Below are 72,089 nucleotides of genomic sequence, written 5' to 3' on the forward strand. Positions count from 1 at the left end.
TGCTGGATTCCCAGGCTGATGCCTGGGATTCAAGAGTTAAACTTTGTCTGGTCAGCTGTTTCTGGGAGTTAAACCAGCCCAGTCTTAATCTCTTTGATCATCAGACCTCCCTCTCTGTTACTGGCTTTCTTGAGTTCAGCTCGGTACTTAACCAAGGGAGTCTGCCTCTTCTTCGATCAGCCACTAAATGAAGTTTCTGTTTCCCAGACTCTCTGGCCATAGGATTGTAGGCTGGCACTCCCCAGATCTATGTCTAAAATCCATATATGAGAGAGTACATGCCATGTTTCTCTTTTTGTGACTGGGTTACCTCACTCAGGATGGTTTCTTCTAGTGTCATCCCTCTGCCTGCGAATCTCATGATTCCATTATTTTTTTCTGCTGAATAGTACTCCATTGTGTAGATGTACCACATTTTCTCTATCCACTCTTCGGTTGAGGGACATCTAGGTTGCTTCCAAGTTCTGGCTATTACAAATAAAGCTGCTATGAACATAGTGGAACAGACTTCTTTGTTGTATGAATGGGCATCTTTTGGATATATGCCTAAGAGTGGAGTTGCTGGGTCTTGTGGTAAGTTTATTCCCATTTTTCTGAGGAATCTCCATACTGATTTCCAAAGTGGCTGAACCAGTTGGCACTCCCACCAGCAATGGAGGAGTGTCCCCCTTTCACCACATCCTCTCCAGCATAAATTGTCATTGGTGTTTTTGATTTTAGCCATTCTGACAGGAGTGAGATGGTATCTAAGAGTTGTTTTGATTTGCATTTCCCGGATGGCTAAGGATGTTGAGCACTTTCTCAAGTGCCTCTCAGCCATTTTAGACTCCTCTATTGAAAAATCTCTATTTAGTTCTGCAGCCCACTTTTTAATTGCGTCCTTTGATGTTTTGGAGACTTGCTTCTTGAGTTCTTTGTAAATTTTGGAGATCAACCCTCTGTCAGATGTTTTTCCCATTCTGTGGGCTGCCTTTTTGTCTTGCTGACTGTGTCCTTTGCCTTACAGAAGCTTCTCAGTTTCAGTAGGTCCCATTTATTAATTGTTGATCTCACTGTCTGTGCTACTGGTGTTATGTTCAGGAAGCTGTCTCCTGTACCAATTCGTTCAAGGGTACCACCCACTTTCTCTTCTAAGAGGTTCAGTGTGGCTGGATTTATGTTGAGGTCTTTGATCCATGTGGACTTAAGTTTTGTGCATGGTGATAAACATGGATCGATCCGCATTCTTCTACATGCCAGTCTCCAGTTATGCCAGCACCATTTGTTGAAGATGCTTTCTTTATTCCATTGTATATTTTTAGCTTCTTTGTCAAAGATCAGATGTTCATACGTGTGTGGGTTAATACCCGGGTTTTCAATTCGATTCCATTGGTCTACCTGTCTATTTTTGTGCCAATACCAAGCTGTTTTCAGGACTATAGCTCTATAATAGAGCTTGAGGTCAGGGATGGTGATGCCTCCGGACATTGCCTTGTTGAACAGGGTTGTTTTGGCTATCCTGGGTCTTTTGTTTTTCCATACAAAATTGATTATTGTTCTTTCAAGGTCTGTGAAGAATTGTGCTGGGATTTTAATGGGGATTGCATTGAATCTGTAGATTGCTTTTGGCAGGATTGCCATTTTTACTACATTGATCCTACCTATCCAAGAGCATGGGAGATCTTTCCATTTTCTGAGGGCTTCTTTAATTTCTTTCTTTAAAGATTCAAAGTTCTTACGATACAGGTCTTTCACTTGTTTGGTTAGCGTTACCCCAAGGTATTTTATGTTGTTTGTGGCAATTGTAAAGGGTGATGTTTCTCTTATTTCTTTTTCAGCCCTTTTATCATCTGTATATAGTAGGGCTACTGATTTTCTTGAGTTGATCTTGCAGCTTGCCACTTTGCTGAAGGTGTTAATCAGCTGTAAGAGTTCCCTGGTAGAGTTCTTTGGGTCATTGATGTAAACTATCATATCGTCTGCAAACAGTGAAAGTTTGACCTCTTCCTTCCCAATTTGTATCCCCTTGATCCCCCTTTGTTGTCGTATGGCAATAGCTAGAACTTCAAGTACCATGTTGAAAAGGTATGGAGAGAGTGGACAGCCTTGTTTTGTTCCTGATTTTAGAGGAATTGCATTGAGTTTCTTTCCATTTAGTTTGATGTTGGCTGTTGGTTTACTGTATATAGCTTTTATTATGTTTAAGTATCTCCCTGTTATCCCAGATCTCTCCAAGACCTTTATCATGAAGGGGTGTTGGATTTTGTCAAAGGCTTTTTCAGCATCTGGTGAGATGATCATGTGATTTTTGTTTTTCAGCTTGTTTATATGGTGGATTACGTTGATGGATTTTCGTATGTTGAACCATCCCTGCATCCCTGGGATGAAACCTACTTGATCGTGGTGAATGATTGTTTTGATGTGTTCTTGGATCCGATTTGCCAGTATTTTATTGAGTATTTTTGCATCAATGTTCATGAGGGATATTGGTCTGAAGTTCTCTTTCTTAGTTGTGTTTTGTGTGGCTTGGGGATCAAGGTTATTGAAGCCTCATAGAAAGAGTTTGGCAAAGACCCTTCTGCTTCTATTGTGTGGAACACTTTGAGAAGAATTGGTATAAGCTATTCTTTGAATTTCTGGTAGAATTCTGCACTGAGGCCATCTGGACCTGGACTTTTTTGGTTGGGAGACTTTTGATGACTGCTTCTATTTCCATAGGGGTTATAGGTCTACTTAACTTACTTATCTGTTCTTGATTTAGTTTTGGCAAGTAATAGCTATCCAGGAAGTCATCCATTTCCTTTAAATTTTTGAATTTTGTGGAGTACAGGTTTTCAAAGTATGACCTAATGATTCTCTGGATTTCCTCAGAGTCTGTTGTTATGTCCCCCTTTTCATTTCTGATTTTGTTAATTTGCGTGTTCACTCTCTGCTGTTTGGTAAGTTTGGACAAAGGTTTGTCTATCTTGTTGATTTTCTCAAAGAACCAACTCTTCGTTGCATTGATTCTTTGTATTGTTTTCCTGGTTTCTACTTTATTGATTTCAGCCCTCAATTTGATTATTTCCTGGCGTCTACTCCTCCTGGGGGAGTTTGCTTCTTTGTGTTCTAGAGCTTTCAGCTGTGATGTTAATTCTCTGGTATAACTGTTCTCCTGTTTCTTCATGTGAGCACTTAGTGCTATGAACTTCCCCCGTAGCACTGCTTTCAAAGTGTCCCATAGGTTTGGGTATGTTGTGTCTTCATTCTCATTGAATTTGAGGAAGTCTTTAATTTCTTTTTTTTATTTCCTCTTTGACCCAGGGATGGTGCAGTTGAGCATTATTCAATTTCCATGAGTTTGTAGGTTTTCTGCAATTTGTGTTGTTGTTGAATTCTAATTTTAAAGCATGGTGGTCTGATACGATGCATGGAGTTATTCCAATTTTTTTTGTAGCTGCTGAGGTTTGATATGTTGCCAAGTATGTGGTCGATTTTTGAGAAGGTTCCATGTGGTGGTGAGAAGAAGGCATATTCTTTTTTATTTGGGTGGAATGATCTATAGATATCTGTTAATCCCAGTTGGGTCATTACTTCTATTAGACCCTTTGCTTCTTTGTTGAGTTTCTGTCTGGTATTCCTGTCTAGTGGTGAGAGTGGTGTGTTGAAATCTCCCACTATAACTGTGTGGGGCTTTAGATGAGATTTAAGTTCTAATAATGTTTCTTTAACGAATGTGGATGCCTTTGTATTTGGGGCATAGATGTTCAGGATAGACACTTCATCTTGGTGGGTTTCACCTGTGATGAGTATATCAATGATCATTAATATCCCTCAATGTTAATGGTCTTAACTTGCCCATAAAGAGACACAGGCTAACAGAATGGATTCAAAGACAGAACCCATCCTACTGCTGCATACAAGAAACATACCTCAGCCTCAAAGACAGACATTACCTCAGAGTTAAGGGTTGGGAAAAGATTTTTCAATCAAATGGACCCAAGAAACAAGGGGAGTAGCAATCCTAATATCTAACAAATTAGATATTAAAATAAAATCAATCAAAAGAGATGAAGGAGGGCACTTCATACTCATCACAGGAGAAATCCACCAAGATGAAGTTTCAATTTTGAACATCTATGCCCCAAATATAAAGGTACCCGCGTTCATAAAAGAAACATTACTAAAACTCAAATCATATATAAAGCCCCACACACTTATAGTGGGAGATTTCAACACCCCACTCTCACCTCTAGACAGGACTACCAGACAGAAACTTACCAAAGAAGCAAAGGAACTAATTGAAGTTATGACCCAATTGGGATTAACAGATATCTATGGAACATTCCACCCAAATAAAAAAGAATATATCTTATTCTCAGCTCCATATGGAACCTTCTCAAAGTCGACCACATGCATGGCAACATATCAAACCTCAACAGGTACAAAAAAAATTGGAAAAACTCCATGCACCTTATCAGACCACCATGCGTTAAAATTAGAATTCAACAACACAAATCACAGAAACCCTACAAACTCATGGAAGTTGAATAATGCACAATTGCACCATTCCGGGGTCAGTGAAGAAATAAAAAAAATTAAAGACTTCCTAGGATTCAGTAATCTAGAGGACACAACATACCAAAACTTATAGGACAGAGGGTTGATCTCCAAAATTTACAAAGAACTCAAGAAGCAAGTCTCCAAAACGCCAAAGGATCCACTCAAAAAGTGGGGTATCCTCAGTAGAGGAGTATAAAATGGCTGAGAGACACTTGAAAAAGTGCTCAACATCCCTAACCATCTGGTAAATACAAATCAAAACAACTCTGAGCTACCATCTCACTCCTGTCAGAATGTCTACAATCAAAAATTCTAACGACAGCCTATGCTAGAGAGGATGTGGGGAAAGGGGAACACTCCTACAGTGCTGGTGGGAGTGCTGACTTGTACAGCCACTTTGGAAATCAGTATGGAGATTCCTCAGGAAAATGGGAATCAGTCTACCACAAGACCCAGGAATTCCACTCTTAGGCATATACCTAAAAGATGCACATTCATACAACAAGGATGTCTGTTCCACTGTGTTCATAACAGCATTATTTGTAATAGCCAGAACCTGGGAAGCAACCTAGATGTCCCTTAACTGAAGAGTGGATAGAGAAAATGTTGTACATTTACACAATGGAGTACTATTCAGTGGAAAACAACAATGGAATCTTGAAATTTGCAGGCAAATGAATGGCACTAGAAGAAACCATCCTGAGAGAGATAAACCAGTTACAAAAAGGCAAACATGGTATGTACTCACTCACATATGGATTTTAGACATGAATCAGGGGAGTGCCAGCATGCACTCCCACTGCCAGAGAGTCTAGGAAACAGAACCTTCATCCAGCGACTGATGAAAGCAGAGGCAGATACAATACATACAGACAAACACTGAACTGCACTCCTGGAATCCAGTGTTAGAGAGAGAGAGCTGATGGCCAAAGGAGTTAAGAGTGGGCTGGCTTAATCCATAGAAACAGTTGACCTGAACAAGGGAGATCTCTTGCACCCCAGATTGATGGCTGTGTGGAAAGCATTGGACTGAACCAGACCCCCTGAATGTGGGTGTCAATGAGGAGGCCTAATTAATCCATGGGGCCATTGGTAGTACTTATCCCTGGCATACAAATAGACTTTGAGAGCCCATCCCATAATATGGGAGGCTTTCTCAGCCAGGACTCTTGGGGGATGCCTGCCCTGGATGAAATGACAGTCACTGTAGATCCACAGTGGAGGACATCACCTTTCCTGGGGATCAGAGTGGAGATTGGATGGCGGACTGTGGGACCTGATGGGGAGAGCAGGGGAGGAGGGGAGGGAGAAGGAGCTGGGATTGACATGTGAAACAAGATTGTTTCTAACCTAAATAAAAAATAATTATTATTATTTAAAAAAATAAACAAACATCACACTAGTAGCATGTTGAAAGAAAAGGCAAACAACAGACAAGTCATTTACATTTTCAGGACCTTGATACACTACTCTCTGAAATACATGTGTAAACTAAACAATCTGTAAGGTTATTTACATTATTCAAATCATATGTAAATGAAAGTAAAGTAGAAAATATATTAAGAAATATACTACTTAAAATTCCTTTGCCTATGTATCCATTTGCTGAGCAGTCGAATTTGACTTGTTACTCTTCCAAAACAACTGTTTGAACTACCCAAAGTATTGTTATGCTCACAAGAACTCATGGAAATGACAGCACTTGGTCACTATTGATTGCCATCTTGATGAGTTGATTCTTCCTGCCTAGACAATCCTGGAAAAATTTACTATGATCCAGGATTTGGTCATACCAATTATATTTTCTCACCCTCCTAATCAGTCTTCTCCAATAGAGTCGCACTGGGAATATCAACCACCCAGGACAGGACTCATATTCAGGAGTAGTTGACCACACACATAATGGACTACACAAATATTTTTGTGTGTGCTTTTATTTGTTATAGTTTCATCTGTTTTGGGGGGGAGGTTATTTTGTTTTCTTGGTTTTGTATTTGGTTTTTGTTTGTTATCTGAGAAAGAACTTGATGGTGCAGGAGCGAGGTAGAGGGCCTATTATGACTAAGGAGAGGGAAAGAATATGGTCAAAATATATTTAAATTTAAAAATTGTTTTAAATAATAAAAGTATAATAAAAATAAAAATTATTATCTCAAGTGAGACCCCATCCATGTATTTTGACTCATGCCAATCTATCAAATATTTTTTGATTAGTTAACCTCTAAGCACAACTGGCAACTCCTATGATCTTCAGAGGAAACACTTGATCCTTCTCAGTATCCATTTGGATCCCAGGAACGTTCAGAAAATAGGACTGAAATAATTTTACATAGGAGACAGCAAAAACAAATCTGAATCATAGTTTCCAGTCAATCTACAAAATATTTACTGTATAACCAGCACACAAAAATTGAACCAGGTTCTATAAATACACCAAAGAATAAGACAAAAATAGTTTTTTTTAATTTATCGTGGCTCATAGACATCAAACATGTCATTTTATATGTGATGAGCACCTCCAAAAGAATTGGTGAGAGTACTCTGAGAGTGCACAAGCAGGGACATTGCTCAGTCTGTGGAGAAAGATGAGATCAGCAAATAGATGAGAGTTATTCAAGAAGAGATGAAGATAAAGCAACCCACCATAGCTAGATGAGAAAAAAAACCTATTGCTGGATCCATTTCAAACTCCTCTAGAAATTATTTCAATCATCCTAATAGGACACAGTTTTGAACCCAATCACCCTCGTGACCAATTTAAGAACACAAAGGAGAAATTGCAGAGCAAAACCACATTTAAAAAATCAGAAGGGATTTGGAAAACTGAGAGAAAATAGTTGAAATGTACATCAGAGCTGATAGCTATAGTATGTAAAACTTAAGAAACAAAGGCCTGACTAAAAAAAATGTCAAGACTTAAGCAGTGTGGAAAGCAATAAAATACAGCAAACATGTTGAGTAATAAAGATCTATCCAATTCAGGACAAAGCAGCAAGTAAAAAGCATGCAGGAGCAATCTATGGACTAATGCAGAATGAAAAACAATGCAGGAGCAATCTATGGACTAATGCAGAATGAAAAACAATGCAGGAGCAATCTATGGACTAATGCAGAATGCTTTTCAGGATATGATGTTATGTGAGAAGAAGCCCCTTGTAAGAGTTAACTTTGGGTGTAAGAAAAAAGAGACAAGAAGATATTCATGGATTTGTCGACCATTGGGAAATAAATGAGAAAGAATAACGTGAAAGCTTTGAGAGTGTTTATCTACAGATGGTGAGCAGAAGCAGGGTGGGGAAGGAATGGGCGTGTGGGAGAAAGGATCGGGGGAGTGACAGTTTTTAAGTAAAACAAAACTTCTATGGTTGTGATTTTTAGGAGTGTGTTAACATTTTTCAGACAGAGAGACTAAATAATTAAAGCTAAGAGGAAGAAGATCCAAATGGAATATGAGTTTTTTAAAAGGACAAATCAAACTCTAAGACAGGTAACAAACCACACTGAAGGGTATGGTGGTGGTTACTAATGACAGCAACTTTGAAAACAGCAGTTTGACTGCATAGTCCAAGTCCAAAGAAAAAGAGAAACTTCATGGGACTACTAGAGTTAATAGGTTTGCTTCAAGAAAGTTAGTTTAGCTTTCTTGAACTGCCATGTGTGTTCTGTGACCCTGCTGCTATATGGTGATGAAAAGGATAATATGGATAATAGATTGGCATTTGTCAGGGGGAGGGGTCATTAATAAGGAAACCAGAAAGACCTTCTGTAGAGGCTTGGTTGGAGTTGGAGATGGTGCTGTAACTCAATGTTTAAGAGTACATATAACCGGATCTGGGAAGGAGTTCTAAGGTCTGTGCATATGTGTGCATTCATGTATGTATTTCATCCTCTTTACTCTAGAGATGGTTAGGAAGCAATTGTAACATCAGCAGCAAGCCAACTTCTTTATCTATTAATGTGAACTGTTTATTAAAATGTCACTAAAATGAGCCAGGACCATTAAAAGAGTACATTCCAGGCTGGCAGAGTGAAACAAAAAGATGATATGGACTATTTTGTGATGTCAGAGATTAGAAAATGTTTGGAATATGATAGGGCTACCTCAAAATGATGCTGGAGCCAGATGGAGGAATTTCCAATGGTCCAATAATGGCAACTCTGAGCATCACCACAATGAACAGTGTTGGATTATTAACAATAGAATAGAGGACCTACAAGTCCTCTAAGATAAAAGATGGTGGAGAGAAGCAACTTTGCTTTGCATTCAGCTCTAGTTAGTAGGGGTAGAAGGTATGCAGGAAGAGTGGATCGCAATCCAGCAAACACTGCAGTAACAGTTACTCAACCAAAAGTCATCAATGGAACCTAAAATTAACACCCAGACTTACAGTAAGTATACAAAGAGATTTTTCAGGGGGTGAAAATTTGGCTCAGCAGTTAAGAGCATGAACTGCTCTTGCAGAGTGACCCGAGTTTGGTTCCCAACACCTACATTAGGCAGCTCACAACTGCCTACAACTCCAGTTTCAGGGGTTCAGGGCACCTCTGGCTTCTGTGAGCACCCACACTCATGTGCACATACCCCCACACACCCCCAAAACTAATAAAGATAGATATAAACAGAGAGTTTTCAAAGTCTCAAAGTATCTTTCCATGTGATTCTTATTTGTTATAAAGGAAATATATATATATATATATATATATAGATATATAGATATATAGATATTGAAGAAGCTTGGCAGACATCATCTACACCAAATGGTTAAAGATAACATTGCCAGCAATGGGACAAATTAACATTGAAGTCTTCCAGCTTGGAATGGATTCAGTTTGGAATGAACTCTCATTATTTCATGTATTAAATGGTTGAAGTGTGCGGGTCTGGAAGTGTCTTTAAATGCCCCTGCCTACACAACAGCCTCATGATATGACATACCAGGAAGGACACAAGATAACTTCTGTGGTATTCTTGAAGGAATGCACAACCTAAATTTAATCATGAAGAATCATCATGCAAATTAAAAGATCTTGTAAAAAATAACTGAACAGCACACTTCAAAATAAGATCATGAAGAACAAAGGAAGATGAGGAACTGTTTCACATTAAAGAAGACTCAAGAGATGAGGTCACTAAACTCCAGATGTAACCCTGCATTAATCATGGGTCAGGAAAATTACAGAAAACAATTAGCCAGCGTGAAGATGGTCTATCAAATACATAGGAGACTTCTATTGCTGCTAACTTTCTGAGTGCAATAGCTGCACTATGGTGACTGGCTGAATCACACAATTCTAAAATTCCCGTGTTAAAGAGCTAATCTTCCAGTGTTTAAGAAGAAATAGTCTTCAAAAGAAGTGATTAAATATTAAACATCCCCACCTCTTGTTTAATTACTTCTTTGTTCTCTTCCCATCTCCCTCCCCCCCCTCCTTCTCCTTCTTGTTTGACTGTTTGAGACAAAGTCCGAAAGGAAAATTATTGGCTCAGGACCCCCAAGACCAAGTTCTCAGCACAAACCATATGTATTTGCCTCAGAGGGACAGGGGGCAGGGAATTAGAGAAAAAGACAGGAGATGGAAGATGAGGGAGAAAGGAAAGGGGACAAGGAGAAGGCTGCAGGGGTATTTGCTCCAAAGGGACAAAAGACTGACTCTGTATAAAGAGGAGATAGACAGGGCAGTTTATAAAGATTCAAGGGGAAAACTCAAGTTAGGAGGAGGTGTTTAATTTCAATTGAACATGTTAGTTAGGGGAGTTTTGATTGCTGGACTTCAATATTTTGATGGCTGGACCTCGGTAGTCATCACCCTTAGTAGAAGGAAGTGACCAAATATAGGAATAGACCTTGGTGGCTAGTTTTAGGAATGTAATCTAACAGTTTATATCAAGGCAGAGGGAATCAGGGAGAAGGGCAAGGCATGCCAGAGCCGCATGCTTGAGTGGGCTAGTGCCAGATAGTCTCTCTATATGGCTCTGGTTGTCCTGGAACTCACTATTTAGATCAGGCTAACATCAAACACACAGAGATCCAGATGCCTCTGCCTCTGTTTCTCCAGTGCTAGGATTAAAGGTGTATGCCACAACATTCAGACTAATTACTTCTTTTCAAAACTGTCTCCAAATAGTCACATTCTGGAGCATTGGAAAATTGGGTCCTTAACATAGGAAATTAGATCTAAGTGAGGAGGAGGAAGAGGAGAGAGAAGATAATTAATGTTTGGGAAAATCATGTGGAAACCTATTCTTTTATAAGATGTAGGACCCAAAGAAAAAGCCAGTACATGCCTCTCTGTAACCCCAGTACTGGAAAGGCAGAAGGAAGCAAGTCTCTGTCTAATCAGTGAACTAGAAACTCTGTCTTAAAACACACACACACACACACACACACACACACACACACGAAACACATAAAGTGATTTAGTCAAATCTACAGAGAAGAGAGCAATGGTGTGGTTTCCTGGGGGTGACCCTGGGAGAGTAGGGTAACAGGAGAAAGTATTTATGAGAATGGATGTGTGCAGAGTTTCAGTTTTGCAAAGTGAAAAAGTTGGCGAGGAATAGCTGTGCAACGGTGTGAATGTGCTTAACTCCACAGCATGCACACTTCAAAAGGCTGAAATGGAAAATTCCACGATACGTGCATTGTACCAGAATTAAAACAAAAAAAAAAGAAACTTAATGTACAGGGAACTCTGGATGTAGAGACAGGAGACGCACAGGGAGAATGCCATATGATAACAAGCAATGACTAGAGCAGGCTAGCTGAAAGTACGCCATGCCAAGGAGTGCCAGCAGCCAGAAGCTGGCCAGACAAGAGTATCCTCTGCAGCCTTCAGAAGAGCCCAGCCTTTCTGACACCTTGATTTCAAACTTCCAGAACTGGGACGGAGTAATTTTTGCTGTTTTAAGCCAAATAAATAAAGGGAGACTCATGAGCCTTGGAGGCCCTGATGTAAGCTTCTGGGATATATATCACTCCAAGCTATATATCTCGCTAGCTTGGAATGGATTCAGGAGTGTGAGCTATCATTATTTCATGTGGATTAAGTGCTTGAAATGTACAGGTCTGAAGTGTCTGTAAATGCACCTGCCCAGACGACAGCCAAGTCTCATTCTTTTCCCTGGGGAAATATATCTGTCCTTGTAAATCACTGCCTAACTGGAGAATTACCACAAGGAAAGGGGAAACAGGCAGACTTGCATTCTATGATTCTAAACCACTTCTCCACTATTGACTCTCACCAGAGTATGAACAGTGATGGGAAATGGCCAAGGAGTTAGGAGACCTGTTTGTGTGTGTGTGTGTGTGTGTGTTTGTTTATTTATTCACCTGTTTTATCATGCTTAACAAGTATCAAGTGCCAAGTATTAAGTGCCTTGTGTGTCCCAAGGGATAATTTGTTTAGTTGATTAATATATATTTCCTATATATTTGTCTCTTGTCTACATGTTGAAGATACTGTCTCGAACTAGACAATATTCCTACACCCACTGTTGTGATTTTAATGTGAAATGCTCCCACTTAAGCTCATGTATTGACTCTTAGGTCTCCGAGTGGGAAAGTTCCAGAAGCTCTAGGAACCAGAGTCTTGCTAAAGGAAACAGGCCTTGAGATTTAATAGCCTGGCCCCACTTCGTGTTCACACTTGCTTCCTGACTGTAGATGCATGGGAACAATCTGGCTCTCACCACCATCCCTTCTCTGTTTGTTGTGATCTGCCATGATGCATTGGATGACCCCTTGACCTGGAAGAAGAAGCTTCCTGTCAGATGTTGTATGACAAGACTTGTCCTGGGCAGGAACTACACCCATGTCTACTTACCCCAGTTAGGGAGCACATGACAGATCAAAGGCCATCTTGGTGAACCAATGAGTTTTATTGGGGTTATTGACAGGAATGTGAATGAGGGGTTAGTTACAGGGGTAGAAATAACTCAAAGACAGCTGCATCTCCAAAGCCCACCCCAGCACGGGTGACAGTACACAGAAGGCGGGAAGCTGGAGAACACTGCACAGCCAAAGGCTGCTCAGCAGGTTGGAGAGTGTCCCATCCAAGTGGTGCTATTGGTCTAAACTTCTTCCAGGCAGCTGGTCTGGTCTGAGTCTTTACAGGTTGGCTTGTCTGAGTATGACTCTCTGGAGCTTGGCTTGTTTACTATTGGGAAAAGGGGGCCTCATGAATCTGGTCAGTTTCAGAGACTTCCTGAAGCTATTTTGAGTTGTTTACCTTCTGTCTTAAGCACCTCAGCAAGATGGGATGTTTCCATCTCAGAGGAAAATGATATATCAGGTTATTTTGTCACAGGGAAAAAAGGCTGTTAATGTGACAACCACTGTGAAAATGCTGGAGAGATAAAATTTGGTTCTTAGCACTCATGTTAAGATAGCTCACAACAGCATGTAACTCCATCCCCAGGTCATCCAACACCCTCTTCTGACAGATGACCACACCACACACACACACACACACACACACACACACACACACACACACACACCACTTTCCTGCCCCTCTTGTCATAAAAATCACACCTGCAAGGTCATTTGCTGCTGTTCTCTGTCTGAGTCGGGGAGCAACCATGTTAACTTTTCTTTCCTGCTTAATAAAGGCTCCCCAGCCCCCAACTTGGGTGTGGTTCATGCCTAATCTGAGCCCAAGAGGAAGCTCTCAATGTCATGGGTTTCCTTCACTACAAATATAAACTGCCTTGCTGTCTATTTTTAAAAGACCCTGGTAGCTACCTCTAATTCTCTCTATGAGAAGTGGTTAAGAGCCAAGACTCTAGAGACAGAGCCCTTCACTGCCATTTGCTAATAAGCTGTGGTCCTCCTCCCACCACAAATGCACTGGAGATTGCCTCAGCAGCAGCACCTGAAGAGAGAGAGCACCAATAGTAAAACAATCTCATGAAGTTGTGGAGAGGCAAACGCTCATGATATGCCAAGTCCTTAGTGTGGTGCAAGCGTGCCAGGTCAGCATAAATGCCATTGTGAAGAGCTCACACTTTTGTGAAGATAGATAAAAATGAGTACAAGGTGGTAACTAAACGAAAATAAGGAGGGTGATTTGATATAGGGAAGAGCTGGTTAGCAGAGGACAGCTGTGCAAAGGCCTTAAGGCAAGAATGCATAGAACAACATTCATATAGAGCAAGATCAGGGAGTTGGCAGGATGGTGAGCAGAGAAGAAAACATGTCGGGAAACCGGGGAAAACAGATAAAAGCGTCCCAGTTCTCTCCTCATCACTAAGTCACTCCATGTGTGTTTGGAAGCCCCTGGATTAAGTGCTAAGAGCGCTAATAATGGGATTTCCACTTTCTAAACACATGATCAGAGGCAACATAAAGTACTCAATGGCTAGCAAAAGACATGTCGGAGACAAAATCGTTCTTCTAGAGACTCTCCATCCTTTCTGTTTCCACAGACCTTGATTGTAATTTTCACCTTACTTTGTCTTCTCACATATGGACTTATGTGTGATGACCACAGGCTTGCTTTTGAGGCTTAGCTAGTAAATGCTTCATTTTTCTCAAATGCATATATATTTGAGAAGAGTGTGTGTGTGTGTGTGTACATAGTTTTGTATTTTTCCTCATCTTTGGGGGCCCTACACCCAGCTCCCTGATAAATACAAGGAGACTTATTCTTACTTATGAATGTCCAGTCTTAGCTTGGCTTTATTCTAGCCAGCTTTTCTAACTTAAATTATCCTGTATCTCTTTAACTACATTTTGCCTCTGGGATTTTTACTTTTCTTTATTCTATGTATCTTTTCTTCCTTCTTACTCCATGGATGGCTATGTGGCTGGGTGATTGGCCCCGGAGACCTCCTCTCCTTCTCCTTTTCTCAGTCCTGATCTTCTTCTTTCAAGCCTAGATTTCTCCTCCTATTTATTCTCTCTGCCTGGCATCCCTACCTATCCCTCTCATGGCTATCTACTAGTTGTTCAGCTATTTATTAGATCAATCAGGTGTTTTAGACAGGGAAAGTAACACAGCTTCACAGAATTGAACAAATGCAACATAAAAGAATGCAACATGTCTTTGCATTATTAAACAAATGTTCCACAGCATAAACAAATGTAACACATCTTAAAATATTATCCCACAACATGTGTGTGTTTATATACACACACACACACACACACACACACATATATATATATATATATATATATATATATATATATATATATGATAACTAGGTTCGTTTCAGTTACCAAAGCTTTGATAGCCTGATAATAACAATACACCAACTACTCTGTGACTGGCAGTTTCTCTAAGTTCTAATTTCTGTTTGGCTAAACTTAACTGCCCCATTTGCTCTGATGAACATCAGTGAGTTTTCTGGATAAAGGGGCTGTGTTTGATAACCACTGTAGCAGATTTACAGTGTAGTGCCTGAAGTGCCCAGTTAAGGATGGCTTATTTTACTTTGTGGTAGTCTAGTGCAGAGCTATAGAATAAAGGCTTACATAGTCAAGGTCCTTAGCGCTCCTTCACTCTCTTTGATAAAGCAATCTTCAAAACAAGCTTTTAGCTGTACAATTCACCAAGGTCTCAACTTCTTCACTTACAAAAACTAGTCTGCTCTGCCTCTTATGCCTGACTCAGGAACCTAAAGGAGCCACTTCTTGACTAGTGGATTCTCTGGAATAAGCCCTGAGATGATATGAAAATTTTAACACTGTCTTAAGGTTATACCTTTTATCTGCAACTTCAGTAAAGGCACACATACACACACACACACACACACACACACACACACACACACACACACACACACACAAGAAAGTCTTATCTAACCATAATCCCAGATGGAGAACTGACAGAGTAGTGAGCTAACTAGACAAACTGCTGGGCTTTCATCTCAAATTAGAGCCCTGAGGATAAGAACAGCCTTTGCAGCAGTGTTTGCCTGGGCAAAATGACAAGGGATGCTTGGTTTCCAGGACTCGGGCTATCATTTATCTACATCAGGTCCTCTGCTAAGGGCTGGATTCCTTCCCCTGCTAAAATAAGTGAACTCACCAGGGAACCCAGAGATTTCCTTGCTATCTCTGCCTCTGGTGGGAATTGAGGCTCCAGTGCCATTCATTCATCCTGTAGCCTCCATCAGTATTTGCATAATCAATGCTATTTTTCTCAAAGATTGGTGGGCTTGTCCCAGTAATTATATGTGGAAGGAAGGGCTAGTGGAGACTGACCAGAAGCTCTTCCTGGAATCTTAACATTGAATAGAAAACTATGTCAGATACCAATTGTTTTAGCTAGACAGAAGGCCACAGCAGCAAGAAGGAAAGTTTCTAGTTTTGGGTTATGAAAGAATACAATGAAGAATACTTCTATCCAGTGTATCAATTATTTGTCTACGCAGAGTGAAGTTATTGTTTTCTTGAGGTTGTCAAACTTGGTCACTCATCAAAGTCATTTGTTAGCTGTGTTAACTAATTACAAAGAAATGACATCTGGAGACTATTTTATGGGAAAGCTGGATAACAGAGACCATGTTTAACTATTGCATTTGCAATAGCCAAAAGTTCTCAGTAGTTAAGAGCACTTATCACTCTTGAAAAGGACCCAGGAATGGTTGCCAGCACATCATGGCAGCTTACCACCACCTGTAACTCCAGTTACAGTTACAGATCCAGGGGAGATCTGATATCCTCTTCTAGCCTTTATAGACACTAGGCATGCATATGATGCACATGCATACATGCATACAAGCAAACACACACATGCTAATTTTTTATCTTTAAAAATAAAATAGTCACAAATGAACAAAATACATGAAATCTTAGTTTATGTTACAGTTGACATGAAAGAACTAAGGCAGTGATATCAGCGATATGGGTAGGACAAGGGTAGACAAGCATAATAGTGGTCCTATCTTACAACCCCCAAAATGTTTCCAGCCTCTGGTGCAAAGTGGACTATTTGAGCTAAGCAAGAAAGCTGAGAGCCTGGTAATGTTTACTTGGTAGGAGTCTCAAGACAGAGGCTCAGAGAGAAAAGAAAGAGTGAGCAAGCAAGAGAGTAACGGGTGCGTACCTAAGCACCAGAAGGGGATCATGAGATATCTTTGGGTGGCTACAAGGTTACCCTTTGAGTTAATGGCCAAAGCAACTCACACACACACACACACACACACACACACACACACATACATGAGAACAAACTGCTAGCTAAGCAGGGGTGGGGGCAATAGGGACATCTTAAAACAAGTATCCAAGTCTCCCAAAAATAGTCCCAATATTCACGGGTCAAACAGGTTTTTGCAGTAGTGGAAGGGAATAATTAGTCCTCAGTTGGCAACTGTCCTGGTCCTGGCTAACACATCTCTACCAAGAAAACAAGGACAGTTAGACTGCTCTCAAGAGTCTTAACTAAATTCCAGAAGTATCAAGTATTGCTTATTAAAAATATCAAAAATATCCAAATATCAAAAGCACTCAACAGGGCAAGCTTCAAAATGTTGAATAGAGCAAGGGAAAGGAAGACAAAAGAAAAAAAGGAAAATAAATTAAAGGCATAAAAAGAAATATATATGTATATACATATATGTATGTGTATGTGTTTCTGTATGTGTATTTGCTTGAAAATAAAAGAAGATTGCATATGGTAGAAGAAGATAAAAATGATTATGCAAAGAGTGTGCACAATAAAGACATTTACTATGAAAAGAACAGAGTCAAGGTGACAATAGTAAAAGAGCAAGAGTCTGAGCAGGGGAAAAAAAACCAAGTGACAGTCCTCATGGAAGACTAACCATTTGCACACTCACAAAAATACTGAGTAAAATATAACACCCAGAAAGAAACAAAAAGATGATCAGCACATTGTGAAGGCGGAACATTCCAAACTATTCAAAATGAAACAGAGAGAGGAGAACGCAAATATACTGGTACAAACAAGAATTACACTGTGAGGTATCTTCCAGCAGCCTATCCATTTAACTACAGTAATAAGGTGGGCCTGGGGATGGTGGTGAGTAGTCAGGAAGAGACTCAGGGAAGAACTTGGTCTGAAAGATTTCCATTTTTTAAAAGATAATAACAACAAATATCCGAAGAATTCAAAAACTTTCAGTAAATAAACATAAGGACACATCATAATATAACTGTTCAAAAGCAGCAAAAGAATACTTCTTAACAAGAGTCAGAAGAGTGAATCATTCCCAGAAGAACCAAGATAAGGAAGAGAGCATATTGTGGGATAGAAAGAACACAAGGGAAACATGGGAGAAAGCATGAGTGAAGTTGGTGGGATTGCACTTTAAAGTACTTAAAACAAGCCATATTGTTTTAGTCTAGCATTGTATAACCATTGAAAATGCCTTTCAAAAAAGAAGGCCAACTAACATTTCACACTCCAATACTGGAAAGGCATTTTGACAGCAAATCTTTAGCATAATAAATGTTAAAGGAAGTCCTTCAGATGGAAATCTGCATCTATTAAAGAGGAATGGAAATGGCAACTACACAGCAAATATGTGATGGTTTTTCTTGTTTAAATCACATTAAAAAGATAATTAATTGGTCCCAACTGACACTGGGCAACAAAGATGGCACCAGGAAGTGGTGGTTGCTGGGGAGACCTTGGAAACAAAGCTCAAAAGCTAGGAAATGAACTTGACCCGAAACTAATTCCCATCAGCAAACTACATACAAATTGCATCACAGCAGTTCCTGTAATGGAAGACATAACAGTTATATTTCTGACATAGTACCTCTAGTAAATGGATCAAGCCAACACTCAATGTCCTAGACAATGGCATTGAAATTAAACAGGTTTTGGCAATACTTAAAAGGGTAAATGATAAAATGGCAGACAGCAACAGTGCAGGTACCCCGTCATTTAATGCATCACTGATGCATTCTTTGCGGCCACATAGACATGTTGCAAGATTATACACATGAATTACAAAAATTCAAAGCAAACTCACTGGCAGTAGCAGCAAAGGAGAATCTCATGGGATCAATCTGAAGGATATGGAGTCATACAAAAGTGGAGCTGGAGAAACAACAGGGGAGCTGAGCTACTTTTGAGAGATCATGACCATCTTCCAATTTAGATAGCCTAATAGAAGAAACAATAGCACTGCTATGGCAACAAAAGACAATATGGATTCACAAAGAGGAATGCTCCAGTCAACTCATAGCAAAATGAACTTGTGGGTTAACCACTTCCTCCTGTGAGCAGCCTGATTCAGAAGCTCAACCTTGGGAAGCATCAAAACTCATCCATCCTCAGTGATGTGGCTGGCATCTGTACCATCCTATTGCTGCTCTGTGCTTACTAACTGGTAGGACAGCTCCAAGGACTCTCCACAACTGCCACCTTTATGCCCTGATCTGGAATAAGAAAACTAGGAAGGAAAACCCAACTGCCCAAGCATTAGCCTACCAGCCAGATGAATTCAAATCCAAAAACAACAGTGCTATGACCTAGCTGGGCTGAGTTGAAGCCAGTTTTTCTGTGCTGCTTTTAATCTGTTTTTGTCTCCTTGGGAGGTATATAAGCAAGTGAAAACAGTACTTGGGCATCAGTGAGTGTTGAAGCTTGGTGGCCAATGGCCCCACAGCTGGACTCCTCTCTCATAATACCAGGCTCTCCACAGCCAAAGACTGTTCTACTTACAGCCCCCAAGACTGGGTGTGGATAAAAGTAATTCTTGTCCTTTTATTTAACTTCACAATGAGAAATCAGATGTCCCATGCTGACAGTCGCTGTGGATCTCTACTCTGTATCCTTTTTTAGGCAGCTGAGAGAAATTGTGTTTTTTCACTGATTCTTGAACATGATAATAAACCACCTTCGTCATGTTTGAGGTTGTCTGAAGTGGAGAACACTGTAAAAAGGCTGTGGTTTTTTTCCTTTTATAATTGTAATATGCTGGCACCAACTGTTTCATTGGAAATGCATCAAGAATGGCAGACCTTACATTAAGGGGATGGTGATTGTTTTTATTTCTTCCATTGGGTTAATATTTGCTACAAGGTAAAATCTCTTTTCTGCCCTCACAAGAGAAACAGCCTGTGTCTGTCCCTGTCCCCGACTGTCCCTCACTGTGTGAAGAATAGCATTGATAACTGAGGGAAGGGACTGATTTCCAGCGAGATCTGCTCACTGAGACAATGTGGAAAGACATTGAGGGGTAGCTCTCCAGGTAATCCCAGTTGCAAGGGCTCTGCAATATGGAGTAAAGGTAAGAGCTGCTCCCTCGTGCAGCAGAGACCCTGCTGTCTCAGGCACTTTGTGCTCGGTGCAAATCTACTCATTCTAAATCTGTTAGGCTCCTCCAAACCTCCAAGCAATGGTTTCACTGCTGAAAGTTATGACTATTTCTACCTATGAACACCTGTCTTCCAGACCATGCCTGGACAATGCCAGAACTGTAAATGATCTACCAAAATGCCTTCACCTATCGCCAGTTCTCAGTATCTGTAAATATCTCTAGTTAGTACGTGGTTCTTCAATAATCCCTAATTATTCTTTGCATCCCAGAGCTATTGATTATAAGGTCTTCTTTTAATCTGTTGGCTGGGAATTCCCTTAAAAGGAAGTTAAATTTTCCTACTGTAAACCTTAAAGAATTGGGGAAGTGTGTTCATTGGTTAAGTTCTCTCATGGGGCTGCAACCAGAGACAAAGAACTACAGGCAACTGAAGAATGCTGAGAGTGGCAGAAGAGAGCCTTCTGCAGGAAAGAGCTTGCAATCAATAATCCAATACCAAGTAGTGGCATCGTGACAAGTAACAATACATGGACTGAGCAGATTGTATTTGCATTACTAGACACACACACACACACACACACACACACACACACACACACACATACCAATTAAAGAAAAACAGGCCAGAGGCCATGAATTTAAGAGAGAACATAGGAGGTTTCAAGGTAGGGGTTTGGGAGAGGAAAAGGATGGGGAAAATGATATAATTATATTTTAATTTAGCTAAGCATTTTAATATAATGTAATTATATCTTTTAGTTTTTTTTTAAATCAAGGTATTAGTCAGGGAGATGTTGACACAAACATTTAATCCTAGCACTCAGGAGGCAGAGGCAGGTGGATCTCTGTGAGTTTGAGGCCAGCATGGTCTACAGAGAGAGAATTCCAGGACAGCCAGGGCTATCTCAATAAAAATAAATAAATAAGCAATAAAAACAATAATTAAGGCAATAATGCCTGCCATCATTTGCATTCAGCATTGTATTGGAGGTTTAAACAGTGCAGAAAAGGTAAGAAAAACAAATGAAAGTGACTCAAGTGGGAGAGGAAGAGTAAAACTCCTGTCCACAGACAATGTGAAAACCTCTTCATGGAAATCCCACTAAAACTATTGGCAGAGCTTAGCAACTAATATATGGGGGTTGGAGAGATGTCTCCGTGGTTAAGACCACATACATACTGCTCTTGCAAAGGATCCAACATGAGTTTTTAGCACTCATATTGAGTGACTGACAACCAATGCCCCTGGCCTCCATGTGTATCCACAGGCACAGAACATTACCTCATTTCATGACACTATAAAAATACAGTGAATGAGAACACACTGCTTTGTTTGAGTCTTAAAATAGATGAGGATGCCAATAACACATAGGACTCAGGGCAGAAATCGACCTACACACATGAAAATTAGTATTTTACAAAGATACAAGGTCAATTTAGTAATGAAAGACTGGTCATTTCCACAAATCTTGCTCTTCCCAACTGGATATAATTACAAAATGCATAATATCTAAGATAATAAATGAGTTTTTAAAATCTTTGTATCTTTGGATAGAGCTTAGGCAAAGTTTTTTTTTTCTTTTTCAGATGGGATGCCAAAAAGACATTTATCTAAGAACAAAACATCAGGATTTTAAAAATTGGTCCAGAGAGATGGTTCAGCAGTTAAAAGCATTTGCCACCAAGCCTGAGGTCCTGAGCTCAATCCCCAGAGTTCATGTGGTGAAACTGCTATAACTTGTCATCTGACCTTCACATGCAGGATGTGGTAAATGTGCCCAATTACATACACAAACAAATGAATAAATTTTAAAAAAGTAAAGGTTTTCTTTGAAAGATATTTTAGGAGAACAAAAAGGATGCTAGGGAAAATATTACAAATCTCAAATTGAAGATAGAGCATTGCACATAAGCATAAGAAGGCATATACATCAGTAGTCACTGGGGAATGTAAACTAAATCTGCTGTGAGGTATCTACCACCTTTGGGTGTGTCTATTATTAAAAAAGACTGATCAGATCAAATTTGGTATGGATGCGGAGGAGCTGTAATTCTTACATGTTGCTGGTAAGAGAATAAAATGGCACAAGCACTACTAAAAATGTTGGACCATCTCCTAAAATGTTATACATGTATATGGCCTGGTTATCCTACTTTAAATATTTCTTCCAAAGAAATTCAGGAAGGTGCCTACATAGTAACTTTTACATGGATGTTCATGGAAGATTGATTGACAATTGTACCAAATTTGAAGTAATACTAATATCCATCAATAGGTGAATGGCTAACTGGCCATATGTCTACATAATGAGATACTAATCAAAACTGAGAGAACTTGTATCCAACAGTCTGTTTGATTCTTGAAATTATTGTAACTGATGGAAAAAAAATTAAAGTATTGATTTCATTTACATAAACTTTAGGAATCATGGATTATTGTATTGTGATAGAAATCGTGTCAGGGGTTGTCTGGGGGTGGGAATAGAACAGCAGGAGGGCAGAGGTATAAAAAGCAAGAGGAAACTCCTAGGTGACAAATTGTAATGGTAGTCTTATATGCGTAAATCAAAATTTACGCAACTGTTACAGGGCTCACTGTGGGTCATTTTAACATCAATAACACTGGTCTAAAGGAAGAGAAAATCTCTGAGATAGAGGTCCAGGTGTATGTATTTTTTAAACACTGCGTAAATGTTGAAGATCGACTGGAGAGAAGCAGCAACTGCCCTCCTGCAGAGGGTTTAATTTACATTCCTTTCCTCAACAACCTTCTAGACTTCAAGGCCCTGACTCTAGTTCAGCTCTGCTACTGAATTACCCCCTGGCCAAAGGGTGCTGATAATGTTGCTGGACTTTGTGAGGTATCTTTGGCATCCTACTTCCATGTTTCTTATGGTCCCATTTATATCTTGTCAATTTTAAGTCATTAAAGAACATATGCTTATGAATCTATCTGACTGCCATTTGACCTATACACATACTTTACTGTAACACTTTAAAATACAAATAGAATAGAGAAACAGCAAATGTTTTGTGGGGCTATTGTATAAAAACACAAGACAAGCATGTGCTCCTTTCCCCAAACCTCGTTCACAATCTCTACAGAAGGAAATAGTTTGTTTCTTCAGAGGACCTCACCAGAAAAGACTATTAGCTCATGGTAAATCTCTCAAACCACACACACTAACATTTGCCTTCCAACAAAACCTCCACAAAAGAACTTTGCAGCAGAAATTAGCTGTCTTTGACGAGTTTATTCAGGTATGATGAGAACCCTCATGAGACACACCAAACTCCAGCAGCATCTCATGCATGTGATTCATGACTGCAAGAATGATAGCAACAACAAAAACAGTCTGGAGATAGTGTGCTGTACTCTTTGGCAAGATGGTGAAGGAGTCAGGTTGAAGCCTTATGCAAGAGAAACTCCAACCAGTCTACAAGGATGGCCCCAACTGAGACTCCTGGCAGCAGGGGATGCCTAACCTGAACTGGCCATTCCCTGTGACAGGATTGGTGACTACCCCGTTGGAGAACCGTCATCCAGTGACTGATGGGGGCACATTCAGAGACCCAAGGCCAAACACTGGACTGAGCTTGGGGAGTCCTACTGAGGAGAGGGGGGATTGTAGGAGCCAGTAGGCTAGGGGATAGTTATGTAACTAAGGGATAGTCTGTTTGTGGAACTCCTGACAACGGGAGCAGAGGCTGTGCCTGGCACTTTGACTGGTTCTTGGGAATCTATTCCTCATGCTGGATTGCCTTGCCTAGCCTGAATACAAGGGGAGATGCTTGGTCTTAAGGCAGCGGATTGATATGTCATGTTTCAATAATGCCCATGGGAGGCCTGCCCTTGTCTGAGTGGATATGGAGGACAGGCACATTGAGGGGGAAAGGGGAGCAGAGGGAGTGGGAAGAGGGGAAGGAGGAAATGCTGCAGTCAGGATGTAAAACAAATAAATCAATCAAATTGAAATATAAGGATCCTTAATATAAAGATAATAATAACAGCACTTACTTCTGAAATCATTGGGAAGGGTGATAAACTCTGAATACAGCTCTTAGAGAAACAGTGATGGGCACATGGTGAGTGCTGTTGCCATGGCTGACCATACCTTCCACCTTTCATCATCCTTAAAGCCCCTAGTTTTCTGTCTTCCTATTTGATAACCTTTTTCCTGCTTGGGAGCTGCTTTTTCCCTGCACGCTGCACAGGCCGAGAACCTGGTCACTTCTCATGCCACCAAGTAGAGTGTTCTAGCAGTCCAAATATGGTGCTGAAGGTCTGGAAGATTCCTGGGGAGCCAATGGTCTCCAGTCCAGATTGGAGGGTGGAAGGAGCTAAGGTGAGACAGTACTGAAAGATGGAAGCACCAACAACAGGATGGACACACTCACTAGCAAGAAGCAAGGGCATACTCACAGACAGCATGATTTCAACTTGGACCACTTCATATCAAGGCTGCTGCGAGAGGCACTGCTCACTCTGGTGCAGGACCCATCCTGCTTAGTTAATCCCTCCTAGAAATGCCCTCACATGTCCTGACTCTAGATCCAATCAAGTTAACAACCTAGGCCAGTGGTTCTCCACCTTCCTAATGCTACAACCCTTTAATACACTTTCTCATATCATGGTGACCCCCAACCACAAAATTATCTTGTTGCTACTTCACAACTGTACTTTTTCAAATGTTAAGCATTGTAATGTAACTATTTTTGGAAACAGAAGTTTGCCAAAGGGGCCATGATCCACTGGTGAAGAACCACTGACCTACACTATCAAACCTTTCAAAGCTTGATTTCATGCCAGTTGCTCAGTCAACGGCTTCACCATCTCTCCAGGTGCCCACGTTAGAAACATGGATAGTAGTTTGATAGTTTGATATTTAGCCATCTTTCATCCACCACCATCCATTGTCAGCAAGTCCAACTTATGTACTATCTTGAATCAATTTTTAACCTATAAATACTTGTAATTCCCTAGTAGAGGATACCACCATTTCTAGTCTCGATTATTACATATGAGAGAGAGGAAGATACAGTTTGTCTTCCTTCATTCAGTATATCTTCTTTCCACACAGTTCTATGCCATGAAACCTCATTAAAATACAAACTAGCTCTTATTCTGTGTCAGATTTTTCAATAGCTTTTCCTTGTTCTTAAAATCTAGCTCTCCAGATATGCTACATATGGCTATAACTTCTCTCATTATTTTCACCCTTCCATTTATAATCTACAGAACAGTAGGCTAGGTGACACTCCAAGTTTTCCAAATTTATTCTCACTTTCAGACTCACATTCTCCTTCCCACGCCCACTCCCTGACCATCATTTATGTAAGCTCTACCTGACTCAGATGATACTAGCCAAATCTAATTAATCATCATTCTGGTAACGATGGCTATTTAAATGATACATGTAAATTTCATTTTAGCATCTTTGATTATGAGAAGATTTAATATTTTGTATTCTTTGACTTGTTTGTAACATCTCACAGGTTCCCTCATTTATGATTAATTAAAGCACCTGTGTGATTTTACCCTTTGTAAAAATCTTTTAACAACTACATGATGGCTTTACTGTTACACTCATTCCATTTGTCCTGACTGCTGATTAAATTGGGGCATAGAAAGATGAAATAACTTATTAGCAGTGGATATAAGGATATTTGCCTTAGCCCATGCCCTCTACAGTAAGTTGGAGGCTTTGTCAGTTTGTATGCCATGGTAACTCAAGACCCTGCAACAGCACCTGGTGCAAGGCACATCTTCAACAGAAACATGATAGCCTTGGCTGAAACCCAAGTATCTGAAGACTTTCAAACTGATTTTCTGACAGTTTCTTATCTTAGAAAGTGGGAATATCAAGCACAGCTACCCCAGCAGATCAGAAGGCATGGAGATGAGGCATGCTGGGTTTGCTTTTCAGACTAGCTGCTGACAAATCCTTTCATGGGAAAGAATACAAACTATAATCTAAATGTTATTAGGATGGGTGATGTTCTGGAAACCCAAGTATTTCTAACTAGTACCTCACAACACAGGATTCATCATAATCTTGGTGAACATAGTAACTCGTACTATACACAGTGTTTGTTTTATTATCTGTCCTAGCTCCAGTATCTAGATGTATGCCAGACATGTAACAGGGGCTTAAAATACTTGTTTGAATGAATATAGTGTCATTCTTGCTGATGTTGCAATGAAAGACTTGTAATGGAAGAAACACATTGGACGATCTCCAGTCAGCATTTGACACAACTAAAATTTTCTTCCTTCAGATTTTCCTGGCGACTGTCCCCCAGAAACTCTTTTATTCATTTTCTGTGTCATTTTGGAGTCCTGGTCTCTTCTGGGTTTTTTAAGAATTTCTAACATCTTCTTCTTGCTTCCAGACCTCCTGTCTTGCTCCTAAATTCTTATCTACATATTAATGATTTTCCAATTTCTAAACTTAGCTTTTATCTGTTCATGAGTTTGACATGCACATGCTCAGCTGAATCTTTGACATCTCCATTATGAGCCCAAACTCATTGTGCTCAAGATAGGAACTACTACCACTTTCTGCCCAAGCAAACAAACAACAAAACCAAGAGAATTCCCTTTCTGCTCATCTGCCTCTGTTCCCAGGTGTCTGAGTTAGATCCAGGCTTCTTACACATAACCTCTCTCTCTCTCTCTCTCTCTCTCTCTCTCTCTCTCTCTCTCTCTCTCTCTCTCTCTCTCTCTCTGTCTCTCTCTGTCTCTCTGTCTCTCCCTCTCTCTCTCTCTTTCTCTGCGTCTCTCCCTCCCTCCCTCTCTTTCTCTCTCTGTCTCTCTGTCTCTCTCTCTCTCTCCCACTAGACCCCAGCTTCTTAAACTGGAGTCCACATAGATGAATGTGGGGATCATGAAAAATTTGACAACAGTAAAAGGTTTCAGAATGTAGGAAGAAAATTAATTTTAAAAATCAAATGGGCAATGAATTTGAGATGTTTCTGGCAGTGCTCATCCATGCATTGTGCAACTTCACTGCACTCTTGGTTCTGAACACACAACAGGCACACTTTGCACTCTGCATGCTGTCACACCACCATAATGCAATGAACACTCTCTTGTACACCTTCATCAGAGTCAACACTATTGCATTTAAAATTACAACATTTTTACCGTACATGCTCGATTTTTTAATCTTACACAAGTATAATAGTTTGCTTACAGAAAGCCTTTTAATATTTTCCTACCATCATTCTTCAGTATGTAAGTATCAAATAAATCTTTGGATTGCATTTTTTAGAATGTTTGCTGACAGTGGAAGTTAACACAACTTATTTGAATGAACAAGTTAATAAAGGCATGACACCTAAGGACAACCATTAAGGCATTAGCATTGGTTCTTTGCACCCCGACTCCCAAAAAAAATTTATAAAAATAAATCAAGGATACAGAATTTAGCAATAGCAAAGGTGGCAGAGACTTTGGGAATTGTATGAGAGGTTGAGGATGCATCAGTACTCTGAGCTGTGGCAGCCAAGACACGGGTTCAACTTGGATAGTATTGACTTGAGCCATGGTATCAGACGGAAGGCAGTGATAGATTTTTTAACACTTAGTGTTGGCTATAGCACTCTGGGGTGTTGTGGTTATTTCCGTAACAGGCTTTTGTTGTAGTGAAGTTACAGACAGTCTGAAGAGAGTGACTAAATAATATTGGAATATGAAACAATCTGAATGCAAAGAGAGTATCTCAACCCAAAATATGCTACTCCACCATACTGGTTATTTTGAGTTGAAGGTCTTTGAAAAATAGCACATACAGGAACAGTTCTTGGCCTTTCTCATTTCTTCTGAAGGCAGAATATAAATTTCCTGTGAGAATGGTGCCTTCCCTGTGCCAGGAAGAGGAAAGCATTCTTATCAGTGGAGACAGGAAGTCAATCTCCTGAGATGGATCTGCACAAGTAAACCTCACTAAAATAACCCTTATCTTCCTGTAGTTTGCCCCATATATTTCCTAGCTGTTTTTGAGCAATTTGTTGTCTCTAGTCCAAGCCCTTTCCATTTGTCTTTTCATAGCTTAACATTTATCACTCTTTGTTAAAATGGTATGTGCATTTCTGAGTCTAACATCTTCGTAGGCTTTTCAAGTCCAGGAACAATCCCATACTGCATAATAATATTATTTTTAAAGTATTTTTTCTCTTATTAATTTGTTCCTTTTCAGTTTAATTGACTGTCTCCAGGAGCAGAATCTGTTGTTGGATGTGGGTTTCTTTCATTTTCCAGAACATGTGAAATGAGGAAAATTAAGGGCTCAACACAAATAAAAACACTGCCTTCGGGAGATGGGAGTCAATACAGAGACCCACAGCCGGATATTATGGGGAGAGAGTCTAAATTGGAGTTATCCAGTGAAGAATCCCACAGAAGATGGGATAGAAAGATTGTGGAAGACAGAGTATGGAAGATACCAGGAGAACACAGCCCACCAAATCAACTAACCAGGGCATATAAAGGCTCATAGAGATGGAAGCTATAAGTGTGGTGATTATATGGCCTGCACCAAGTCCTCTGCCTTATATATTATGGCTGTTAACTTGGTGTTTTTATGAGAATCCTTATGGTGGGACCAAGTTTATCTTTGACTCTTTTGTCTGCTCTTGGGAATCTTTTCCTCCTGTTGGGTTGCCTTGTCCAACCTTGATGTAAGGTCTTTTGCCTTGTCTTACTGTATTTGGTTTGGTTTGGTTTGGTTGTTGTCTCTTGGAGTCCTGCTCTTTTCTGAAGGGAGAAGGAAGGGGAATGGATCTAGGGGGAAGGGGGATAGAGGGGAGCTGGGAGGAGTGGAGGGAGGGAAAACTGTGGTCAGGAGGTATTGTATGAGAGAAGAATCTATTTTCAATAAAAGAAAAGAACACTATCTTCAAATGAAGGCAATCCTGTCCTATCTTGAGTTTCTATAATTAAGATTCTTCTGTCTCTTAAACTCAGATACAGGGTATGTACAAGAGTGATGAGTGATGGATAGAAATGAGGCCTAATTGAGAAAGAAAGAAAGAAAGAAAGAAAGAAAGAAAGAAAGAAAGAAAGAAAGAAAGAAAGAGAGGGACTGAGGTAGGGAAGGAAGGAATTAAGGAAGGAAGGAAAGAAAGAAAGAAATAAGGAAAGAAGCAAGAAAAATATTTATTTTTCTTATTCATGCTAATGCCAAATAATTTGTATATACTTAAAGGTTGATTTCTTAATTTCTTTCAAGTCCTTGGAATCCTATGGAGGAACATTTAGGGGATTTCCAAGTTGAGCAATTTGGTTTTGTTTTCTGCTTTTCTCTGGGATTTCCAAGTTGAGCAATTTGGTTTTGTTTTCTACTTTTCTCTGGGAAAGCTCATTAGGTGCAAGGATGCTTAAATATCTTCTAGGCTTGCTAAATATGTGTGTGATTCCAAGCTTTATGGTCCTTGCTAACTGTAACTAGCTTATGTAAAGCTGTTCAAACAGCTCCTGTGACCTAATTCTTCTTTTCCTCTTTGAAGATTTCCAAGTACCTCTAGAATGGATTTACATGCACAGTGAGTAGACCAAACCATGGCTATGCTGAGTAGGAAATAGTTCTCCCAAAGCATAGTCTCTGCTCTCACTGTAAATTGAGATACTAGGTGCAATAGCATTGGGTAGTGGCTGCTCAATTATAGTTGAACATGAATGAAAAAGAACTAGCTTGCTTCTAAATGCCTTTAGTAGGTACTCTGTGTAAATATTAGCTATTCTCACTCTTTAATTGTAGATACTCCAGTTCTCCCCAGAACATTCTATAGGACTTCGGTATCTCACAGAGCAGGGCAGAAAAGAAGAGATATAGTGATGACGGTGGCAAAGCTCATGACTGCTACTCATCAGCTATTTTGAAGTCAGCCATCCATCATGTCTGATGCACAGTAAACTTGAAAGTGGTTCCCTCCATCAACACTGCAATAAAGAGCATGCTGTGTTTGTCCCTCTGAATGAGAGCAAGGCCATTAAGCATGACCATGAAAGCCAGAGTAAACAGCTCAGAGGACTCCCAATTGATTGACAGATTGGTTGTTCTGACAAGACTCTCAAGTGTTTAAACATTTCTGGTGTCAATTGAAAAAAGAAAATCATGACCACGACCGAGAACATATAGTGCTGTGCCCAAATTCTGAACCCCCAAATCACCAAGAGGCCCATTTCAATGCAAAAGCAAAGAGTCTTTTATTAAAGTTATTTAGCTTGGATCCTTCACCCCACCGCCATGGCAGATGGTTGGAGAAAAGACCCTGAGCAACCTTGAGGCAGAGATCTTAAAGGGAAGCATAAGGGGAGTGTCTAGGGGTCTGCAACAGTCTCAGGATTGGTGCGCTTCCAGGTTTGGACAACCTGCACTGTGTTGATTGGTCAACTGGTTGTTATGGCTCATAGGCCCTCCCAGGGCAGTTGCTATGTTCTGCACATCACTGTTGTGCACTTGTTCATAAAGCACGTCCAGAGCCATAAAGCACAGCCACACCATCTAACTTATGATTGGTTTCTTGCCACAAGGAGGGTATCTGATCTCCTAGTGACCAGGACAGGAGCTGCAAGGTCATGCAAGCACATGGTAGCCTGTCATGGCTGCTAAAGCAGGGTTGCTGATCACTACATCCCCCCCCCCCGCCCCTGTTCTCAAAGTACCCATGACAGGACTAAATCCTGAGTCCTGCCTGTTAGGGGCTCAAAGGGGTGTTAGCAGGCCCTGCGGTTAGCCAACAGATTTTTCTGAGGGAGTAACATTTGTATCTATTATCATACTGTTCCCTATGTAAGGGAGTTTCCTTTTGACTTAGAATCTCAACCAGAGAAAAGGGGGCAACATGTTCTTTTCCATTTTACTTCCTGCTGACTTTGGGATGCAGTAAGGGGACCCAAGAAGGCTGAAATGCTAGTCAAAGGCAAAAATGGAATTCAAGCAAAGGGGTATCTATGGGGAGCAGCTAATTGGCAGACTCTGTTGAAGAGACAGGGTGTGTCCACATCAGCTAGACTGATTCATGTCCATAGCAAGGCCAGGGCTCGCAGTCTTGAGGAGCAGGCTGTAGTCAGCAATTGATGCTCATATGTGTCTGCTAGAAATGAGAACCTGCTTAAGACATACTTAAACTGGGAACAGAAGTTAAAACTTATGTATTTAATTGGAACTCTTTAGATCCATATTATTAGTGATCAGGAAGGGCAAGAACCTCATGATCAGGGGAGAAAATCCCATCCTCAGAAACAGACAGGTGGGACAACATAAGCTGTACTTATCTGAAGTCCTTTTGACCTGTGAGAAGTGAATCCAAGCTGTATGTCTTTTGATTCTCTGAAGCCTATGTAAATTTTATTATATAAAAGTTATAGACTCATTAGCATTATCAATCTGGACTGAAACCCACATGGTATTTCGAGTCCTAGCAAAAACTACAGATTTGGGCTAAAGTATACATTTGTCTTCTGTTCAGGGAGCCAGATATGAATTGGACAGAGATGTCTTTGGCCTTATGGAAAGCCCTTTTAGTTTACATTTATTTAACAACCAAAATAAACCTAAAAACCTTGAGCTTGTGATTGAACAGAAGATCTTACATTTTTACATCCTCTGATCCTTATTGAGGAGCCATATTAAGGCTTGATTTTTACATAAATAAAATGAGCTACCAAGCTGACTATAGTCTTGTGGATTTGGGTACCTGATGTTGTCAAGCTGACAACCATTAATACTTTCAGAGATCTGAGAAGGATAAATTTTATACAGTTTCTGAATCTATTAAAAGGTGACAGGTACCAGTCCATACACAGCCATACCCAATTCTCTGTTACCATTGGAGACAGCATTAGTCTTCACCAGACCTGTAAGGTGTGAGTATTCTTTCTCTCTGTGGAAGAGGGACATGGAAAAGACTGACCTTGTTTTGTCTAGGCAAAGGGAGTGCAATCAATTTTCCAATATTCAGCAGCTTTGTCTACATGGGCCAGGTCCTGGCAGCAGCAGGTGTCACATTTGAGCATCTTGCTCATTGGTCAGCATCATCACAATCTAGGTGCAGGAACCGGGGTGCTTCATAATCTGGCAGTCTGTCTGATATTATGAACTTTTAAGTTAACATTTTAAATGTCATGTTCTGCAGGTCTCTGAAGCATTAGAGATTTGTCTGCCTTAAGACTGACTGTTGAAAGCATAAACTCTATTAACTTGTATTTTTAAATATCTTACATTATGTTAGCAGTTTTTATAAAACTAGAATTTTACACTGTCACGTTTAGCTTTAAAAACAATAATTTTACACTGAAGCTCATTAAGTATAAACATCAACAATGAAAACATTTTAAAAGCATAATAATCTTATAGCCTTATACATTTAAAACAGTTTAAAAACTGTTCTTAAAAAAAGAATTTTTAAAATCCCTTAGTGGTTTTTTTTATATTAAAAGTCAAAATACCCTTCATGACTTAAAACCATTATCATCTGGGTGACTTAAATTACAAAGCTTAGCATTTCTGTGTATAGAAGTATTAACATTTTAAATTTTCATTTAAAAAAAATCGTTCATAGGATGGTGTCTTATAACTTTCACATGGTCACCTTTAGTCAAGATGGTGGTTCAGGTATCTCTTTTAACTTTAGTAAAATGGCTATCAGCCAGCCATGTGGCCAGCTTGCTAAGTGACTAAATGCAAAATGGTGGAGACCTGTACCATTTTTTGTTTAGTTCTATGTTTGTAATAAAACTTAGCTTATGCCAGAAAAGAGATAGAACTTTTTAACAAAACAAGCATATATATTTTTTGAGAAATAAACAGAACTTTTAAAACAGAATTAACTTAATGATCAAAATTTTAACTTATATTACTAATTTTTAAAATTTAGCATTATTAGACATGAAATACCACAGCAAACAGTTTATATTTTCCCTTTCCTCTTGTGGTTATGATAACTTTAAGGCTGTTCTGTCTCTGTGGAAATACTGGATCTGGCCAAATGGCTTACCTGCCCCAGCCCTGTGTGCTTGGGCAGAGAGCTCTGGTGGAGGGGAAAGCCGGCAAGATGGCTTCATTGCCAGCACATCATGTGCCTGCAGCAGAGAGAGAAAGCCTGCATCAGTCAGGCTCAGGTGTGGGCGCTATATAGCAGCAGTTGGAGTTCAGAGCAGTTGCCTCACTGCTTGCTCATGCACAGGGACAGAAAACCCTGCCGCAGCATGCTCCAACCCATGGCATATGACTCCTTCCCTGCATGCCATGTGTTCAGGGCAGCAAGAAAAGACTCCTGACCCATGCCATGTGAGCAGGTGGGCAAGGACAGAGACAGAGGGATAAGATGGGCCAGCGTCTAGCTAGGCTTGGCCAAAGCCAGCAGCCACAGGACCAACTTATCAGAAAAGCACCCAGCTGGAGTCCAGAGTGGCAGCTGTTCTATCGGAACTCCTGGGTGCCAGAGACTTCACAACCACATAGCACATTACAAAGAGACTATATATATTAGGGGTCTCTTCAGAATCTACAGAATCTTGCAAGAACCTTCAGACAGATGGCCAGCCAAATGGGGTGACTCGGGTCCCCTGAACAAGTCCCCTGGGCAACCCAATCCCATGATTGAGTCCCCTTTCTACAGACTGCATAGCCTGGCTGCCACACAGACCTTTTCCCTGAACGAGGCATTGGGGTATTCCCCTTAATTCTCTGTTCCATAAATCCTTGTAGGCCTACTTACAGAACTAACTGGCGTATCCAATGAAACACAAAATCACACAAAACATAGTGCTCAGAACCTGCCAAGCCTGCAGGCTGAGTGAGGATTGCAGCAAATCAGATAACAATCCTGCTCACAAAAAGAAGCCTGCTCATGATAACAAGCCTGCTCAGCCAATTGGTCTCCCAACCATCTGGAGAGGAAACACACAACCCATTCAGCCTCTCTCAGAGAACCCAATTCTAATCTATTGGGTCCTCTGAACCTCCAGCAGAGTGGAGGCTTCACAGAAACCAGAGCTTAAACAACCAGAAACAAAGACAAAAGTTTCAACAGCCAGAGACAAAAAGTAGAACTTGAAAGACTTGCCCAGGCAAAAACAGAAAATTACCTGACATGGCACCATGTGACTCAGAGAAAGGGTATGTCATGGTGGATTTCAAGGATCCCAGACGAGCCCCCAAATGTGGCGCCCTTTTCAATGCAAAAGCAAAGAGTCCTTTATTAAAGTTATTTAATGAGTTAAACTCATTAGCTTGGGTCCTTCTTCCCCAAGCCATGGCAGATGGCTGGAGAAAGACCCCAAGCAACCTCTAGGCAGGGATCTTAAAGGGCAGTATAAGGGGAATGTCTAGGGGTATGAAACAATCTCAGGGTTGGTACGCTTCCAAGTTTGGATGACCTACCCTGTGTTGGTTGGTCAACTGGTTGTTATGGCCCATAGGCCCTCCCATGGCAGTTGCTATGCTTTGCACATCACTGTTGTGCACTTGTTCATAAAGCACACCCAGAGCCATAAAGCACAGCCCCATCATCTAACTTATGATTGGTTTCTTGCCACAAGGAGGGTATCTGACCTCCTAGTGACCAGGACAGGAGCCACAAGGTCATGTAAGCACATGGTAGCCTGTCATGGCTGCTAAAGTGGGGAGGCAGATCACTACAACAGGATTGTTACTGAAGCTACTTAAGTTTAAGACATTCTTTCAATGTTAATAATGACAAAATTGAAAATTTATTATCATGTGTGAGGTTTACATGATGGATTCCTTATGCTTTCATACAGAATGATTGCATGGTTTCTAATCCCAACTATTGACAACTATAAATGACATCTAATGAATGCTTACTGTGCAAGGCATGGTTCTAAGAGCTTATGTAGATTCCATAACTTACTATAACAAACATGTGGGATTGTTTTTTAAAAGCCTTAGTTTTCCCCATTTAAAAGCAATGATGAACACATTTTTGAGTGACAGCATTATTCTAAAGGTTAAAGGGAATTATTGCATCTAATCTCTTAAATGAAATTATTTAAGACTTGGAAGTACAGCAAAAGACTATATCACACAGTCATACAAAGATTTAAGTAATAATAACAATAAACCTCTATTTATGAGTTATGTGATTCTCTAGGTGAGGTAAACCGGCTTATTATTGACAAGGCCCTAGGTTCTGTAAAATCAGTTTTTTTAAGTAAGGAAGTTGATATGCTGTATAATAAGTAGCTTAAAAATATTTTTGCTTTGTGGAAAAGATAAGCCCAAAGATCATGATTTATACATTTGTGGATCATTAATCAGTTTCATATCAAGTGTTATAATTATATTCTGACATCTTGTTCTGTTTTCCAAGTCTTTTATTGCCTCCTTTAAATCAATTTTAGTAGCTTCCTGGCACCATGACTAAAGATGCAAATCACTGATATGTTGAATACTATATACTGAAATGAGAATTATATATTTAATGTTTTCAAAATTGTACTTGAGTAATACAATGATCGTTTAAGGTAGGTACTGCAGCCATTGTTCTCATACAAAACTTGAGAAGTTGGGTACAACTTACTGTCCACAAAATACATAAACAGCAAGTGACAGTCTCAGGCACTCTGATATCAGAGTTTTCTCACAAAAAAGCTAAGACATAAGAGGTAAATAATGCCATGAAAACAAAACAGAAGGGAAAAAAACCATGTGCTAGTACATGGTAGCTTGATTATTCTGACTCTGATCACACATGCAGGAACATCTATGTTTTCCTGTATATAATGTGTGTTGAAATGGTTTAAAGTAAAACATTCATGAAGGAGGGAAGACGATTTAAATAAATGTCCATTCTCATCCCTTTGCTAACTCGGGAGGGTTACATCACAAAGAACCTAAACCAAAATAAGACAATGCAAAACTATTCAAAACAATGAAAGGAACAAACTAATTGTCTCTTCTACATCAGATTTTTTTCTTTTACTGAGTCAATAAATGGGTTTGCTAATTACCAGTGTTCCAAACTCTTGCATTACATTCATTGTAATTTGCATTTCAAGGTCATTAGAGAAGATTCCTGGACAGTAATTCAGGGATGAGTCAGTTGGTGGTAGACATCCCAGTGAGAGTGTTACATTTGCTATTTCTGCCCAAAAATCAGTGTGAACTGGAACTGACTCGCACCTAGCAAAAACAGATTATTTTTAGCATTTCTGCCAGACCCCTCTTTGAAGGTTATGGTGGTTTGAATGAAAACAGTCCCCATAGAATTCTCAGCTATTTTCCAACACCATCTCTGCCTGTATCCCACCTTGCATCCCACCATGATGACAACTGACTAAACCTCTGAACTGTAAGCCACCCCAATTAAATGTATTCCTTTGTAAGAGTTGCTGTGGTCATGGTGTCTCTTCGTAGCAATAGAAACTAAGACAAAGGTACCCTTAAAACACTTTCAGAGTGTCCCATAGGTTTGGGTATGTTCTGCCTTCATTTTCTTTGAATTTTAGGAAGTTTTTAATATCTTTCTTTATTTCTTCCTTTACCTAGGAGTGATGCAATTGAACATTGTTCAATTTCCATGAGTTTGTGGGGTTTCTGCAATTTGTATTGTTGAATTCTAATTTTAAGCCATGGTGGTCCGATAAGATAAAGGGGGTTATTCCATTTTTTGTATCTGTTGAGGTTTGCTTTATTGCCAAGTAAGTGGTCAATTTTAGAGAAGGTTCCATGTGGTGCTGATAAGAAGGTATATTATTTTGTGTTTGGATGGAATGCTCTATAGATGTCTGCTAAATCCAATTGGGAAATAACTTCTGTTAGTTCCTTTGTTTCTTTGTTAAGTTTCTGTCTGATAGTTCTGTCCAGTGTTGAGAGTGGGGTGTTTCCACTATAAGTGTGTGAGGTTTTATCTGTGATTTGAGGTTTAGTAATGTTTCTTTTACGAATGTGGGTGCCTTTGTATTTGGGACATAGATGTTCAGAACTGAGACTTCATACCGACAGATTTTTCCCATGATGAATATGAAATGTCCTTCTTCATCTCTTTTTATTAATTGCTTCTTAGGTCCATTTGATTGAGAAAGCTTCTCCTAACCCTTACTCTGAGGTAATGTCTCTCTTTGAAGTTGAGGTGTATTTCTTGTATACAGCAGAAGGATGGATTCTTTTTTTCGTATCCGTTCTGCTAGACTGTCTCTTTTTATAGGTAAGTTAAGACCATTGATATTGAGGGATATTAATGACCGTTGGTTCTTGATTCTTTTTCGTTTTGGATTCATTTTTGGTGGTGGTATTGGGTGTGAGTTTTTTCCCTATTTCTGGCTTTTGGTAAACCACTGAGATTATCTATTGCCTATGCGATTGTGAGTGTAGTTAACTTCCTTGGGATGGAGTTTTCCTTCCAGAACTTTCTGTAGGACTGGATTTATGGCTATGTATTGTGTAAATCTGGTTTTGTCATGGAATATCTTATTTTCTCCACTGATAGTGATTGAAAGTTTTGCTTGGCATACTAGTCTGGACTGGAATCTGTGGTCTCTTAGTGTTTGTCTATTCAGGACCTTCTAGCTTTCAGAGTTTCCATGGAGAAGTCAGGTGTAATTCTGATAGGTCTGCCTTTATAAGTTATTTGGCCTTTGGCCTTTGCTGCTCTTAATATTCGTTATTTATTCTGTATGTTTGGTGTTTTGATTATCATGTGGCGAGGGGACTTTTGTTGTTGTTGTTGTTCAAGTCTTTTTGGTGTTTGGTAAGCTTCTTGTACTTTCATAGGCATGTCCTTCTTCAGGTTGGGAAAGTTTTTTCTATGATTTTGTTGAATATGTTTTCTGCACCTTTGAGCTGGGCTTTTTTGCCTTCTTCTATACCTATTATTCTTAGATTTGGTCTTTTCACAGTGTCCCTTATTTCCTAGATATTTTGTGTTAAGGATTTGCTGGATTTGAGATTTTCTTTAGTTGATGAATCTATTTCCTCTAGCATATCACATTACACAACCTAGATGCCCCTCAACTGAAGAGTCAATAAAGAAAATGTGGTACATTTACACAATGGAGTACTACTCAGAAGAAAAAAAACAACGGAATCTTGAAACCATCCTGAGTGTGGTAACCCAGTCACAAAAACACAAACATGAGGCTTCATCCAGAGACTGATGGAAGCAGAGGCAGACACCTACAGCTAAACACTAAACTGAACTTCTGGAACCCAGTTGCAAAGAGGGAGGAGTAATGAGCAAAGGAGTCAAAACCAGGCTGGTGAAACTCACAGAGGTAGCTGACCTGAACAAGGGGGGAGCTCATGTACCCCAGACTGGTGACTGAGAGGCCAGCATGGGACTGATCTAGACACCCCTGAATGTAGGTGTCAGTGAGAGAGCCTCACCAATCTATGGAGCCTCAGACAGTAGATCAGCATTTATCCTTGACATACAAATGGACTTTGGGAACCCATTCCACATGTAGGAATGCTCTCTCAGCCTGGATACATGGGGGAGGGCCTAGGCCCTGCCCAGGATGATATGATAGACTTTGAAGATACCCCATGGAAGGCCTCACCCTCCCTGGGGAGCTGAGGGGGGATATAGTGGGGAGTTAGGGGGGGCTGGGGAGGAGGGGAGGGAGAGGGAGCTGGGATTGACATGTGAAACATGCTTGTTTCTAATTTAAATTAAAAACAAAGACAAAGATCCCTTAGAATTGCAGGGAGAGCTCTCCAAATCTATGCAAGTGCTCTTCTCAGTCTCTATATAACATAGATGCAATATACCCTTCTTCTGCAGTCCATGCACATACACACAGAGAATCATGTGGGGACATGGCTCCACAGATACATTCAGTCTTCCATTCAGCTGATTGTTGCCACATTAGCATCAAGGCAATGAATCCAAAAACAAGACCAGTCTGGGCTTGTTTAATCCACAGAAACAGCTGACCTGAACAAAGGGGATCTCTTGAACTCCAGACTAATGGCTGGGAATCCAGCATGGGCCTGATCCAGACCTCCTAAATGAGGGTGTCAGTGATGAGGCCTAGGTAATTTATGGGGAGTTGGGTAGTAGGTCAGTATTTATCCCTAACATACAAATGGACTTTGGGTGCCCATTCCACAATGAGAGATGCTATCTCAGCCTGGACTCTTGGGGGAGGACCTAGACCCTACCCTGGATGAAATGACAAACTATGGACACCCCCATGGAGGGCCTCACCCTCCCTGGGGAAAGGAGTGGGGGTTGGGAGAGGGGAGAATGGAGGAGTTGGTGGGAGGGTATGGGAGGAAGGGAAGGAGGAGGAGATGGACCTGGGATTGACATGTGAAGCAACCTTGTTTCTAATTTAAATTTAAAAAGAAAAAAAAATAAAAATTTCAAAATTTTCTGTAAAAATTATTACTTTTAAATGTTGACAATTATCTCAATAGTTAAGTCCAAATTTAGCCTAAGGCTACCACTATGAAACTCCTGCTTTAAATAAATGCATTATGGGAAAATCTAGATTTATTCAAAAGCTAAAATGGGGTCTAATTATTGTTTAAAAAATTTATCATAGGTTCCTTCAGGGATAAAGTTTCTCTCTGTATTTAAAGAATTACTAGTTCAGGGAAATGTAATTTTAGACTCATTTAAAGCAATACATCAATTATGTAAAATGCCTTATTTGCAAAGGCTGCCAAATCTTGCCTGGTCCTATCCCAGCTTTTTGAGTTTCAGACAATCTCCAATCAAGTATAACTCCATTCAACACAGAAGGTAGCCATAACATGACAAAAAGTTTGCATGTTGCTAAGAATGCCAAGGTGATAAAGATTTGGTTTGGAAAGAGCATTCATGGGCGGTAATATGTATAGTAAAATGGATGTAGGCAAATTTAGAATTAATGGTTTTGATTTGAGTTCTGAACATCATTGTTATTAGCTCCACTACCTGTAAAATATAAGAAATAAAGAACAACATTCTAAAAAATATTCATTGCCTAGACAGAGAGTCTCTGGCTTAAGATGGTTCAACTTATGATACTTGCTTTTTTGATGGTTAAAATGTAATACATGTTTAGTAAACACTGTCCTGTGAATTTTGAATTGTGATCTTTATCATATCAATATGTGGTGTGATCCTCTTTCATGATTCTGGGTGCTAACCATGAGCCACAGTGTCCAATCATTCATGTTGACCCAGCAAAAAAACAAACTAATACATATACTACACTGGGCTACTAGCACTTTATAGGTTTTTGTACTTTGTGCTTTCATATCCCATCATAAAAAACAATTCTCTGTGTGTAGACATGAGAAATTCAACATTTTACATGTTGTTAGGCAATGTAGACCAAGCCTATATAATAAAGTAATATGTTCTAAGAAAGTTTAAGGTAATCCAAGCTAAGTAACCTATGATACTCAGTAATTGGGTATAATAAATGCACTCTAACCTTACAATGTTTTCAACTTATAATGGGTTTCTGAAAACAAACTACTAAATTTAATCAGCTGCAAAATTCCCTTTCTTAGTTCTTATTGAGTACAATTTTTTCTTATAAATATATTAACCTAACAAACTTGTTAAACAAAAAGCTATTTTAAAAATAATAATACATGTAAGCCAAATAAAAATTTGATAAGCAAATCTCAAAAGGTGCAGGGGCGTGTCAGGCAAAAGACAACACTTATACCTCTATTAGGGCTCATTTTCTCTGTATTTATTATTACTACAGCAGATGGCAGTGAATATTTCATGGACAATGCCTGGTGCTTACATGTAGCTGTTCATATTTTTGAAAAATGACAAATCCATGAATTAAATACTAATTTAAGGAGTGTCAGGGCAGTTTCCTGATATGCTTGACTTTGGGTATCATACAACTTTAAAAACAATCACTAGAGACCATGGAGGTAAGTCATGTGAACATACGGAAATTCTTTGCAACTTCATAAGAGCCAGAGGAAGAAAGAGTTCTAAGGATAGAGGGAGTTACTGCTCCCATGAGAATAAATGACTTTTGGACACACTTTTAGAATCTAGAACAGGAATTGGGCAATTGGTTTTCATATCCTACCAAGAATGTCCTTGTCTTAGTTAGGGTTTCTATTGTTGCTAAGAGATACCATGTCCACAGCAACTCTTATAAAGGAAAAAATTTAATTGGAGCAGCTTATAGTTTCAGAGATTCAGTCCATTATTGTCATGGTGGCATACAGACAGACATGGTGCTGTAGAAGAATCTGAGAGTTCTACCACAGGCAGCAGAAGCAACTATGTTCCACATGGGACATAGTTTGAGCATGTAAGATCTCAAAGCCTGCCTCCATAGTGACACACTTCCTCCAACAAAATCACACCTCCTAATAGTGCTGCTCCCCGTGGCCATTAAATACATAATAAGTCTATGGTGGTCATCCTATACAAACTACCACAGAACTCCATACTCTGCCCTAGGAACTAAAAGTGAGTTTTAAGAAAGCTCTATGGCTTCTGGCAGTTATGAAATGGCAAATATCCACCACTTCTGTGATCTCAAATCAGTAGGTTACCATTGGATAAGCTGGACTCACACTTGCTTCTTTTGGCTTGTATAAGTTCATCAGGAGTTATGAATATATATAACCACAAAATCCTGCAAATCTAATCAAACATCTAGAAATGACACACACAGCTTTTACTTACACTGATAGCAATTCATATTGCTGACTCTCATATAAATTAATCTTGTTTGTATTATAATATGTGTGTGAATAAATTTGACCTAGAATGGGAAAGACTTCTACAATGGAAATTTCAAAGCACTAGTAAAAGAAAGCAGACAGAAAAAAAAGATGGAAAGACTTTTCATATCCATGGAGTAGAACTAATTCTCTGCAGTCCCCATTAAAAAAACAGATGATGTTCTTTACAGATCTAGGAAGAATAATCATGAACCTTATATGGATGTGTAAAATTCACAAAACAGCCAAAGCAATCTGGAGCAAAAAGAATGGAGTTGGAAGTTTCAAGGTATCTGATCTCAAGACATCCTATAGAGTCACAGTAGCAATAGTAGGTATGCTGGCTAGTTTTATGTCAACTTGGCATAACTGAGGGAACCTCAATTAAGAAAATACCTCTATAAGACCAGGTTGTAGGCAAGTCTATGAGGCATTTTCTTAATTAATGAATGATGGGGAAGGGCCCAGGAAATTTTGGGTGGGGCCATCCCTGGGCTGGTGCTCCTGAGTACTATAATAAAGAAGGCTGAGTAAGCCATGAGGAACAAGCCAGTAAACACCACCCCTCCATGGCCTCTGTATCAGCTCCTGTGTCCAGGTTCAGGCCTGTGTGAGTTCCTGCCCTCATTGCTTTTGATGATGATATGGAATAATCTTTCTGTACATTGTGTGAATATGTGTCATTATGACTGGCTTAATAAACAACCTGACTGAACAGGATAAAGTTAGGCGGGGAAGTCAAATTGAGAATGATGGGATAGAGAAGGGCAAAGTCAGAGGAGATTCCAACCAGCTGCCAAGGAAGCAGGACATGAAGAAAATGAGGTAACAAGCCATGAGTCACGCAAAGCATAGAAAAGAAATATGGGTTAATTTAAATGTGAGAGTTGGGTAACAACAAGCCTGAGCTATCAGCTGAGCCTAAGTAATCTTAAGTCTCCAAGTCGGTTATTTGGAAAGTGGATGCTGGGGCAGGACAGAAACTTCCAACCACAGACTGTTATATGGAACCAAATGTGAGTGAAATAAATCCTTTCCATCAAAGTTGCTTTTGGTCATGGTGTTTCATGATACTGTTGGAATTTAGAGAAAAGTCAACTCTTACATGCAGTTAGTGGCCTTTTAAATTAGTACAGCCATTATGAAAAGCGGTTTGGAGTTTCATCAAAGAAAAGCATATATAAATAGGGACTGTGAGATTTCTCACTATGTGAAGGTGCTTGCTGCCAAGCCTGAATTGGATCCCTGGGATCCACATGGTAGGAGGAGAAATTGACTTCTGTATGTTGTTCTCTGACCTCCACATATATCATGTAGCAGATGTGCATATTTACATGCGTGGGCAGGCACACAAACATTCAAAATAAATAAAGTCTATTAAAATCCATAAAAAAACAGAACTTTCACATGACCTAGTCACCCAGCTCCTGAATATCCAGAGGAAATAAGATCAACATCAAAATAATTCCTGCACACCCATGTTTACCACTGTGTTACTCACAGTGAGCCTGATGCTAAGGCAGTCAGTGCGTTTATCAACAGATGAATAAATAACAAAAATATGGTCATTCCTCCAGTCTGCTAGTGATCTGGCTGGAACTAACAAACCTTGTGCTGAAAAATGTGATGACACCTTTATTCTGTGGTGTGCATGCGAACACACACAGGGCTCAACACCTTTCCAGAATTTGAGAATATCTCCAAACCTCACTTCTGGCCAGTGTTGCTTAACCCAATTGTCTTTATTGCTACTCCTTTTTAAAGCTTGACTCCTCCACTTTCTTCTTGACAGAAATATTCGGGAGACTAGTTTAGAATCTGAATGTGTATGTCCCAAATATGGCCTTTTTGACATTCGTATAAGCATGCAGGCAAGATGAACTTGAATGGTGTCAGCAAGCTATCTGAGAAGCCCAGTGCATGCTGGGTGGTGCCAAGATGCATTGGGTTCTTAGTGTCTAGTGGTAGCAGAACAGATGCTTTGTTACCAGGTGACCTTGTCTCATGCACGAAGTTATAGTCTTAGCACGTGTGTCACTTCATATATGCTTGACAGTGCATCCAGTGCTCAAGAGTAGAGTCCTGTACCACATCACGGATTCACGGGGTTATATTTTCACCTGACTACTGCTAACAATACCATCAGGCAGAAACCTGACCTCACGATGTCTGGCTGGCACACCAGCTGCCTCACTGTGTTATAATCAATCACTCCTGGGTGCCTCTGGGGCTCTGAGTCAAACTTGAAAGTTCAGTGCCCACTCAGCATCTTGCAGCACCTTGGGGCACATTGCAGCTTCCTGTCTGTGGTGTGGCTGCAAGTCAGCAGCACCATCTGTGGCATGCTGGCAGTGTGCTGTGTGTGGAATGCAGGGAGGCCAGTGCTCTGTGGCTGTGGATCTCTGTAGGGGCTGGGGCCTGAGATTCACCAAAGGCCCCTAGTATGGAAGGAGTATTTACAGCAGACCACACAAAGGTTGTGCATTCTATTCCAGAGTGACTGCAAATGTGCAAAACTCTCTGCAAATACTTAAGGGTACAGTTACCCATGTTTCCTAGAACATCCATGCCCTCTTGTTCTTGTCACAACAGAAAGGGATTGCCAGGGCCAGAAACCAACTCCATCTTACTGGATTACAAGTAACCAGGTTGACTATATTGTGGAAATTATTTGAAAAGAGTGTGAAGGAAAGAAAAAATAAAGCCCATATTCCTGACAGATTAAAATAGCTGCAGTATGGCTGAGTGTTCTATTGTAGAATCAAGGAGCTTGTCGTTTCTATCCATAAATAGCCTTGGAACCTAAAACTGTGCCATGCAGGTTGTGATCTAGCTGGCAGCCTTCCCCTAATCTCTGAAGCTCCTGCCAAAATATTTGACTGAATCTGATGAGGAGGGGGCACTCAGTTCTTCTGAAAGATTATAGTCCAGGCCCCAAGAAGACTGACACCACCCTGGGCTAGAGAGATGTCTCAGTGGTTAGGAACATAGACTCCTTTTGCAGAGGACATTACCAGATCCTAGGTCAAGATGGTTCACATTCATCTGTGACTCCGGGAAATCTGATGCCCCTGGACTCTGTGGGCACCTGCACTCACGTGCACATCCTCACACACATATACATAATTTTCTATCTTAAACTTAAACTCCATGCCCCAAATCCACAAGATCTGAAGTCCCAGGTAACAATTTTGGGTAAGTGAGGCTACTAAGCCCAATGGTGAAGAAGGTAAATCTTTGTCACATGCCAAATGATGGAAAACATACCCTGTCAGACTCTGGCCACAGAACAGCAGACTTTACAAGGCTTCCTGGTCAACAGACTTAGAGACCCCTAATGAAGTCATCCCTCAGAAAGAAGCAGGGGAGAGATGGGTTGCATGCCGACTTCTGCTGGAAAACAATCCGTGCATTGTGTCTGAGCTATGATTATTGCTCTGTTCAGAGCACACAATTACATACAGGATCTCAGCAATGACATCCAAATACACACCGAGAAACAGACATCCTTTCTTCCATGTTAAACTGATGCTCTGAGGAGTTTCTCAATTCTTTCACCTATCCTAACATTTACTGAGTCGCTAGCTTTTCTGTTTCAGTACTGACAGTCACTGGGGATGCAAAGATAAAGGAGACAAAGTTCCTGACTTTGAAGATGTCATGATCAAATCAGCCTAATTTATAGAGACACACACATCAACCAAAAGATGACTGGATAGTGCTCTGTGATATAGTGTTTTATTTCAGTGGTGTCATTCAGTCTGAGAGACAGTGCACTGCTGTAACAGGGTAAGGCGAGAGAAAAAACAATAAATTTGTCCTGGACCAGTTACAGAAGACATTTTTAGGGCACGACCTTGAGTCAGGCTCTGGTTGCAAAAGAGTTTGCCAGGCAAGGAAGGCAGGAAGGAGAGCTCTCCAAAGAGCTGTAAGATTGCATCCATCACCATGAAGTCAGAGTTCAGGCCTATGCCAACTGTGGGATTTCAGTCCTGGAGATTTTCCAGCTCCCTGCTGGTCTTGGTCAGATACCAGGTCCTCTCTGGACATCTGAGGAATGAGCTGAGGTGACTAACCTGTAGTTTTCGCCTTAAATGGTAGATCTGGAGGCAACCCACGGGTTCTGAGAGCAATAGCCATATTCCCTTTAAGACACAGATCCCTAGTCACTCTGCTCTTTCATTGGGCTTCAAAACCAGTTTCTCCTTTCACAAAATCAAATGACAAACTTCTTGGTACCTTGTGGTTTCTTAGTAGCTAATAAGAGGTAATATTTACTGAGTTTTTACCAGAAGTCAAAAATGCTGCTATTTTATAAACGCATTCAATAGTTAGCATACATACAGCATTAAATATCTTATTCCATTTAATGGATTCAGAAAATAGGACACTGAGAAGTCATGTCTACATGGTATGAAGGTGAGTTCTATGGCCACATTTGTGCTCAGCACCGAATGTGCTAAGTGAAGATTAGCTGTAGAATACCTTCCTGTGGTGGTAAATATGTTAGCAATATATTTGGAGCCATGAGCCAAAGTAAAAGACCTTCATTTTATGTTGTGTGTCTGTGTGACACTCCTACTAGTCCAGTAGTGGTCACTAGAGATGGCAACTCAGACAGACAGAGCAAAGAGAGGAAAGTGTCTTCACATGGCACAGAGATAGAGGTATTTTGTCTTATTAGCACTTCAAATCCAACCCCTGCCTTTGTCCCTGAAGATAACCCAAGAAAGATGGCTATGTAATGGAACTTTTCCTCTATGCTAATAACCCTCTAGTTGGGTATTAGTACTTTCAAGCACTTTCTTCCCTTGAATAGGAAATCCAGATTTCCCAAAGACCTGCTTGCTTCAGGTGTCACTGTTGCTACATGGAGGGCTTTACGGTGAATGGTGGATTTTGTATGCATTGTTGTCCTGCCCAGAAATCCCTCCATTTCATATGCTTAAAACACATCTATGACTGGTTTCTTGGCTGCATCACTAACAGACTTCAGCAAACAAGGCTTCCACCAGGGAGGGCAGCATTCTGTTGATTAAGCACCCAAAGATCAGCTTCTGACTATTGGCATCACTTCCAGGGTTTAACACTCAAGACTCTCTGAGGAAATTCTCAACACCTTCCCCCACCAAGGGTTTCTGCTTCTTTCTGGTTGCCTTTGGCTCAACTCCCAGTTTTATTCTTTCTCCAGACCCAGGAAAGTGTTTTAAGGTAAGTTTTGTTATTACTCAGGTGTGGCAAGGATAGCAGAGTGGGAGATAGCAATCAGTGAAAAGAAAACCTGCTACAGTCACAGATTCCAACAGAGTGAACAGGCTGTGACTCGACAGCCACACAGGAAAGCACCATGGGCAGTCCACAGGTATAGAGGAGGTAAAGGTGGGCAAGAGCCTTTTTGTGGCAGGAAGGCAGGGTAAGCAGATGTAGCATAAGTTAGTCTGAATAACTTCATTGGGCTTTAAGGATGTCAATGTCTGATATCTGACTGTGGGATAATAGGGGTGGAGTGGACTCTGGGTATGAGAACTCCATGTAGGAAGCAGTTGGAACAACACTGGATTTAGATTAGTTGGCTTGTATATACCAGGCGTTCTTGTAGGCATGCCCTTTGCCATCTCTGGAAGCTGGCTAGCTTGGGAAACAGCAGTCCCTTTAGAATCAGCAAGACTCAAGATGCCAAAGCACAGGATAGAAAATCAAGAAAAACGATGGCTGGTGCAGAAGAGGGCTGCTTGAATGCCTTGTGCTGAGGAAGCTTGCACGCCTCTCTCCAAGGTCCTGCCTTGAGCATCTTTTAACAGACTAAAGTACTCTGACTCATCCTAGAAACACTCCATTTTTCTCTGATTTGCATCTAAAAAATTAAAATATCCAAATTCAGCAGTGCATTTGGAATTCACACATCTTTGCATGTGAGGCTGACTTCCCTGGATCAAACAAAACTTCCACTTTCTAAGAAGAATCTTTAAGTCTCTCTAAATTTCTGGGAATTGGGATATAGATCTCTATGTCACATATGAATAGCCCATAAGCAGCCTGATCCAACCAATCATCTAATAATTAGGCATTTAGGCTAAGGCCAGGTATTTTCTAAGCCAGGAGCTCTCAACCTCAGTTGCAAATTAAAATTTTCTGAGGAGTTTGTAAAATATGCTGACACCCAGGCCCTATGGCAGGTCAATTAAATCAATTGTTGAAGATGTGGTTTAGGCTGCAACATTTTTCAAAAAATTTTATGTGATTCTAATGTTCATCCAGGATTGAAAAGAGAACCATTGTACTAACTGAATTATTAAACAACTTGACAGTGGGCTATTAGAGTAGTTGCTTAATAACCAAAATGGTTGATGTAAAATTAAAATGTCACGTGAATTTGGAATCATCCTGGTTTTAGGACACAGTGTTCTTGTCCTAGAAGAGCTTGGATTGAAGCACCTAGTATCTGTTGCTTCCAGCGGATCCAACAGTGTCTTCCTTCCCCTTTTGCTATGTGGATAACTAGCCAGGTGGCCCTTAAGAACATCCTTTTCTACCATTACTCTGTGAAAATAAGATTGGCATGTCTCAAGAGCTATATTCTTCACTTCCAGATGCCATTCTTGTGGGAAACTTGAGACTGACCTTCCAGATATGAGAAATATCTCAGCTTTTGATGAGGACTGAACCACACCAGGAGAGACTGGGGCATCTGACTTAGGTCTAGAATACCAGTACTCTGTGTACTTTCTAGATGCCCTGCCTAGCTCCTGGAAGTCCAATTACTTAGATGAGCATTAGCAAATCATTCACTCAAGGCAACTTGTTCCATGAGTACCAAAAAGAGAAGCCTACATGTCCCAAGAACCCTGGAGATAATCATGAAGCCATAGGAGGGGTTGGAGGGAGTCTCCAGTGAACTCTACACATGAGTCCTAGGGTGATTAACTCTTCCAGAATTTTATGATTCAGAAATCTTATGATTTAATTCATATGAAGGTATAATTTGGCTGGATCCATAGAGAGTAGTTATGAAAAACATTCCTGTCTACCATAGCTTTTGTCTGCTCTCTTTAAGCATCTAAAATGATAATTTTATTGGGAAGAGTATGTGGGAATGAATTAACTGGGCTTTATCAAGGTCACTGAGAAGTCATATTCAGATTTTCTCATATAAGGTGTCCTGTGAATCAGCAATTCTTATTATTATGGAAACAAAAAATTGTACTGGGTTTGAGAATCTCCAAAGTATAAGACCAGTTGGAACCCGTCAGTAGAAAGTCTCACCAGCAAAGTGGATCACATTGAAGGCAGAATGTCAGGTCTTAAGGACAAAGTAAAGGAATTGGACTATCAAATCAGAGAAAATGACACATTAAAATTCATAAACAGAATATATAGGGACTTTGGGACACCAGGAAAATACCAAATCTATGAAATATGGGCATAGAGTATCAGTTAGATGTAGAGAGTGAAGGGGAAAGATGAGCCTCATTCAGGTGATCAGGAGAAGATGATACCATTACCTCAGCAGTAAACACAAAGAAGGCTTTCCTGCTCTGGAAGTATTGTTGGTATTGTTCGTTCTTTGCGGGAAGATGCTTGGTACTGTGTCGGAAATACATGATAAGTTGTCTTAGATGTAGTTGCCCAATGAAGGAGAACCCCCACCTAATGCTTCAACACACCAAGTGAGAATCAGGACAACTGAATTCTCACCTTCATCCTACTTTGCTGCTCACTGACTCTGAGGTTGGAACAGAGATCCGGCCTTTGAGTGAGTAACTGAGCTTGCAAGCCCAAATGCTGTTGCTTCCTTGAAGTGTTCCCATGGGATTCCATGATGCTTGTCTCTTGTTTTATTGAGATACTCAGGGGCTGTAAAGAGACGCTTTTTCTTTGCTAGCCGCTTTGGTTTATCTCCCGCCAGTTGCCTGGGCTCTGCCGCTTTGTAGTCCCCAAATAAACACACAAGACGCTGTATTAATTATGAAGCTGTTGGCCTTGCTTGTCTCTTACTGGCTAGCTCTGCTTTAAGTAATTACCCCATAATTGTTAATCTAAGTATGTCTCTTACCGGAGAATAGTTCCAGGGTCCTACCTCATGGCGTTACAAGGGGCAAATACAAATTGTGCCTATCAACACTTGGGAGAGCAGGCCCTGCATTTTGCCTGGGCAGCACAATAGAGCCAGTAGAGGTGTGAGTGAGTCCACACTTGTGAGCATGGAAGAGCTATTCTGTCAGGTGGCCGCATGGATGGACGAGAGATGTCCCATCATGTCCTTCCTCCTCCCGCCTCACCCCTGCCTATCAAATCCAGAGGCAGGTGGAAGAGCTGGCCTTGACATCATAAAAGAGGGAAAGTTGTTCCAGCCCCTCACCAACTGCAGCACTCAGGAGAGCAGCCCTACACCTTGCCTTACACAGTAGAACTGGTCCTCAAGGTTGATGGTATAGGTGTGGGAGAACCAACCTTGGGGACATAAAAGTGGGAGAAATGGCCCCACTCCTTGCTTATCACTGGAAGAGGTGAATTAGCCAAAATAATACTGGAGAACTCATCCTAGCAGCCAACTCAGAGGAGAGCCCCCCCCCCCCCGTGCTTACCAACCTGGCAACTACCCAGGCCCAGAACCAGGGTTAGGTGTTAACCCACCCAAACACATGAATTTAAAATTTTATTTTGTTCTATTTGAGGGGGGTAGGTGAGATCAGGAAATACCATGTGGAGACATGATATGAAAGATACAAATAATAAATAAAAGAAAGTTATTATAAATAAATGAATGAATAAATAAATAAAATTGTGCATATCTACCATACAAAAATTCAATGTCATGTTTTGATACATACTATGAAAGTATTTCCATAGTCAAACTAATCAAGACATCCATTGCCTCACAGTTACTAGCTTGGAATAAGAGCATTTGAGATCTACTATCTTAGCAAATCTCAGATATAAAACACATTATTAACTACAGTCACTATTCAGTACATCTATAATCATGTCACACTATGATTATAGACTAATCCTCTGAAACTGTAAGTGAGCCGCCCCAATTAAATCTGTCATGGTGTCTCTTAACAATAGAACAATAGAAACCCTAACTAAGACAGATTTTGCTACCAGGGACTCAGGTATTGCTGTAATAGGCTTGACCATGCATTTGTTGGAAGGAATATGGACCTTGGGACTATGGATCAGAAAGGCAGTTGAATGCTTTAAGTGCTGCTTGATGGGACATCCTAGTAGGAGCACAGAAGACAATTTTGTGGAGGATGGCTTGAACTGTGTATGTGTGACTCAAGAATTTTCAGAGAAGAGTGTTAATATGTTGTCTAAATATTGATATTTTGGTGAAGACTATATCTGCATTTTGCCCTTGTCTGAAGAATCTACCTGAGCATAAAGTGAAGAGTTTGGCAGAGGAACTCTGAAAGCAGCTTAATATAGACTCTGTCATGTGGTTATTAGTGGTAACTCTAATGAAGACTTAGAATGAAAAGGAGTAAGCTGAGCAAGAAAAAAATACAAGATGTAGAAAAAATGGAGAAGAAAAGGAGCACCAAGAACAGAGTTATGTGGAATGGAGTTTAAACCTGTATTCAAGGAGATAAACAGGTTAAGACATGGAATAAAGAGAGTGGTGACCTCAGGGCGAGATCCTACCCAGTTAAAATTCTAACTTGTGAAAAGGAATTAAAGAAAAGCTGAGAACCAGATGTGGTGGTGCATGCCTTTAATCCCAGCACTTGGGAGGCACAGGCTAACTGATCTCTGAGTTTGAGTTCAGCTTGGTCTACAGAACAAGTTCCAGAACAGCCAAGCTTAGATGGTGAAGGAAATCATTCAAAACAGAGAGCTGGTGAAGATGTAATTGAACAAGGGGGCCATATTCCAGCCCCAGCAAGCAACAGAACTTGGCAGCTTTGATCACATGGTTCTAGCTTTAGAGTTAAGGATAGAAAAAAGGTTTATGGGATTTGCCTCTGCAACTAAGGAAAACTGCTGAGGCCAGGCATGTGTCAGGGGTGTCCCTTGACAGAGGCCTAGATAGGCCATTGTGTGAAGCTGTGAAGGTGAATCTTGGATTGCCTTGGAGACCCCAAGATGTTGAAGATACCAAAACCATGGGATACCTGCTGAGGAAAACTATGAAGAGGGAATGGAATCAGCCCAAGAGAAAGAAGTGTGTTACAGTCAATAAAGCTGAAAGACATTGGAGATCTGAAGAGTATTTTGACATCAAACATGGAGATTTAGAGTTTGGAGTTTTCCCAGCTTGTTTTTGGTCTTGCTTTGGTCCAGTATTTCCTCACTATGCTCCTTCCTCTGTGTTATTGAATCATGATTATATCCTGTACCATTTATGTTTGAAATATGTGACCTGGTTTTTTTATTTTATTTTTACAGTTAAGAGATTAGATAAATCTCAGAAGGAAATTTGAACTTTAGACTTTTAAATAAGATTAGAGAGTTTTGTAGAGTATGGGGACTTTTGGAGTAGGACTAAATGCAATTTTGCATTATGATATGGCTACAAGCCTTTAGGGGCCATGGAGTAGAATGTGCTGGTTTGAAAGAAAATGACCCCTAAAGAGATGGCATTAATGGAGGTATGGCCTTGTTGGAGGAAGTGTGTCACTGTGGAGGTGGGCTTTGAGGTCTCATATATGTTCAAGTTACACACAGTGAGGCAGACCACTTTCTGTTGCCTGTGAATCAAGAAGTAAGAATTCTCAGTTCCTTCTCTAACACCATGTCTGCCTGTGGGCTGCCATGCTTTACACTATGATGATTGTAAGCCAGCTCCAATTAAATGTTTTCCTTTATAAGAATTGCCATGGTCATGGTGTCTCTTCACAGTAACAGAAACCCTAATTAAGACAAGCTGAGGGTGAGTAAATTCTAATTCCCTTCACAGATTAACATCTTCAATGGTGCTAGACAGTGGTGGAGCATGCCTTTAATCCCAACACTCAGGAGGCAGAGGCAAATGGATCTCTGAGTTTGAGGCTGGTCTAGTCTACAGAATGAGTTCCAGGACAGCTATAGCTACAGAGAGAAACCCTGTCTGTAAAAAAATCAATCAATAAGTAAATAATCTTCAAGAGTGGGGCTCATGGCAGACTCAGATGCCAACAGCACGGAGTTCATTGCTACTACATATTCAATTATTTTGCCAAGTGAATAATCAGGGTACACTTATTAATAGATGAAAAGCAGATCTTAAAGCTTCCTCCTACTTTTCTGTCTGTTTGGCAAGCAGGCATGGGATAAGCTGCAGGAAGGGGAGGGAAGGCAGACACCTGCAGGAAAGGGCTCAACCTGTCCTCCAGACCACAGAATCATCTGAGAAAACTGCAGCCATGTCAAACTCTTCCCCCATTTCCCCAGATAGCACCTGATGGACAAGTTGATGGCTCCCTTGAAGCCTCTGTGCTTTCTAGTCAGCTCACCTTTCAGTCAGTGAGAATGCTTCCAACCTTATGGCCTACACAAATGTCTAATTTGGTCTGGTTATTCATTTCAGCATCCAGTTATGTGAACAGATAAGCAAGGATTACAGTGTGCTGGGGTCCCACTCTGCCTACCCTCTTGTGCAGAGTCCTGACTAGAGTCAGTGAAAGGAGTCCTCTAGTGCTGCTTGGGGAACTACTGCCTGAGGGGGCGGCAGATGGTGCTGCAGGCTCCTGCTTGCAGTGAGCACTTCCATTTGTAATGGACTAAAATACTCAGGGCTGTGGTGACTCATGCCCGCATGACATTTGCCTAATTAATTCTGGCTGTTAAATTCCCCTTTCCCTGGTCCAGGAGGGGATGGCCTGGGGTGGGATGGGGGGTGAGAACCACTGGAGATGCAGCTGAATGAGTGAAGGAGTCAGTGGGGAAATGGTGTGAGGAGAAAGGGTCTCTTTTAGGAGAGTAGCTGCAGTGAGCCCACCCTTGGCTGTTCAGAGGGCCTGTGAGAGAGGGTTACAGCTTTGTAATTGTGTTACGTCCTTCCTTGCAAAGAACAACACACACACACACACACACACACACACACACACACACACACACACACGATCTATTCAGTCTAGATCATATGTTGACACTGAAGCATTCCTAGCAATGAGCTAGACCCTGTGAGGGCAAGTCAGGTAGAAAACTGGCCATCAATGTGGGCTTGAGGAGGCTCTCTCTGAGACTTGTCCTCAGAGGCATTACTGTGTCCAACAGTGTTCCATTTTGGAGGATTCTGATGAGGCTGGGTAATTATTAGGATGCTGACCAAGTAGATTTTTAGGACATTAGACTCCTCTGGAAAGCTCATGAAAATACAAGTCTTGGGAGGACTCTCTGTCTGTCGGAGACTCACTTGTGGTGATGTCATAAACATTAGGATGATTCCAACTCAGGCTATCTTCTAACCAACCTAAGACACTTTTCAACAGAAAATTGGCCCAAATGGTCATCACATGATGAGAGCCTTTTCTTCCAGAGGCACTGTTGATTAGCACATAGATATAACAATGTCAGTCTTCTATGAAATTCCCAGGAGCAAAGATTCAACATTTCCAGAGGTGACTTCCCCACCTTTCAGAAAGAATCTGGAATACCACATGGGATAACTTACATAGTTGAGAAGACAAGAGGCCTCAAAGACAGGACAGTAGCAACCAGCCTCACAACAAGTTGTGGTTCTAGAAGCCTCTACAGCCTATTTCTAAGAACATTTTCACCTTTGACACTTTCTCCAGCTCTGCTAGGCAATCTGCCCACCCTACACTTTCTCCACTTTACAGTAAACTAAAAGTCCCCAGTGAGTTGGGTAGTGCTCTAAATCTCCCTCCCCAGCAATGGAGTCTTCCTTCAGCAATGACTAAACCATTTCTTTCCTTTCCATCATTGTTTCATTATTGCCTGTTTTCCTCATCATGAACACATGCTCAGGTGTCTGTTTCTAAAATATTCCCCCTCCATTCAGGTTCCCTCTTTCACTTTAGGCTTTTCTTCCCTTCAACTCTTTGAATAAGCAGTTTCACCTCAGCCGCATCTACTTTCTGTTCTCCATTGGTGCATCTAATTATTATGCCCCCATTCCACCTCCTCATTCCCAAATTGTAGTCATAAAGGTACATCATGGCCTTCACCTCCAAATATCATCAGCACATGTATCCCCCCATCTCACTTGGCTTCAGAGTAGCTCTTAACCTTGCTTGCATGGTCTTCCTTGAGCTGTCTTCTGGGCTGGTGACCTTATCTTCTGGTCCTCACCCTGTCCTTGATGTTTCTCATTCCCTCCCAGGTCCTTTCTTTACCTTGCCTCTGGGTCCCCATTTCAGCTTGTAGTCTCTATTCATACTCTCTCTATTCAGTCCACATATTGATAGTTCCAAATTTCTATCCTGTGACCAGATCTATTTTATGCTCTCGCATACACTTTTCTTACATTTTAAAATTGTTTTTAATTATGTGTGCATAGGTAGGTCTGTGCACAAGCGTGCCTATGTTATAGGGGGCCAGAGGCATCAGATTGCCTGGAGTTATAAGCGTGATATGAGTGCTGGAAACGGAACTTAGGTCTGCTGCAAGAGCAGTGCATGCCCTTAACCACTGAACCACCTCTCCAGACTCATGCTTATGTGCTCCTAATTAGCTTACTATCCAGCTTTACTCAGATGCCTTACCTCCTGCCAGAGCCTTACTTCATGCTCAAACCCAAATGTGGTACCTTCAGTATCTGCTATTTCTATATGACATTCTGTAATATATTTTCGTTTACTATTTCTTCTATTTGATATTGTTGGCATGTGTATATGAATGTGTTCCTGTGCACAGGTACTTGTGCACACATGCATACTATGCAGAGCATAGATGTGGAGCTCAGAGGTCAGTTTGGGGAAGTTGGTTATCTCCTACCATGTTGAGGCAATGATCTCACTTGTTTCTTCTTAATGCACCAGACTCCAGAGGACTCTTTTGTCCCTGCCTCTCAGCTTGCCAGGAAAGTGCTGGGATTACAGACACAAGCCACCATATCTGGATTTTTGTGAGTTCTGAGGATTGAACTCAGGTATTCAGACTTCCATGGCAAGTGCTTATATCTATTAAACCATCTCACTACCCTTCTGTAATCTTTGTGGTTCATTGTTTCTTTATTTTCACTATTTTTTGTATGTAGTGTATGTATTACCTGCCAGAGGCTTTCCAACAACCTTACCTAAAACAACTCTATCTCCTCCACCTTTCATTAATTTCCATCCCATTCCCTGTGTCTCACAGTGTGAAGGACAACTAAACATCATTGCATTTTTTTTTTCGAGACAGGGTTTCTCTGTGGCTTTGGAGACTGTCCTGGAACTAGCTCTTGTAGACCAGGCTGGTCTGGACCTCACAGAACTCCTCCTACCTCTGCCTCCTGAGTGCTGGGATTAAAGGCATAGCCTGAATTAACCCCCTCCCACTTAAAGGTTGCATTCTGGCAGTGACTATATCTCATTTACCATGCATCTCCAGTACCTACAATGATGTGTGAGTATACTAAACATTTGCCAAGGGTGTGAATGAAAACACCATCTCAAGATTACGCTAGATACTCTCCAGGGCTACTTTTTAAATGCAGATTCAAAGGCCCAACTCCACCAAATTAAATCCAGTTTCTGGAGGCAAAGCCCGGGAGCTGGTGTTTTTAAGAAGCTCTCCAAGCTGGTTCTGATAAAAAAAAAACTCTTTTCTAACAAGACGAATGTTACTGACTCTAATTGGCACAAGCTTCCTCATTCAGGATCCTTTCTCACCCATACACAGCTATGCACAATGCTCTATTCTCTCCTCATTATCTTGTGTCATTGGCTTGAATGTTTCTGATATCACTAAAATGTGTATCTTCCTTTTGATTTTCCAGTGTCCCTCTATTCCTTTGGGGGGGGTTGAGGATTGTTGTTTTTAAAAAAAATCTTGGGTGGTTTCTTAATCAGTATCTCTGCTTCCAGTGTTGACCTAATATAGTCCATTTTTCCATCTTTCCCTCAGATTGAACTTCCTGAAATCAAATTTATGATGTCATCTTCATTGAAAACCTTTAATCTAATCCCTTACTGCCTTTAAATAAGAGTCAAATTTTTCAGCATGTTTTGGCTAACTACATCTCCAGTGGTGGCCCTCATTAATCAGCTTCATTCTCTATTCTCCCTACCCTATTCTTAGCCAATAGCTATCAGTGACTCCCAGTCAGAGTTTTCTCCTCTCTCAGGTACAAGAACCTAAATCATACCTTGATTAGAATAGTTTATCCTACTAAATTTATGTCTCTTGTCTTAATATCTGTGATTTTGATTTCTGAACCCCTAGAACTATCCTATAGGCAGAAGTGTGCCAACTGACCTTGTATCTCCTCAAGTCAGAGTTTATACTGATAGCGTGTAAATAGCCACAGTAGAAGGGTTTATACCACATTGAGTGGTGAATACTATAAATCACCACTTTCTCTTTTTTTTCCTCCAGAGAGATAATTGCTAAACACTTAGTAGCATATTGCTGTCTACTGCCACCATGTTGAACTTCAAGTACATACTTGATTTAAAAATGTTTGTGGGCTGTCTGTAAAAGCGTGAGAATGAAGGTTTTTCAGAGTTAAATATTTCTCCTTGAAACTTCCAGCTTCACATAGGCATCCCCTAGGAGATGTTGCTCACCTGGTCCAGCTTTCATGAAATAATCCTTAAAATAAAGAAAGAGATGGGCATTTTACCATAGTCTTCTATTTCCCCTGATACTAACACTACTCAATTCTTTCAGTCAGTCCTCACAACAGTCACCACACTGGCCACATGCTTGAAGAGGATTCTTTTTAAAAGCCCTGACTACCAGATGTGACATGATGCTCCAGGGACCATCTCCCCTGTGCTGACCACAGTAGACCCATGAACTCCAGGAAATGAGATCGGATGCTTCTGTCACCAAAGCCTGAGCTGTGAGCCATGCTCAGATGCACCCACCCTCACAAATCCATCATGCCCTTGAGCACTAAGTGGATATAGAAACAGAACACCAGTCTCACATCTAGCCTTACTGAACTTTATCTCATATTTCTCTAGCCTCAGTTTTCTGGGCTATTTAGATGTTATTTAATCGTGATTCTGCCATCTCACGATGTTTTTTGTCTGCACTGGCATCTGGATTCTGAATTATGCATTAGAAATTCATGAGCAGGCCATAAAAGAAGAGCCATGGGAGGGAAAGGAGTTGACATTCATCATGAATGTCTTCCATGTGCAGGGCTCCAGGCATTTCCAGCTATCTGGCCATCTTTAATCCTAATAACTTGCAAGGAAAAAGTTGATGATGCAGTTTCAACAGATGGAGAGTTCCCAGCATCTCAAAGAGTTCAACTTGTCCAAAGTGACGTGGATTGAATACAAAAAGAGGACTTGTGACTTCCATGTCTGCAGTCTGCCCTCGGTGTGCACAGTAGTGCTCCAGGGGTATGAATGCTCATGACTCAGTCCTCAGAAGATATGGGGGACTTTATATCCCTTCATTTCTTTGACAGACTTCTTTTGCCACACCCAGAAAATCTCTTCAGAGTAGCCGAGGGGTGTCCCACACTTCCTGATCACAAAATAGAAAGCAACAAGAGGGAAACTAGAGAAATCTGCACTATCTTCTCAGCTTTCTCTGGACAACCAAGTGCCAAGCTCATGTGAAGTTTGCCATGTCTGTGTCCTGGATCACATTCAGAGGGACAGCCTATAGAATAATGGTATTTTTCCTGCTTTATCAAGTATGTAAACTAAGACTTTGAGAAGTTAACTCACCTACCCATGATCACAGCTAACAAGGGGCCTTAGTATTAGTATGAATGGGCCATGATTTCACAAGAGAAGAATCAACCAGTGGGGGTCAAAGCATGGATGGCCTGATCAGTCACTTGGAAAATTTCAAGCCTTGTTTGACCTTTTCTCCAAGATTCTCCGGGTTTTCTGAGGGCAGCACTGTATTTGCAATTCAGTGACATTCAGATCTATGTCTAAATTTCATTTATTGCTTAAACTGATTATAAGGAGAAGAAAAATAAACAAAGGAAGGGGAGACTGAAGAGGCTGAATTGTTGTCTGGCCATTCCAGAATTGCAGTTGCTCTCCCTGCAGGGGTTACTCTGGCTGTGGAAGCCTAATTTCTTCCAGCATGTATACATCAGAGGATATCAAACTGGTCAATCATCCTGGCTCACAAAGCCACCTGTATTTTATGTCTGCATAAAATGTCATGTCAATGACCCAGCCAAGCCAACAGCTTCCTGGCAGGTTTGTTTCCCCAGACAGACCTAAACCCTATCTGCTCCAAAGAAAACAGTATCTTTTATTTCCTTCACTAGCTCTCTCTAATGCTTTGCCTCCTGTTCTGGACAGGTCCTGCCTAAACACTGTCACCACTGTGAGTGGTGAGCTGCCATCTGAAGTGAAGTGTCACACAGCAGGGTGCAACACTAGCTGCAAATGGGAACACAGGATCTTAAGGAATAATACTCCTGAAGCCCAAAGTCTTAAACATAGAAAAAAATGGTGCTAAGACTTAGAGGTTTAGCTTGAACTTGTTCATCTAATCTGCATGTCATTACATCTTCAGCTCAGTCATCAGAGTAGATGCCCATTGTGGGTCTGAGGATATGATTTGACTTCTCATCTTCCTGAGGCAGCTTCATATCCTTCCCCTGCCTACTCAACCTGCCTAGCCTGGGATCTCCCCACTTCCAGAGACTTTCATCACTCTCAGGGCCTTCCAGATGTTTGGTCTGCTAACCCAGGCCAGTTTTTCACAGTCTAGATTCTTCAACTGAAAGATCAAGGTGTACTTGTAGAAGTGGATGCCTGATGACTTCTTAGTTGCCAGAAAGAGTTGTAGTCTTTGATTATTTGACTTTAAAGGAAGAGACAGTGGTAATAGTCAACCTAGTTGGTACCTGTCACTTTTAGTTAGATTCCCAAAAGGAATACTTGAGTCCAAAGTCCTCTTTATGTCATTACTTGGACCCAGGTTTCTGAAGCTCTACAAGTCCACCCAGCTGGCTTTCAGTAGGATGTTCTATGCTAAGTAAGCTTTAGGGCCATGAAGGAGCCTGAGAGTATATGACATTTATTCTTTATCACACTGTGGCATAATACATGGGAGACAGTGATCATAAACATGTGTCTGTACCACCAAGACACCTGAATAACACACTGACAAAAATCAGCCAATTATCTTTGACCCAAGACCACCACTACTCTTAGAGAACATATCCCGTTCTTTTTCACATCCCAGATTTAAGGTACAGTTTTTTTTGTAGGGGGGTGCAAAGTTTATTCTGAAATCCCACTGCTCACTGTCCCATTAATGAGGAGAAAGAATGTGGGAAAATATTCTAATTTGGGGGCTTCCCGCTGTCAAACAACTAGGCTTCTCTTTATATAGTTGAGTCCCCTCACAGAAAACAGCATACAGTTTCTGCTTACTTCAACACGCTTTCCTTGGGCATGCAGGCGCCTGGTTGTGTGCTAGATCTTAAGGATGTAAAAATAGCTAACAGGACTTCTCTACTCAAGCACTTTATAATCCAGTGAGAAGATCCAAACTTCTTATGTAATCATGTTATGTATGCAAGTAGAGAGCTTTGTACAAGGTTCGGACACAGAAGCACACTAAAGAAGAAAGCTGCTGGTCCTGTAGGTGTGGGGCCATCAGATAAGGTGCTAAACAGGAGATCCTGCCACACTATGATCCAAGAGTAGCTCTATGCTCTCCGTTAAACTGGTGGACTGAACAAACCATCTCCTCCGTCTCTGGAAACCTTACCAGAAACAACACAATCATCTTTTCCAAAAATAATACATATTTGAGGACACAAAGAAAGGTAAAGGAAACAATACTAAACAAAGTAGAAAAGCAGATGGGCACTTGCTAACAAACTCGGCAGAGCTACGAAGGCTGAACTCTTATCTTGCAGTAGATGGAACTGTACCACAGTACCCAGGAAGGCACAAGATACAGCCAACAAAAGGGTGAAGAGGAAGCTGAATGTAGAAGAACTGGCCAACAACAACATGGGGCTTCTCAGGGCTTGCTTTTTATCTGGAAAGGAAAGACCAGAACCTGCAGGTGTTTGAGAAAAGGCTCTCATATCAAAACCCCACTAGCCCACATAACAAAAAGAAAACAAACAAACAAACAAACAAAAAACCCTATGTAGCTAAAAAGGTATTTAGAAGAAGACTTTCAATACAAAGACATGCTCTCCCTCTCCCTCTTTTCCTCCCTCCTTGTCTCCCTTCCTCCCTCCCTTCTTTCCCCTCCCTCCCATTCCCTTTCCCTCCCCTCTCCCAGTGCATGTGGTGTGTGTGTGTGTGTGTGTGTGTGTGTGTGTGTGTGTGTGTGGTGTGTGTATCAGATGAGGGGGGAGAGAATCAATATTTTTAGAAGAGTTTTATTGTTGAAACAAAAGTGGTGTTTCCTTTAAAATGAGCGAGCATTCAGAAAATCAAATATTAAAGCTCTCTCCGAAATGAAAAAGCATGGAAACTTTGAAAGTATGCACGTATACTTGGTTGATAACTTTGAAGAAATCTCTCACAGAACAACAACAACAACAAAAACCCAAAGACTACGGAAAAGGAACAGTATGAAATCAGGAAAACAGCTCCAAACACTAAGGAATTCCCAAAGGGAGAGTGGAAAAGGAGGACAAGGCAAGCTTTCACAGGTCTCCAGGAGGGCATCATCTGGATTGCCAGGGTATATGAAGTGGGAAGCACCGTGGAAGAGCAAAACTTCACTTAAAAGACGCCACTGTAAAATAGCCCCTACCCCCACAGAAAGAAGCCCCTTTATGCTTTCAACAAAGTCACACACAGAGGGTCAAGAGATAACAATGCACCAGGCTTGCTTCATTGTCCCCTCCTCACCGACCACCAGCCCATTGGCAATACCACCAGTAATTAGAAGATGTGAGACACTGGTCTCAAAATAATGAGGGAAAATAATTTCCAAGCCAGAATTCTATATATGAACAAACTGTCAATCAAATGGCAGAATAGAATAAGTGCATTTTCATGCTCTGAAATTTTCAACATTTAATATTCTTTATATGCTTCTCTAGGGTGTGGTCTGGCAAACAGAGGGAATAATGATAGATGAGACAATATGAGATCCAAGAAGTAAGGATCCAGCACAAGTAAGGAGAAGAGTCAATTCTAGGACGACAAAGGAAACCAAGACAGGCAAATGCTTGGCAGGTCTGTGCACAAATTGGAGAAGAGAGAGGACATCTAGATTGTCCCAAGGTTAAAATGACAAGACTAACATGAGGTGCATAATACATTGCGAAGGCATTCACATATGTGGAAGAATCTATAGGTAGAAATTAATGTTAAGTGAACAAGAAAATACACAAATGAAGAATTGAGACAATTATTAACTCCAGGGAAAATTAAAAGTTATACAAGAAAGGAAATGTAATGATGCTTTTACTACAGGGGCATGCTGTGAAGATAGTCATAATTATGTAAACACTGAGCACAGATCTAACTAAAAATGATGATATAAGTCTACTGGGAGGTTGGGGAGAGGGAAATTGTGGAGGCAGGGGAAAGAGGTGCTAAGGAGAGAGAAATCTTCTTTCATAGTGAGAATTTAATAGGTTATTTCTAAGAGTGGAGAAGGAAGAGATTGAAGTAGAAGCTATTTTGCACTATGAAAGTAAATGCCCAAAGAGCAACAACAACAGCAAATGGTTGTCCCCTGGGAGAGGAGAATGACACAGGAAGAAGTAGGCACGTTAGGGATCTTTTATTTCTTATAACAAAGTGTGGAACTCGTTGGCTTTTTAGAACACCAATAAGCAACTAAAATGTTAAGCCACAATTCTGTAGAGGAAGAACAGCAGCAGCCATCTCTAGGGCAGAGGAAATATTGCACACAGTTACCCAATGCTGGATTCTGAACGGTGAGCACTGGGAGCCTCCTCGGAGCCCTAGATTTGGGCAAGGCATGTGAGTAGCATGCAGATTTGGAGACTGCACACCATGAACCAGGCAATCACTTCCAGAATGCAGTAGACACCTCTGAATGGACCATGGAAAATGGATTGGCTGGTGCCCTTAAGTTCTAAGCGCAATAGAAACTAGAGCGTATTCCTCTATGTGGCCCACCATCATTGGCCATCTGCTAGCTTTCATTGTGTCTACCAGACCTTAGATTCTGGATTGATCTCTTCCTAACTTCAAAAGCAAACTAGACTGCTTCAGTGGGAAAGCCTTCTTCTCAACCATTTTCTCCCTCATCCCCCTGTGCTCACACACAAAGCACACGTAGCTCTCAGCTTCAACTTTCCACTAGAACCACCCAGCTCCCCAGTAGCATCAGAACTTAATATTCTTCTCTTTGGGGTCCCACTGGACACAGTTAGTGTGTCTAAAGGTAATATATAGCTTGTTAGGACCACTTTTTTTCTTTTATCAGCCAAGCAATACAACAAAGTAGCTAAACAGCCAATGGAGGCTGAGTTCCTCTTGCTAACAGGCTGTACGATGGTGGGTAAACTTTTTACTGTTTTGTACCTCTGTCTCATCTATAGAGAAGGATGATAACCTTTCCTGGCTTATAAAAAGATAGCAGGATGAGATGACTCCATATTAATAACTAGAAAACAACAACCATAAATTGCTTTTAGATAACTGTCATTTGATCAATGACTACCCCGTCATTCCATCTCTGTATTGTATTAGAATTATTTTTTACCACATAGCAAGTATAAAAGACACCTACTCTGGTTTCTCTTCTGTCCCTAGAAGTCCCAATTCCTTAGACCACCTATAGTTCCTTATGGCCTGACTGTCCACCTCACCAGCCTACACCCTTCTCAACACTCATCAGTGTCTAGGCCCCAAATCTGCAAGTTAAGCTTCAGGTGGCCCCCAATCTCCTCTAGACCTTTTGCACTGGGACATTTGGCTCTCTCTGAAGGCTGTGGCTCCAAGCGGAGCTATGTTCACGGCAAATCAGCTAGAAGGAGCAGGGCAGAACTGAAAAGGGCATGACAGGCTCCCGGTGTGGACACTTCACTATGGGCCAGCCCATGTCAACTCTGCGCTGCATCGCACGCTGCCTTCATTTGAATGACTTCTTGCAGAGCTATTGACACCTGCCTGGAGAGACCTTTTACTCCTTGGGACTGCCGGACCCTTTGGACAGCTCTGTAATATACACACTGTCTTCTGAGTGGGTAGACCCAGTGAGGGTCTTTGAACTCTTTCTCTGTGTTGTTTTGGAGGCCGTCGGTCCAGCCCAGCCTCGAACTCACAGAGATCCCCCTGCCTCTGTCTCCCGAGTGCTGGGATTAAAAGCGTGTGCCACCAATGCCCAGCTAAAGCCTCACTCTTAATAATCTGAGCATATCCCCTGCCTTGTGAAGATGGCAGTGACAAAGAAAACGCCACTTTGGCGTGAGAAGAAACGCGTTTGTATTGCCTTCGGTGACACCCTGTAATCATGACTTCCCTTAAAAACAGGAAAAGAAAACAAAGAGAAATCCTCCAACTTCGCTGCAAGTATGGGCTTCCGGGACACAGGAGCCATTCCTGCTGCAGGGGCTCGGGTTGCAAGTGAATGGACCGGCAGTGCCATCCAATGGCCATCCCAGGTAACTGTAGCAGCTCCGCCCTCATCCTGCAGCAGTATTTTTCCTATCGCCCTGCACAAACCTGTTTTCTTGACATCTTTGGCCTTGCTTGCCTGCGGTCCCTCTTCCCTCTCTAGCCTCCCTCCTTTTCATGTCTTCTGTTTAGCGTTTGGAAGCTTGGTGTTCTATGCAAGTTCAATAGAATTCAAAACGTGGTGCAAGGCCTTCCTAGAGGGTCCCTAAGATTCATACTGGTTCCCAAGGTTAGAATTGGTTTTACAGGAGAATATTTTCACCTTTTGGTTCTTACTCTTTGATGAGTATACAATGGAGTTTTCCAGAGAGCCTGTGAACTTTGATAAAGCAATAAACAGCAGCAAATGCAGATATACAAATCAAGCTGCCTGCTGTTAGCCAAAATAGCAGAGACTGACAAAATTTTTTAATGTCATCCATTAAAGTCCTTTGTTTTGAGAGGTAATTATTTTAGGAAGATTATTATTTATATTAACAGGTAGTGGGTCATTAAAGAACTGAGAAGTATTTTTAAAATAAATATTTTTATTTTTGACTCTAACGAGGATACCGAAAGTTTTTCTGGGTCCACCTTAAACTTAAGAGTGTGGCAGGTATGACAAGTCCTGAGACTAAAAAATGTAAGAATCGCTGCCTTATGGTCCTCATGAAATATCAAAGTGTTCCGCTAGCATCATTTCTCTAATGGATAGTGTGCTGAGGAGCCCCACCACCACCACATGGATGAGATGCAGAGGAATGTGGGTCAGGTTTTCATCCTGTTTCTGAACACCACCTATCCCTACAAAAGTTGGAAACCTGTAAGATTGGTGTGACAGCCTCAGAGCTGTCTCTTTCCCATTCTGTCCTGAGTATGACCACTATAGGTCACCAAATTCATCTGAATGGAATAGAAATTGAGGATGGGAAGCACTCACCTCTGATCTTGGCACTCAGGAGGTGCAGGCAGGAAGGTCATGAGTTTGAGACTAGCATAGGCTATGCAGAGAGACCCAGTCTCAAAAAACGAAATATAAATAATTAATAAAAGGAACACATACAGCTAAGATCTCTCCAGTGTTTTCCTTCTGTCTTAACTTTAAGAAACCAGACAAAATTTTCACTCTCATTGTTTTTCATTAAGGAAATGGCCATCTGAGGTGAACCTTACTATGACTGTCCTTAAGAGGACATATTGTTAGTTCAATTCTTCATGGGCTATCAAAAACTATGCTCAATATCTTGGAGAGGAGACTCACTTGAAACTGAAAATCACTGCCTTTCCAATTACATGGATGCATCAGGGCCATGCATGTTATGTCTTCTTGTTCCTTCAGTTTTGGCTCATTGGTAGTATGTTTTTCAACCCACTAATGAATGATTTGATACTGTGACACTTCCAGTTAAGTACAGTTTGGGTTATATTCCATACACACACACACATGCACACAGACACACACACACATGCACACACACGCACATATAGAGGTACTGATCTTATAAAAACTCTAATCTAATGGTTGCAAATTTTTCCCTCATATTCAAAATTTGTTTGAGAAATAACTTTAAATTTTCTTTCCAAAATCATTTCATTATTAATTCATATTTCTATTACAATTTCACTACACTTTTACTGACATAGTTCACAGGCCACAACATTCACTACTTTATATGATTTGATTATTTGAGTGTATTTCTACTGGAGAAAAGTCATTATTATTTAATTTTAGAGTTTTTTTCTTCAGCTCTGAAAGAAATCCTTTATGGGTCTCCCTCTTTCTCCAATGCCCTCAGGCCAGACTCTCAGACTAGACCCTTACTTAGGTTTAGTAACCTCCATTTCCTATCTATAGACTCCCCTGCTTGGGACATCTCATAGAAATGAAATAATATTTTATGTGTATAATCAGATCCCAAATCTTTCTTTTTTTTTTGGTATTTACGAGACAAGGTTTCTCTGTGTTGTTTTGGATGCTGTCGGTCCAGCCCAGCCTCGAACTCACAGAGATCCGCTTGCCTCTGCCTCCCGAGTGCTGGGATTAAAGGTGTGCGCCACCACTGCCCAGCCCCAAATCTTTCTTAAGAATTTTTTTTCTATCTAGCTTTGTTCACTTTGCAAAGCATTCTACATGCTTATCCTTATTGTAGCAAAGGTCAATACTTTCCATTATGGTCAGAATAATATAGCATTACATGGACAAGTCATAGTTAGCTATTCATGAGCTGATAGACATTTAGTGTTATGTATAACAACACGAACCTTGATAGGTTGTTTATCAATGTTTTTGTGTGGATATATACAATTTCTTCTTGATAATATATAATACCCCTAGAAATGCTATCACATGGTAATTCTATGTTTAATATTATGAGAAACTTCCACACTGTGTTCCCAAGGGCAGCATCATTTCACAGTTAACCAACAAGTTTTCCACACCCAGGCCTATTTGCAGAATTATTGTTACTTTGTTGTCCTAGTTCATTGTAAAAGACTCTCTGTTGTGAGAAAAAAAAATCCCAATAACTAGTAATACTGAGTGAACTGATTTTGAAAGTCAGAGATTATGGGCAAATTTCAGTTTTATATTTCTTCCCAAGGGCTACTATGTGATCAATTAAATATTCTCTTAATTGGAAAACAGAAAACCTTTGTTATTTTTTAAAAGGTGATCAGAAAAGAGCCTCCACTGATATCTAGGGTGCCTATTTTAAATTTGTATTTCTTAGTTTAAACATTTATTAACCAATTATTTCTTTCCTTATAATTTGACTGTTAAATCATGAGTAATGCCCCCATCTTTCATTACTGTTGTAATCTTCTCCTTGTTGTCTATGAACATAGATGCTATTTGGTACACAGAGGGTTAAGGCAGTTTCAGTATCATTGTGAATTACATCCTTGATAATTAAAGCGGTTTTGTTTGTATAATTTTTCCTTATACTATTATTATTCACGTGCTTGTTAGTTGCATTGTACGAACTATTTTGTCAGATGTTTGCTAATAATTTTATTTTCACTTTCTTTAACTCTGTTACATAGCATATTTGCTGGGCTTTTAAGGTAATAAAATCTGAATCTTTGTCTTTTAATGTGATGTATCTAATAAACTGATTATATTTCATATTGTCAGGTTTTGTGACATTGAATATTTTAAAGACATTTTATTGTCATTTGTTTTATATCCCTTGATAATGCCTCTGCATCTGACTTACAGTTTCAACATGTGCATAAAGACATTCCTGAATAAGCCATTGGTTTCTGATGGCTTTGCAAAAGCATCAAGGACTCACATTTTCTTGAAAGGCAATCCCCTTTCCTTTGATGACACTTTCCTTCATTCTCCCCACTCTACCTGAGTCACCAATGCTAAGCCATCAATACAGTAGCCAGGACTTGCATCTGCATTGTAGTCATTCTGCCTATTGTTAGTGTATACTCCTTACATTGTCTTTGACAATTGACTTTTATTTTAAACTCTTATACATGTTGTGATCACATAGAAACCAAATATTTAGACAGCTTCTTTCTTGCTTTAAGTCACCATCTTGGATCTATGTCTGACATTCCTAACTTTGAGCCTTGGATGTTTGCCTATTATTTCTTTGAAGTAAATCTAATGGTGGTTTTCAAAATACATATATGTTAATGGGATAATTTCTGAATGCCTAAGTGCCTAAGAAGATTTTTGTATTACTGCATATAAAATTAGATTTATACAAAAAATCTTACATTGTAAAACTTCCTAAATATTGTTCCCTTATTTTCTGGAATTCCTATGAATAAAGGAATACCACCTAGAAAGAAATATAAGGCCTTGGTACAATTTCAGATTATTACTACAATAATTATATACTAATCATTCTTATGATATCTTTTCTGTTTATAAGATGTTAATTGTGTATGTGCCACTGATTAATAGGAGCTTTTGGGGAGAACAAAATACTAACGGACGTGCAATGATTTTTCTTTCACAAGCCATGTTTATAATATTGATATTTGATGTGTTGAAGATTCATAGCATAATTTCAAAACACCTCATAGAATGCCAGGATTTGACTATATCTCCCAGTTGGAAATGTTCATGATGTTAAAATCACATTATTTGACAGGACCTAAGTAATCGCTTTTCTTCTAGACACTTCAGTTGGTCATATGGACCTTTTTAGTTTTTAATGTCCAGTTTAGCACAGAGTTCAGTAACACATACTAAGTCTGACTGCTTTCTTTGATGTGGAATCTTCTATTTATGTAAAAACTTTTGACTTCAATTGTCATCCTAGAGACACATTTAGGGGGCATTTTATATGATAAACAGGCATTTCATATTAACTTAAAATCCAATGTTATGTTTTGGCAATATAAACAACTCAACAAAGATTATAGGCCACAATAAAGTTCATAAATACAAAAGTAATGACAATGACAGTGCTACTATTCTCCCTGACAACTATAGGTGATAGTTTCTATGAATTGCAACATATATTTAATTTGGAGATATAACAATATCTTAAAATGTAGAAAATGCACCTAAGTTAGATAATGGTATTGTTTATAATTTTGTCTATCATTTCTCTACTGTGTCATTTCAGATTTCATATTTATCTATTTTATATTTATATTAATATATCCTTCAATGAAAGATGAAAAGATTATCAAGAAAATTTTAAGAAACACTTAAAGATTCACATTGACAAAGTGCTATCTGGATTTGTCTGAGTTTCCAGTCTTGACCAGAAAAAAGGAGTTCCTATTCTCCTGGTCTTACCAAAATTATTTAACATTTTTATATTGTGGATTCAACAGATTAAATGAGATCAAGTGGTTTTAACTTTCATCTTGTACTCTAATGAGTTTGAGTACTTTTGTGAGTCCCTTACATTCCATCAATAAGATGATCTGGTGTACTTGCTTACATGTGAATAACACCCATCTGTCATGTATGTTAAAAATCTATTTCAAACACCCTATTCGCATTTGATTTTTCTCATGCTTATATCATTAAAGTCATTGTTCATGATGCAACACAATCTACAATCCTTTCTTCCCCTGATATTTTCTCCACGCAACTTCCTTTCAAGATTATCGTTATTATCCTCTTTGGGCAAATTATTTTGAAGTTCCTGCGTACGGTTTTTAACATAACTTAAAGTTCATATTGCTTCCTTGAGATGTGACTCAAGGTCTTTCTTTAGTTTGGCAGAAATGATCCTCCTAATATCAAATACCTCTTCTGCAACCATTCTCCTCATTCCCTTCTTAGTCACATGCTTGTTAGACTTTCACTAGGACCATGTGACTCCTTGTTTTTCTTCGAAGTCCTCATTTTCTCTTCCCTTGGCTCTAACTTTGAAACATGCCTTATCTAGTGTTCAGTTCAGTTGTATCTAAGCCCATTTAAGCATTAAATACAGTTGTGTTGTATTGTCTTAATTTTCAAATATTTCCTAGTTATTTCAATCATATCTACTCATATCTATTATGAGTTTTCTGAACACCTCTATCTCAATCCATCACAGGCTTGTTTCTGTATGATTTCATTTTCTCTTGTTTCACATGTATCTGGCTGTAGTTGGATAAGTGCTGGACATTGTGACAATTTGTATAGAGAGCTAAGGTCCTGTGTGACATGATCTTCCTTCAGAAGCAGTTGGTTTGTTCCTCATGGGCTGCTAAGTTAGGAACACTGGCATCCCAGATCTCTTGCTGCCTTCAGATTCCCAGGTGAATCAAAGCCTGCATTAATTACATCCCTATGGGAGCTAGTACTAAGTGACTCTTACACACCAAAAACAAGCCTTCAGCACTCCACGTATAAGCAGATCCCCGTCCACATGGTTAAGCTCTTAGCTCCAATGATTGAGTCCCACCCAAAGCCCAGAGGTCTAAAGCACACGTCTTTTCTTTTCTCAAATGAGTTCTTCTGTGGTTGAGAACTGTCCTGGGAAGCAAGGCACTTGACATTCTAGACTTCTCCCTTTGTGCTTTTCTCCCAGATGTTAATGATAGAAATTTTTGTGGATTTGAGTTCTTTAAAATAGAGCATTCTAGATTTTTCTTGTTCTTGCTGAGAGAGAAGAGCTTTGTTCTATTATTGCTTAGAATCTAAGTGGTTCTCAACCTGTGAATAATGACCCCACTGAGAGTCACATATTAATATCCTGCTTGTCATAGGTCTACGTTACAATTCATAACAGTAGCAAAATTACAGTTATGAGGTAGTGATGAAATAATTTTATGGTTGGGGGTCACCACAACATGAAGAACTCTATTAAATGGTCACAGCATTAGGAAGTTGGAGAAATACCAGCCTTTTAGTATGTCTTTTAATGCATATAAGACCTGAAAGAAATGATCAGACTATATTCAGGTAGACTCAAAGTTATTAATTTTAACTAAATTGTCCATATTAATGCAGACATCTCTGCTTCCCATCCAGATAATGGAACTAGATTTTTTGTTTGTTTGTTGTTTTGCTTATTTCTCAGACAGTTATATTAGTTCCATTTCCCCTAGCTATTCATCCAGAATACCCATTGCCCCATATGGGAAGCATACAAAGTCCACACATACAAATCTTCCAGTCTATACTATTCTTTGATCTGAAGTATGAGACTCTTACCAGTGTTGCTACTGATTCTTTACAGTTTTGATTCTGATTTTACTATCAACCAGGATAAATTTGGCTATGAGTATCTTCCACTTGGGACAACTGTTTTGAAATGTATGTAAACCAGGAATGAATATGTTTAGGTGTTTAATTTATAAACAATCCTTAATAACCATCAAGACTACAGAGCCAACAAGTCAATAGTGAAACTTAGTGATCAAACTTCATTCTTGAAATCTCATGAGCAAATCACCTGCAAAACTATATTTTAATTTGCTTAAATATATGTAATGATTGAAACTATCAAGAAAGTAAAAGTATTGTTATTTGTAGTTGGCATGACTTTGCATGTCTTCAAAAGAGATGCAAAGATCCTGGAGACTCCATCAGAAAGCTCTATCTAATAAAACTTTTAGTAAATCAACAGAAAAAAAATTAATGTACCAAAATTTTCTTATAGTCCAACAACAAACATGCTAAGAACGAAATCAGAAAAACAATCCTAGTTTTTCTGAAAGAAAGCTTCCTTGGAATAAACCTAACGGAAAAATTGAAAATTTACTAGAAGATGGAAAGACCTCCATGCTCATGGATTAGAGGGATCACTGCTTTGAATATGACCATATTGCCAAAATGAATCTACAAACAAAATAAAATCCCTATCAATATCCCAGTGACTCTCTTTACAGAAATAGGAAAACCATATATCTTACAATTCACTTGGAAGCATAAAAAGTCTCAGTTAACCAAAGAAATCCTGAGAGAAAATGTGTGGGTGGGGAAGCTGGAGGTATCACAATACCTGATTTTCAATTATCTTGTGGGGCCATAGTCACAAAAGAAATGACATACTGGCACCAAGAACAATGGAGCAGAACAGAGGGTCCAGACACAAATATCACACAGGTACAGTCACACAAGTTTTGACAAAGTTGTCAAAACTCCACATAGAGAAAGGAAAGCCTCTTCAATAATGGTGCTGAGAAAATTATATTTCCATATGTAGAATAAAACTGAATCCCTATCTCACACTTTGTATGAAAATCAATTCCAAATTAACCAAAGACCTTAATGTAAGATGCAAATCTCCAAAACTTATAGAGGAAAAGGTAGGAGAAAATGCTTCAATATACCAGTATATGCAAGGAGTTTCTAATATGGGACCTAAAAAAATAAAGACAAAAATTGAAAAATAGGACCTCTTGATTTTTTTAAAAGGCCATGCATGTTTCTTATATAACAAGGGCACAATTAATTGAGCTAAAATATGGCTTTTATAGTGGAAGAAAATTTTGGGTAGCTATACACTCAATAGAAGAAAGAAAGAAAGAAAGAAAGAAAGAAAGAAAGAAAGAAAGAGAAAGAAAGGAAGGAAGAAAGAGGAAGGAAGGAAGGAAGGAAGGAAGGCAAGAAGGAGCACA

The 72,089-nt window shown here is 40.2% G+C and overlaps 1 pseudogene; it reads left to right on the forward strand.

Annotated features, from left to right (window-relative positions):
• The first annotated feature begins 18,088 nt into the window (after nt 1-18,088).
• On the forward strand, nt 18,089-18,826 carry LOC101832972 (annotated as a pseudogene).
• Nucleotides 18,827-72,089: the final 53,263 nt, after the last annotated feature.

Source organism: Mesocricetus auratus, unplaced genomic scaffold, assembly GCF_017639785.1.
Source record: "Mesocricetus auratus isolate SY011 unplaced genomic scaffold, BCM_Maur_2.0 Super-Scaffold_100676, whole genome shotgun sequence".
Lineage (NCBI taxonomy): Eukaryota > Metazoa > Chordata > Mammalia > Rodentia > Cricetidae > Mesocricetus > Mesocricetus auratus.